This window comes from Antennarius striatus, chromosome 20 (genome assembly GCF_040054535.1).
Source record: "Antennarius striatus isolate MH-2024 chromosome 20, ASM4005453v1, whole genome shotgun sequence".
In the NCBI taxonomy this organism is placed as follows: domain Eukaryota; kingdom Metazoa; phylum Chordata; class Actinopteri; order Lophiiformes; family Antennariidae; genus Antennarius; species Antennarius striatus.
This window is the reverse complement of record NC_090795.1, coordinates 11,103,524-11,167,500: the sequence shown is the minus strand read 5'-3', so window position 1 is coordinate 11,167,500 and position 63,977 is coordinate 11,103,524. Positions and strand designations below refer to the sequence as shown.

Below are 63,977 nucleotides of genomic sequence, written 5' to 3'. Positions count from 1 at the left end.
ACCCTGAAAGAGAACTACTTACATTCATTGGTATTGTTAATTTATGATAATTTATATAGTAAAGTATGACCACAGTCAACCCTACTGTTTTATCAGTATTGCTGTGTTTTTGCACCGATGTGGCTTGTCTCATCAAGTACATCTATGCTGGTCCAGCATGTGTGCACATTTCAGCCCAGAGATCCTGGGCGTATTTCTGTGCTCTGATGAACTGAATCATTCCCTCACTATGCAGAGAGAGGCTTTAAAAAAGATCGACCTCATGCACTTTTTCTACCGCTGGAAACACTGGGAATTGAATGGGGACAGAAATGTCACGGCAGCATTGGTGGTAGAGTGTGCTGAGTGGATCTAGTGTGTGTGTGTGTGTGTAAGCGACTACAACCTGAGATCAACTTCACATTAAGATGTGCCCTGTGGGTTGTTTAACAATGAGAACGCAAGCTGGCTGGGAAAAAATATGCATCGCAATGAGACAGAGAGAGCTGTAAGGTGATAGACGCACATATCACGCTGTGTGTTTTGACCAAACACTGTTTAATCTGTTATGGATTTTCTCGCCCTCTCTTTGTCTCCCGCCTCGCATGCTTGACACTCTTTATGTGACTCTCCTCAGGTCTAACGACTCGCCATGCCTCATGGCCCGTGATTAAACAGCGTGTCATGATTCAAAGTCAAATCTACCTCTGCCGTGCGGTGGGAAGCTGTCATCTCGCATGTTTTAGGAATCAAATTAGTTTCCAGAGTCTCTAGTAGAAGTGCCCCCACACACCCCCCTCCACCCTCCTTGTCAGTGAAGCTTTACAGTTTGTAAAATGTTTTCAAGGGGAACCCAAAAGACTTGGTGGGTGAAACGTGGGACCCCCAATTACAAGATTTCTTTGAGTTCTTATTTGGTGGAGGATAAACGACATTTAAAAGGCACTCATTTTGCATATTTTTGTATTATTACCAACCATGATGTAACCACAAAACAACTTGCATGACAAGGAGGGACCAAGCAGAGGATTAGGCGACGTATCCTCCTGAAAAAACAAACAAACAAACAAACAATGCAGATAATACATTTCACAAATGTTTAATCAAACCACATTAATTAAAGCTTTTCCTCTTCCCCTTTCTCTTTCCTTTCTACCCCTCTCCCTCTTTCTTTTTTTCTGATAGATCTGCAGCGTGACCCCCAGTTAATTGAAACCCAGGAGACTCTTCTTGCATAAAATCAGATTTATCTATCCATAAAAGGATTTTGTTAAAAATAGTCCAAATCCAGTGGCTCACAACTAAAAGCCTGCAGCTACTGAGGCGAGCCTGGCTTCAACCCCTTTCGCCCTCTCTCAGTCGCCACGGTGAAACAAGTGCTGCCTACTGCTAACTAGCTGGGGACCCATTAATTAATTGCAGGAAAACACAGACATTATGTCTGTGGGGCACTTTTTTTTTTCTCCCCAAAAGAAAGAAATGACTCGGTGCATGTGTGTGTGTGTGTGTGTGTGTGTGTGTGTGTGTGTGTGTGTGTGTGTGTGTGTGTGTGTGTGTGTGTGTTGCTCCTCATCCACAGCTCTTGTGAACTGTCTCGAATGTCCCCCAGACTATAATAAGAGGAAAGTAATGATGGGCTATAGTGATAATGAAAAACCATGCATCAAACAAAACGCTGATTCTACGAGACAGGTCAAATGAATAGAGCGTCGGAGGGACAGTCGGAAGTGTTGCTGTTTTCTACCGAGGATGAGGAATCATTTTGGAGTTTGCTTACATTCAAATATTACAAAACTTTTAATGAAGATAAGTTTCCTCTTAAACGCTCTGCTGCCAACGAAGGAGTTTTGACATTTGGGAACTATATTGAAATTAAAGAGAAATATTATAACATAATCAGAAGAATCATGTATTTTTAGGCATGGCCCCTTGCATACGTATTAACACCACAATGGTCGTTTGGGACCAGTAATGGCTCCTGTCCAAATACCTCTGGATTTATAGCTCCCCCTCTTCCTCCCTCATGTTGAAAGAGGTGTTGTTGTTTGGATGAGAGCCAGTGATATTGGTGCCACAGCACCCTTCTTACTTATTTGGAAAGCAGGGAGGGGTTGGAAGCTGGTTACCTAATTAAAGCGGACTGAGATTTCCAGTGAATACATAGTAGAAGCTGGGTGTGCCCTGGGGGAGGGGGGGGGTTGTCATTGATGTAACACCCTGAGGACAAGAGTCACATATGGGCCCCTCTATCTGTAGATTTTCTTTTTAATTCACTCTCATCAGACGTATGTAGCACCACCTTACTCCCATGCCACCTCCGACATTATGGGAAGCAACAGCACAATTACAACTGTACTTGTGTGGATCCACACGCGTGAGAGTGCACGTTAATGTATTTATTTGCAAGAGTGTGTCTTGTTTGGATCTGAAGTGATACATGATGCTTCTGTGTCGTCCCTACAATCAGTGCTCCCAGCCTCCCCCTTCTCTCCTTCCACAGGAAATTAATAGGCAGCTGCCACTGATGCGTTAAATTGCTTTGCGTTGGGCGCTGCAGACAACAGGATTATTTATTCTTTATTTTCTCCATATTGGTACAACTGGCATCTGCTTTGCTATTGTTTTTAAATGAGATCCTGTTTCCCCGGCGTAGTGTTAAGAGATACTGTATGTAATTGTTTCAAAACGTTACGCGGCTGGAGATTTGGTGTTCCGTCCTGTGATGTTTGATCAGAAGGTCCTTTAGAAAGTTTAGGAGGAATAATATTTTACTAGTGTAAAAAAAAATAAAATAAATGAAGGTGTAACAGAAGTGTAAATGTATGACTGGTGGATTGACAAAAGGTGAAGGAGTCCTAAACCTAAACCGCTGTTAGTTATCATTTGAACAGAGGAATGCAGTTTGGAATGCACCACATCTACTTAAGTTATCAGTAGCACAGGGATTGGAAAGTTAAATGTGAAGATAATTATTTTAATTAGTTAAGCTTAACTATTGGAATTAAGATGAGGAGTAAATGTATGTAATGTAATCACCATCATCTCTATAGATGGCTGTGGTCTCATCCTCTCCTCGGACAGTAAAGTGCTTTGCGATGTTGAAATGTGTCCCGGTTCACAATAAGTGAGCTTTAAACAACCTCCAAGTCGGTCCAGGGTTTCCAGGGTTACACCTTCTTCTTTGCACATATGCTGTTTGAATATTTTGTTAATTTCACTATTTTCATCATTAGTTGTTCAATTTTTTTTTTTGCCATTGCAATGTGGTATAAAATTGATGAATCTGAATATTATTGTTATAATTCATCTAATTTAGATTTAATTTTGCAACATTAGCGATAGTTTGTTGCAGTCTTATTGTATGTAAGTGAATCAATACTGTAGTTACAATTCTGATCATTTAATAATGATATTACAGTGTATCAGCCTTTGTAAACAATTGTACTAAAATGTCATTTTGATGCAAGTCTGAAATAATGAATGAATAATAATGAAATAATTTTTTAATGCAGGTTAAAATACAGTTTTACATTCTTGCCATCACTTGATTTACTAGCATGTAAGCTCATACACACCCGCTGACACGCAGCGATACCTCTTCTTCAGTGTTCTCTCTCAGTACCCATTTGGCCTCAACTCCCTCTTTGTGCCATTACCATGTAGAGGCCTTACTGTTTCACTTTGAAGTAGTCTCCTGTAAACCCCCCTACCCCCACCCCCACCCTACCCCACCCTGGAACACTGTCAGTGGGAATCTCCTTCAAACCCCTGCAGCTGCCTGGCCTGGCATCGCCCCACGCTGCCACCGCACATATGTATGTCATGTGGTGTCAGCACCAAGGTGTACTCTGATGTTATGGGGCCTGATGGTAGCATATTCCCTGCTGATAGCAATGATTGCTGTGCTCAGGTAAAGCACTAATGTGGGTGTGTGCCCACTGAGGCCACCCTTCATGTTCTGGGTCTGTGCCCGAGCTGACTGGCTAGCCCCCTGCCCCTCTGTGAGTCTGCATTGAGGATTCAACACGGCAGCTGCAGGTTTATACAGCAGCTGACCCTCCTCCCCTGTTCTCTATGCTCTATTTCACCTGGGTCTCTATCTTCCCGCTCCTGTTTCTTCCCCATCTTCCTGTAACCCCCCCCCTCCCATTTTTCCATTTGACTGAGTTTGGAATAGAAGGGGGTGACTCACACATTGTAGTTGGTATACAGAAAACGAGTGCTCTGCTGCTCCATTTCGTATTCCCAGTTCAATTAATGTGGATTGGCGAGGAAGGATGCAAATTTTTTTTCATCTACCAAGACTGAAACATTAAGTTGTTGAAAATGTTGACCAAAGTAAACAGCAGCCAGACAACACAAACCTCCTCCAAGGCAGCTCTTTATCCCCATAATGTCATTGCACTTAAAAGCGATACTCCCATAGCGGTTGACACTAAAAAAATGACTGCATGACCACGAATAGCTACCACTAGGATTTAGAATCACAGTGGTCTCATTATTAGGTTTAGTCAAGGAAGGTTATCTTCTTCTCATGGTAGTTTTCTGCAGGATGTTGCTCAGAAAAGTTTTAAAATAAGACAAATACAAAACCTAAATCAATCATCAACTTGACATTATTTACAAATGTGTATGTGCATAACAACAGTATTTGTTATTTACATCATGATGAGGATTTTTGTGAGGCCTGCGTCACTCTACTTGCTACTTTTATATTTGGCATTTTTATATGCACACGTAAAATGTTTACAGGTGTCGTAACTGATTGACACTGCCACTAGATGCTGTACAAGAGCGCTAAGCCTGATTTCGTGATGTTAACTAAAGATGAAATTTGATCGAGAATACCCATCCATATCAAACACTGGTTTAAAACCAGATCAAGTCTTCCTTGGTCCGAGATGGACCCTTAAAAAAAATTTCATTAAAATCTATCCATAAGTTTTTGAGTTATGTTGCTAGAAGTCAAACAAATGCTGGCAAATAAAAAACCATCTCTCCAAAGGTAATACAATATAAGACATGAAGAGCATCAGTGAAGATACATGAACCTACAAAACATTTCAGATGAGACCTAGGGATGAGTTTTTCCACTTGTATTAAAAACAGCGTTGAGTAATATTCAAGTTAGCTGTGATTTAAAATGACATTTAGTAGATTTTCTTGTAGCAGTCGGCGCAGCCAGTCAGCACCCACGGGAATCATCTCTCCTGGTACAGAGTTAACATTCTGCATTTGTCCGGCACTCTGTAATTTATTGGATCTCATCTGTCCGGGCTTTGATTTATATATTGATTTGAAAAATAAATAAAAATGATAGGAACCTACATTGGGGTGTAATGATGGACTGTGTCGACATGCAGGAGTAGGGATATGAAACATTGGGAGGAAATTAGATATTATGCCCTCAAGACAACTGCAGTCAGAAGCACATTCATTATTGGCTGGATATTTATTATTAAGAATTTCTCTTCATGAGTGACTGCTGCAGAATATTTCGACCCTGCTCAAGCTGCCAAAATTGTGTGTGTGTCTGCAGAGTATCTATCTATGTTTGTATATGTGTGCACAAATGTTTGCAGTGATGCTGTCAGTGAATGATGACAAGCTGGATACAAGATTGAGTTTTTTATTTGTTAGACTCTTCATGGTAACACATTCTGCACACTGACAAGACACACAAAAAATCACATTTGTTAAGTGTAGGTAAAGCTTTAATTTTTTGGTTGCACAATGCACAATCATATCCTCTAACTCCACCTGGAAGGACCTGCATTCACAGACACGGTGGGATAAAAAAACACTAGACAGCTGTTAAAAAATAAAAGTTATTGCCAGGACTTATACCATTTTGCACCACTTTTAATCACAGCACAGTGAATTTTAAACAGCAGTACAGAGAAGGGCCACTGTCCAAGCCTCCAGAATTTTATTTCATTTTTTTCCCTCCCACCTCTTCGCTCTAATCCACTTCAATTATGTTTCCTCCCATTTCTCCTGATCACTTTACAGCTCAGCAGCACCTGTGCTAATTGTAGTGGTGATGATCACTGATATGTTTTGCATTCTTAAAGGAGTTTGAGAGGGGGACGACAGATAAACATCCAGCCCCAGGGCTTTTGGAAAGCGTGGCTCAGCCTAGCAGATGGCCATCATATTATATGAGGAGCGCTTCTCGCTGAGGCTGGCGTACGGGTGGGTGGGAAGTAATGAGACTGAGGTAGGAGGAGGAGGAAGAGGTGGGAAGGGGGCTGATGTGGAGAGGTAAGGAAGGAAAGAAGAGATAGAAGAGCAGGAAAGAACGGCTAGAAAGAATTCATTGTGCAGACCGCTAGAAATAGAAAGAAGGAAGGAAGGCAGCTCTACTCACATAATCTACCATAAATGTAAAATAATATGATAATATAATCTGAATACATCTATTTCTTGGAGTTTGATTAAAATTTTATTATTATTATTATTATTATAATAATGAAGACCTGTTTTGTATTATTATTATTACTATTATTATTACATACAGTATGTGGCTTTCTAAGAGGACTTGAGAAGCTCTGACCTTACAATTTTATAGCCCCCACTGGACAGATTGTACCCATAATGCATTGGCTGTCAGGCCTCTCCGCCATGGCCATCCGAGGTCACAACTCACATTATACTGAAATCCATCTGAAATGGACCGCATATTATATAGCAGCCAATTGGCAGAGATGATGAACGAAGGACACCTCCAGTTATTTATTAGGAAGGGCTGCATTCAGAGCAGAGGTTGGATGGCCTAGGTTACAAGCACTGTGTGTGTGTGTGTGTGTGTGTGTGTGTGTGTGTGTGTGTGTGTGTGTGTGTGTGTGTGTGTGTGTGTGTGTGTGTGTGTGTGTGTGTGTGCGTGCGTGCGTGTGTGTGTGTGTGTGTGTGTGGTGGAGATAAGGAGGAATGGAAAAACAGAAATGGGTTAAACTAAAGACAAAAGATATGGAGTCCTGTTTGGTATTTCATTACACAAGAATTATGAACTTAATGATTACCTTTAATGTATGCATGATAATGAATCATTTGAGAAAATAAAAATAAAATGAACTTTCCTCACTTTAAAGATCGACTAAACTTGCAACAGCTCAAAGAGTTTTTAAAAAATGACGTCTTTAAAAAAACAGTTCCAGATCCTTGACATGATGCAGCCTGATTTGTTTGGTGTTTTCTCCCGGTACTAAAAGATAAATGATGTACTTTGCCTTAGGTCAACTGGGGTTTTCCCATCCCATAATGACCTTTTAGGGAGCTGGAAGAGAGCAGCCATTCCCATAGCGATGAAGTAGTACTGTACACTGCAGATCGGAGGTGTATATAATGGCGAAGTAATTTTTTTAACACTGTGACATGACCTCTTAACCTCTAATGGACTGCTTCACCGCTCATCAATCATAGAAAAACAGCAAAAACCCAGTATGTAATAAAAACAAAACCTTGTGAAGAAAATAATTTTCCCACATCCTGTTGACAAAAATCACTCTCCAGCCAAACAAGAATGCATCCAAAGTCATTTTCTGATTTCAGCAGAGCTAATATTTATAACACTTTGCCTTTTGGAAGAAAAACTTTGTTCTTCTCAGCGAGTGTGTGTCTGCTGTTGTACTGCCTAAGTTTCCCTGGAGGAGAGAAGATCTCTGTCAGTTTGTCATCACACACAAGCTGCCAAATTTTATGAAATACCAAATTACTAATTGGCCCAGCGTTAGGTTTCCCGCCTAGAAGTGAGGCTGTAATATCTGGGCCGCGATTAGGATCACAGAGAGAGACACACTCAGCCGCTTCCTGCTGAGCTGGCAAGTCATTTCACTCTATGATTTGGCAGTGACACTCATGGACGAGCACGTGCTTACACACACACACACACACACACACACACACACACACACACACACACACACACACACACACACACACATGCACACAGAGTGATCAAGGACAAATTTTTTTTTGCAATTTCCTATTTATCAACTCATTATTTCATTAATTTTGTATGCACTAGGATAAAACTGCATAAAGTGTATCAGATTTTAGTATTGATGTATGAATGTCATTTAATTGGACTTCACTGACCAGTATGGAAATGATTTTCCTGTAAGTGTTGGAGTGTTGCTCCACGTTTAGAGCAGCGTTTCTCGTCACTTGGCAATATTGAAGTTTTAAAATTATTTATCTTTTAAATTTAGATGGTAAAAAAAGTTTTTATAATTGATTTTACTCTATGTAGGTTATATATCTTTTAAATTTATTAAAATAATGACTACTTATCAGACCTACTGTACACATCAGAATAGACTCTGCTGCATACTATGTAATTAGAATAGCAGTCATTAGACAGTTTACCTCTGTTGAGGTTTTAAAATCACTTTATTTTTTGCAACAATAATTGAAGTCAAATGGATTTTTAATAGGTAACAGTTTCAAGCTGCTAAACTGAATATTTGAAGCTGAATATCTGCACCAAACTGCAGAAATTGATTCATAACAGCCCTCAAAATGTTATAATTAAAATCCATGAATTATTTCATGAGAAATGAAAGGAATGTATAAAAGCAACAGTCAAATAATGTCTTTAAATGAATAAAAACTAAACTTTGTGCACGTATGAGCAAAATATCCTAGAATGGCCCAACAAGTCACAGCATCGTCATTTAACGGGGATGAAGACTGGCATCACACTGGATGGATCCAAATGAATAGGACAGCCTAGGTACAGTGAAGGCTGTTGTTTATTTTCTGTCTAGCAGTGCAATCTTTTTTTAGAACTCCTAATCAAACACGCCTAAGGCCACTGGATGGATAAACACACACAGTTTGGCAACATTTCAACTCTTCTCTCAAGCGGTGCAAGAGGAGAGAATGAGTCTTGGCTGGTGAGACACACATAGACACACACATGCGTGTGCAAACACACAGACAAAAAGAAAACCACTGGACTTTAAGAGAAACATCAGTTGGTTTTAATGTAAAAAGAGTGGTACCCTTATAACCAGTCACATGTTTAGCAAGTTATGGCAGTCCTGATGTATCGATGCACACAAGAGTAAATGTCTCTATACCCCACAGATCCCACATTAATCACGATGTAGGGCACAGTCGGATAAAAATTACCAGTAAACTATGAAAAAGCCACTTTAATCAAGACAATGATTATAAAAAAAAACGATTGTTCCATCTTGCTGGCACATGCAAGGGCAAATATGCCTTTTATCAAGATAATTTTCTTTTAAATGGTGGGAGACAAACATTCTTTTTCAGACACTACTGGTTCATATTTCACTCTGTGTTCCTTCGTTCCAATGTTTCAGTTTTTCCATGCGCTCAAGGGTTTAAGTGTACAAGTCGTTTCCAGTGCAAAATGGTGCAATTTGGTTAGCTAAGGTGCTGCCCCACTTCAGAGTCCCCAGTGTTGTCCTTCATGTCGGGACTGATTCTGTGGTGCTCCGATGCTTCATTTTTAAGAAGTCCTCTAACATTGATCCCCTTGTCCAAACCAGTTACAGCTCCTCCAGCTCGCTGCAGACTCATCTCAGCAGTACACCATCGGTGTACTAGAAGATAAAACATATCTTCCTTCATAGTTCAATGCATCAGTCGGTTTTGAGGTTGATTGGTGGTAAAACTCTGTAAATCCATCCTTGACTCGATGTTTATGCAGATGAGGCTCGTAGCTCAGTGCTCAAGCTTTGGCGTATCCCATGGGAATGGAGAGCCAACTCTATATATCCAAACAGAAGATGCAGTGCAGGGCTTCTGAGATGCCAGTGGATGCTTTCTATACATTTTGTGAGAGAAATCGGACCTTCTTCCCAGTCAGCAATAAGTTCCTGAGGTCCTTGACAGAGGGAAGCTTCATTTTCTCTCTGTTTTTACTGTAAACATTCAAGAAGATGCCAAAGAGCACCAGAAGGCCACCCCAGATATACCTAAAGATGGGGACATGGAAATATTAGCAATTTTGGGATGGAAGATGAAGTGGGCTGAAACAATGGAGCACTGGAAAATATTAAAATATAAAAGAATAAATCAACTCTCTTGTATCAAGAGGTGGTAAAAAGTCAATGAGTGACCTGAAATGCAAGGAAATTATGTGAATCCTCTGCTGTGACCTTCAGAATTTGAACGCTTATGAGCATTTTTGGAGACCAAAGACCAAAGAAGGAAATGCACAGTTTTGGTGATTCCATTTCTATTCATTTTATACAGCCAATACCATAAATCTGCACAATATATACCAGGGAAACATTGAAGCTGTGTTCGCAACTTGTGACAGTTAAAAGCCATATGAAGAAACTTTAAGTTATTTTTTTTGTTTTTTTTAATGTTGTTTTCCTTTTAATGTGTCACAGATTTATATTTGACTAACAATGATACACAATTAAGTTAAAAAAGCAAAATTCAGTGCTTAGTCAAACTGGCTGTTTTTGATAATACTTTACAAACACAGATAGTGGAATCTTTTGTTTAAATAAAGTGCAAACTGCAGCCAGGAAAGGGACTGCGAGTCCAGCGATGGTGGAGGGCAAACACCAGCTGGAGGGAGAATGAAATTGGCCATGAAGTTGCAAAAAAGTTTTTCTCTAACTTGTGTGGAGTGTGTGTCTGTGTAGGCATGTCAAAAGTCACAATGTAGAAACAGAGCAGGAGAGGTACAGCAGAAAACAAGACCCTTCTGACAGCACAGAGGAATTGGAGGGTGAGCAAGAGAGGAGGACAAGGAGAAAGAGCAGAGGAGCAAGCAAGGTCTCTAAAAGGACGTGAAACCCAGTAGGCAGGGGAGCCAAATCAAGTTCTATTAGTCAAAGGAGAGGTCGGTGTAAGCTTACTTCAAACTAGAGGAAAGCTGATCAAAGTCAAAAGGTTACAGTACTTACTGAAAAGTGAAAGGTTTTGCAAAGAACATGAAGGAAAGTACGATAGTCATGGCCTTTCTCCCAGTGGTCACTGCAAAAGAGCAAAACGCATTTACAGTTTTTACTTGAACACAAATTAGAAACAAAAGCTCAACAGATGTGACTTTCCCGGCATTCAGTGAGACATTTCTAGCAAGCAAACTTAATTTTAAAGCAGAAGAAAAATCCATGAATTATGACACAATTTTATATCCACACTGAAATCACACATCAATATCTAGTGGTGTCAGCACGGCGAGGAGAGAAGAGAAATGGCTCTGGCTCTGACCTGTCACTGCAACCAGGGCCCCGAAGAGTTTGATCAAGGCCAGCACAAAAGAAATGCCAAAGTAGCCCGTAAGAGAGAAGAGGAATGCATAACCGTATGTCTTCACAGGATGCTGAAGAGAGAGGATAGAAAACAAAAACATTACGTAGAGCTAATTACCCTGCAGATCTTCACCCTGTGGACAAACACATGAAGTACAAAAGTACACTCACCTCTGCACAAAATGTCATTGCTGGGCCCAGCCCGCCCACACAAAGCAGGCCTGTCAGTATGTAGACAAAGCCGATGGAGTATGAATACAGCACCTGTTAACACAAGCCCATGTGACAAGTCAGTGACTATATACGCCAAATTTTAACAATTATCTCTGTTGAAAGTGCTGTTAAGGCAGTCAGAGTTAGAGTTACACTTTCTCAGTTTGGCAAAAAATAAATAAATTACCATTTCAGAGTTGGAACCGTTGTGAAGTTTCATGGCTTTCTCCTGCACATTTCCAATGGCTGCATCTGCGCACAGTGCCAAGGAGATGAGGAGAACGCCTGTACTCCACATACAAACACACAGGAAGAGGAATATTTGAGCTGACATCATCACAAACAGTGTTAGCAAAGTCAAACTTTAGCATAAAAATGGTACATGTCTTGTAACAACAGATTTAAACGGTACCTGTCACATTAAAATTAGGGGCCACTTTACTGTCAGCGAGCGTAAACCAGATGAGTCCCAGACTCATGCAGATTGCTGCAGACACATCAGCCACATTATAGCGTTTACCTACAACACAAACAATTAAGAAATTAATATTTGAGTGACAAAACAAAACTCTTGAAATCTCCTCAGATTTAAACCAGGTTCATATTAGAAAATTAAATCGAAAATGTAGAAATTGTGAGAGCGCAACGTCTAATCTACAATGAATGAAATTTTTCACAATTTCAGGAACTTTTACAAAACTAGAGAAAACAAATCAAACGTTACATAGGCTATAACAATCTTCAAAAGCTGACCCTGAATAAGTCCCGAATGAAAGAAGCTGACATTGGATTCAGCTAAACATGTGATTTCATTTTTAAAGGGTGTCTTTCTGTAACGGTGTGGGGGGGGGCAGCAGGATGGAGAACTTTTCCAAAAAACAGGTTGGTGGATGGATGCCTTCAGGATGACGCGTCAGGTCGACACGGTCGGCTTCGATTCTCTTACTCTCCTTTGAAGGGCCAAACATCGGATGAAACCATTTACCCCTCCCTTCATCCAGCCACCCCTCCCTCTTCAACTTTCACTCTTTCTCCTTTGCATTTTAAGTGAACAAATACCTTTATCTCATCTACCCACCCAGAAAGAGAGAAGGCCGTTATGGCAAAACAAACAAAATAATAAACAAAACAAAACAAAAAAACAACAAAACAAAACAAAAATAACGAAAAATATCACAAAACCTGTGAGACCCCTATGAGGTCTGGAGTGAGAAAGAAATGACAGAACAAAGAGCTGACTGGGCTTTGACAATGAAAACACCAGATACACATAAAAGGGTGGTAGCAAATGTGTTATATTTTAGTACAATTGTATAAAATGGGACAATTTCTATTGAGTATTAACAGTCTAATCTTTGTGGTAAATACATGGAATACATTTACTGTACTTGTTTTACTTTTACATCAAGCAGCAGAAACAGGACTTGATTTGTCATGGCTATCACTGCCTTCCTGCAAAGTGCATATTGCACACGGACACACTTCAGTGTTCATGCTTAAATAATATACTGTGTAGGCCTAAAATAAATTTGTTATAAACTTTAGAAGAATATTCAACTTTAAATTGTCACAAAAATTCAACAGAGACAAACATGATTGTCAGACCTTGTTTGAAAAAGAAAACAGACAACATCAAATGACCAGAATTGAGGTGAAATGTATAATTCCATTATATTAAATGTATGAAATTTTATTACATTATATTATAATATTATTAAGAAACAAGCAGGGAAATAAAGTGACAGCTACAATAGTCACGTCTTACCTTGTATAAACACTCCTCCAATCATGACTGGAATAAGTTTACAGCACTTGAAAATGACCTGTGTGGGGTAGTTCAAGTAGCCCAGAGAGGTATTGGACAAGCCCATAGTGCCCACTGTTAGAAAAGCAATGATCATGTAGGTTTTCCCCGGTATCCTGAAGGAAAAAATAATATTAAAGAGTTCAGAAAGAAAACTTCTTCAGAATACTTAACAAGAACTGCTCGTCTAAATGTATGTGCTTAAGATAAGGTTATAAATGGTATCTCAAAAACACAAGTGAAAAAGCTGACAAAATAAACAAGTGATAAATGTCATGTGGATACAGGAGATTACTCACCTCCTGCGTTTGTCCTGTGTGAGCTGAAGCTCTACCAGTCCAAACATGGAATAGAATCCAAACTGGATCAGAGTGAGATACCACCCGAAAGGCTTGAATCCATCCACAGAAAATATCAGTTCCTGAGTGGAGGAACACATAAACAATTAAATAGTGGGCAATGAAAGCCCTCTGCTTATATGAAAAACAAACTTTTATAACTCATCCAGTTTTTACAATACTAACTAGCATCTTTTTTCCTCACATGGCATAGACATGTCCACAGTTTATACTTTGTCTTACCTGCAGGTAACCATAGATGAGGTAAAAGATAAAGACTCCAGCAACACAAATCAAGAATTGTGTCAGGGCACTATAGCTGCTAAGGTTGATTCCCAGGACCTTCAATTCTTCCACAGATTTTATGTGGGGGGACATCACCTCTGTGGATGATGGGATGGAGATTGAAATGTGCTTCCGCGAACTGTTGTAGCCCACCAGACCATATTTGGCACTCATTGTGTCTGGGGCGTCCGGGACCTGGTGGAACACAAAAAGTGAAGCAACAGGTATGTAAAACATAATTTTCCTTTGTTGAACATGAGAAGCTGAAGTTTTACGAACAGAGACGAAAAGCTCAAATAAACATTAAATCACATATATTAACAGTGGTGATAAATAGTTATAAATGTACGGTAACTATCATAAAGTAATTTACAAAGAGTAAAAACCAAGATGCTTTGAACAAACTTAGTCTAAACCTAATTTGATCACTTTTATGATAAGTCAATAACATAACCAACCAACCATAACCATGTAATTAATAGCAAGAGCTTTATCTCGTTGCGCCAAGGACACCATGACGAAAATAAATGTCAAGCTCTTCATGCCTATTACCATTCACCTTAGTGCTACATTCATACTTCGGTCAGATCCCCTGCTTAATTAAAGTAGATGTATTTGTTGAAGGGGAGTGTTTCACAAATACGACGTGTCACGTTGACGTATGATGGAGACATGGCAGCAAATCACAACACATGCCCTTAAGCCTCAATCTGAACAATGCAAATAAGTTGGGAGACCAAAAACCAAATCTTTTTCAAAACACATCCTCCAGATCGGGCATTTTACAGTGGATTATTAATATGAAAGCCTGTTTTATGTCAGATTTTCTGGGAAGCATGGCAGCCGATAACGTTAGGTAAGCTACACGAAGAAACCGGTTGCTAATATCTGACAGTAAACTGCGTAACAAGTAACTTGATTCTCAGTGGATGTATTACCATCGAACATGTGATGATCGTAACAAACAGCTCAATTCTTGGTACTTACTTCATGCGTAACAATGCTTTATTAGCCAAAAAAGCAATCTATGACAGCAAGCTCGTTACCTTCAACAACACTTCCGGGTTCCTATAACTTAGCGTATCCCCTTCTTCAGGGGAAATTCCAGACAAAATTATGTTTCTGGCCGTGCCGCCTTCATCTTCAGCACATTTCGAATGCCTTCGTGTTTACACTCTTCAATAAAATAGTAAAATAACACACCCAGAGGCGTGCTAGCTTGCTAAAACCTGCCTGCACTCACTACAGTGAAAGAAGCCAACAACTTCCGCTCCGCTGCGACCTCTGAACCCTGTTCCTATTGGTCGACACAGCCGCGAACTGTGACAGGTGATTCGTTCTATTAGTCGTAAAAACAATGCTGCGTGACTACGAGTAGACTGTTTTTATCATGCAAAATGAAACGATCGAGTGTCATTATTACTAGAAATTGGTTTAAAACATTAAAGTGCGTGTAGTGGAAGTGAAACGACAGAGTTCATGTCTTACCTGTGTTAGCTGTTTTGGATCCATCGCGACTGACTTTAACTTCACTTTGCTGCATTCTGTACCAACAGCATTCGATTACACGCAAGTTGGGCTTGTTTGTCTGGTTTAGTGACACACTTTCCTCCTATGACAGATTGCTTTAGTTATGTATTACATAAATGTCCAAATCAATAATTTTGTTACTTAAAAATTAACCAGCAAATAAGCAGTACAATTTATAATGTGGACTCAGATCCATCCCAAAACCTAAAATAGATGATCTGAATATTTCAACTTTGCATTTACTTTTTAGGATACCTTATATTTTATTTCATAACTTTTTTTTAACAAAAAAAAAAAGGAGTATCTTGCAGCAATAGTTAAGTATATAATGGTTACAATGGGAGGAGTCGATTCCTCACGTTAACAACAAATTACTGTATGTTTTGATTTTGATCAACCATCTGTGTACTTTGTCGGTAGCTTTATATTGTGGAGCAGCTCTATCCTTACAACTTCTCCAGCCTCTATTTTGTGTTCTTCATGCTATTACTCTATTTCTTGCAGAATTCCTCTTCCCTCTTTTCGTCTCTATTTCCCATAATCTCTCCTCCTCCTCCTCCTCTTGCAGTCATGTCCATATATGCTTTCCTCTCAAAATCCTTATTGTATTATTCCCTGCTATCCCTTCTGTTCTGACTCTGTCTCTGGGCCATCTCATATCCCTGTCTCTCCTCCTTTGGCTTCCGCCAGCATAAGTCATGAAACTCTCTTTTGCCCCTTGATTCCTTCCCTCCCTCCTCTTGCCTTCCTTTCTCACTGCTGTCCAATCTCCAATTCCTCAGCCTACTTGCGTTCTCTCTTCCCCTCCTCTTTCTCTCTTTCTCCCTTCCTCCCTCCCTGTGTTCTTTCCCCAGCCAGAGGTTAATACACTCCAGGATGGCATTATTTCCTCCCCAACCTTCTGACAATATAAAAATTCAGAATGGACAGCTCAATCCCTCTTCCATCTCAGATTTGATTGTAATGGTATTGCCTCCTGTCCCTGGGAGGCCCCTGCTGCCTCACTAACCCAGCCTTTATGACACTAAATGGCCAGGCTACAATTTTTCCATCTATTCAAAAAATCTGTTAATAACTCATTTGGAATGAGACATCTACACTCTCTGGGCAGTCTGCGGCCAGGTCTCTCACCCCTTTACTTGTAGGGGTCAGATTTTACTGAAAAAAGACGTGGGGCTGAATTGCAAATGTATGAGGTTAATTAATCTCTCTGTATTTACAATCCCCTTCCTCCTTTCCCTTCACACTCCAATTGACAGTCCCAAAGAGACAAAAATGTCATATTTACAGCCTCGCAGGGAGAAAGTGCTCAGTGAGGTACAGCACTTAAACACAAGCACAGGCATGTCCAACCACCCTCCATTCTACCTCTTCCAACTTTACAAGTGTGGCCATTCATCACATGTGATGGATTTATGTAATAAAACCCATTTCCTTTCCCCGTATGATCCTATTAAATAATAAAATAATTATTTATTGATTATTCAAAAAAGGTACATATGTGAGGGTAATGGCTTTGTGCCACACCACTGGACCTGCAATAAATAAAGCAGGCAGAGAGAAGGCTTGAGAGAGACTGGGAGGAATAAAGCAGCAATCCAGCAAGAGAGAGGGAGCAAGAGAAAGAGGGAGAGAGAGAGAAAAGAAGGAAAATGAAATGACTTTTGAACCAGTGAAATCTGGATCCAATATGGCTCCTTGCAGCGTGGATCAGGAAGGACATTATTCAATCTTCAGGAGGCTCATAGGGGAGTGCAACCTATGAATGTTTTTGATATACTATAGACCATAGAAATTAAAATAGACAGCTGGGTGAGGGACTTGACCAGAGTTTATGCCTTAGATTGGATATGCAGGGCTTTCTTCCCAGGAACGTTGTTGTTGATCACTGAGTCTCATTATTTGACTGCTGGTATTTTTCACTCACTGCCATTCGGAATGGTATATTTGCAAACAACAACATTCAAATTACATAGATCATATACCAGTGAACAACAGTATGTCTTCTGTGTCCATAGAAAACAATGTCTAAATAAATGCCTATTTACGATGTTACACTGTCAACTATGTCTTTACATTGTAATTTTCATCCTTACTTTTAATTAAATCGATTCGATTTAATTTCTTGGTAGTGGAGAGGTGGAATGCAATAATTACTAGCAATGATTATTTTAACCATTTAAAGGTGTGTGAAATGTTTATTTAGGATTTTTCAGCTTTTTAAACTCTTCTGAAAGGCACTGATGACAACTTTTAAAAAAAATATCTATTATCCCAAAAGTATCTTCTTCCACATATGTAAACATCCACTCCCTCCAAATAATCCTTCATATTATTTATTCAGCATCAATATCACGGAAAGTCCCACAACCCCAGCAGAGGCTCATTTCAAAAAGAATTACTTTAATGTCAGCCAGATATTACATTGAGGGCTCCTTAATAACCCATTTGTGTTTGGTCTTATCCACGGCTAAAGTGCACCGGCTCTCTGTTGTCTTTTTCCTGGGCTTGTTTCAAGCCCTGCATGCTACGGAAAACAGATGCTATCTCAGCTATATTACTTCTCAAAGCACTCATATCCTCTCCCATGTTATTTTCTTTGATCTGCTAGGCTTGCTGCTCTGACATTTTTCTTCCCCCCCCTCATCTCCCCACCACTCCTTCCCCATTTACCCCTCCATCCTCTATCCTCTATGCCGGTGACCAGAGAGAACAGACAGACTGGCCAGACTGGTTCATGGCAGCTGTGGACATTCAAAATTCAGGTCAACTGTTTTAAGATGCAAAAGATGCGTAATATTGACGAAATTCTTACCATATCCATTTAGTATACTTTACAATTGCAAGGGGGCTTCCTATCAGACCTGACAGTCAGTTTACCTTTCAATTCAGTTAATTCAATTCAGAACAGGAAGTCAGACCCAACCTATAAAATTAAATGCATGAGATAGGCTCCTGTTTTGGAAAGATTTTTTTAAAAACATGTTTTCATTCTGCAGAAAAAAAAGAGATTTTTTAAAAAAACTGGAAGAAATTGAACTAATCTCAGTTTTTTTGATTTTCTGGTTAGAGTTTAAACGAATTGTGATTGATTTTTAGTGACTGGAAAGTGTCTAAAATAATTTAAATAACATACCAAGCTCACACATCCTGAAGCTCTTCAAATGTGAAAACATTTTTATTTTTTTAGAGGAAAAATAGATGAATTGATATTGAAAATGATGTGCAGTTGCAGCCACTTAAAATGTCTTTTTTGCACACTATATTTCCTGTGAGGTCAAACATATACAGTATGTATAAAATTATTCTAATTCAGTAAATCTTTTTTGGAGTAAAAAAACAAAACTCAAAAAACAAACAAATAAACAAAAAAACTTCAAAAAGCTTCAGAAAGACGACAAACTTTGCAACACATGCTGTCGGTCAGAAGCAGCAACAGCTGAGTGAACGGGTTGCTCTTCAGCAGGACATGAGACCGTCAACTGTTGGGCTTTCTTGAGAGCAGCCAGGAGGGGGAACCATCTCTCTTTACATGTCTGCTCCCAAGAAAAGGAGAAAAAGTAATTAAACAAACTGTTTCCCAGGAATTGTGTGTCTGCTTATCCAATCTACCACACTGGCTTTTGCTCTAATTCATACAGACAGAAAATGGGGAAAAAAGAGATTGTTTGTTGTCTCCTCAGAGTGATGGTAAATGACACACATGTTTCATTGCCCATTCATTTAACCTGTGCCATGCTTGTAAAGAGAAAGGGATTGAGAAACAAATTACGTAGTGTCATTTAATTGGAAGTTTTGCTGTGAGCAATAATCCTGTTTTTTCTCATAACCTTTAACTACTTAATGGATTTGAGAAGCTATTACTTTTCAAGATTTTTTGTTTTTAATTATTTGAATACTATCACAGATATGAAATGTCAATCATATAACGGGATTAATGCTGCAGTTTGAGTCTGAATATCATTTATATATGGAGTGAAGCTGGAGGAGTTCCTTCTGTTCACTTTTGCAAAAAAACAACACAAATTGTGCAATATTCTGCTGTGTGTCCTATTTAGCTCCCTGCATTCATTTATCCTTGAACACCCATTTACTATTTAACATAGCCTCATCTTAAATCCACCAGAGACAGATATTTACATAGATATTAACAATATATTTATGATAATGGCACGCAATGGTAAATTTCTGTGTAATATTAGAAATATGCTTCTGTGAGTCTTGGATTGGATTATAATAATGACTCAGTTTTAATATGTATAAACTCAATTTATAGTTTTTCTCCTTTGGCATTTACACTGTAGGTATGCGTGTGTCAAAGGAAAACCCAGTTGTACTATGTGTGTGTGCGTGTGTGTGCATGTGTGTGTTCGTGTGTGTGTGTGTGTACATTCAGGACCTATCCACCTCTCACCCTGATCACGTTTAGGCATCACTGTGAAAGTGGTAGGCACAGTTTGTTAAGTTTTCCCTCGAGGACATTGCAGTTCTCTGCCAACAGATCAACCCACGTGCTGTGACATCAACCCTAACTGACCGTATATGAATATCACCTTAAGTACTGGAGTCACGTGAGGCGTGCTTGATTTATTTTGTTAGACACTCACAGGACCATAAGGATATCTGCCCTGGTCTTACATATACACCGCTCACAACAACAGACCGCATTCACATCAGAAATATATTTATTTTAATACTTAAGTGGCTCAAAATATATGTTAGAAGCAGCTGATATAGTTTCACCTGAGGTACCAGGAGGATAAATGAAGCGCACCTCAAGCAGTTCAAATATTCAAAACCTTATTCAAAGAGATGTTTTCGCTCAGGTTTGACACGGCTCTTAGGCTGGCGTGTTGGCTCCCCAGACCCCCCATGGCACAGGGCATGTAATCATCCTGAGAGTCTCTTTGGGTGTCTGCACTCTCATAAAGCAGCAAAATTGATCGCATGGCCCAGGAACTGAAAATGAAAGAAAAGGAGAATGAAATTACAGACCTGGCTGACTGCACAAATCATGCATATCGAGTTTTATGGCTTGCCAGAAGAATTCAACACCTGTGGATCACCGTAGCTATAATTGTACACGAACACACTGGGATAGGGATGGGAGGAGAGCTGTGGTTTTTGTGTCATTGAATATGTGAGTGGGTGAGCCTGGTAGGTGTCTGTGTGCGGGTATGGTTTTCTTGGCATGTCCATGATTTAGAGACAGAGAGATGATGAAAGAAAGTTACGGGTACGCCTGTTGTTCATTTCTTCAGTGTATCTTGGGTTATCCGCCCACAAGACTCACTCACAGAGGCTTCATTTACCATCGTAATTACCCTGTTTATTTACCCTACCTGCTTTTGGTGGTGAAGTGGGTGCCAATTCATCAGATCAGGATAATTTGGCCTTGCTTTGGCTTTGCCATTTACTTAAATTAAATGAGGTAATCAGTGAATGATCAATCAAAGTCTGTGTGACCACTGTCTGTTCAAAGGTGGCCTTTTTGCTTTAAAGCTGACACACCTGGTTCAAACCTCACACACACACACACACACACACACACACACACACACACACACACACACACACACACACACACACACACACACACACACACACACACACACACACACACACACACACATACACACACGAGCCACCCTGAGCAACATTTCCACCAGATCCATGGGATCCATCTCAACATTTATGTAACACGTTAATAAATAAATTGTACTTAACTGATTTCATCCTAACTTTTTCAAATTATTTAAAGGTATAAATGGATATAGAAGATACATGAATGAAGGTGAAAACCTATATAAGACGACAATAGAGTAGATTGAAGCGTCTCCCCTATTGTCTCCCTCCCTATCCCTCTCCTTGCTGCCGTGGATCCTGACGCTTGAGTCAAATTGATTACACCACTCCATCTGCATCATGACTGGCCTCCTCCTGTGTTTGCCGCCTCTGCCTACAGCACAGAGTTAGTGTACAATTACATATAGTTTAATATATCTGCCTGAACACCTTTAAATAAGCATCACAAGTCCACAAGGTGATTTGTCTTCCAGCCCCATTACTCCATTGTACATCTTGATAGCCAGGGATCCCTCCTAGCTATGTTTAAGCATTAAATAGTGTATTATTATTTCACATAAATCAAGCTGAGATGTGAGGGGGGTATTCATAAATTTTGCATTTCTCACAGACAGTATTTTAAAGCCTCTCTCTCTCTCTCTCCCCCCCCCCCTTCACAGATTTGAATTTTGAGACTAAAGCAATTCTGCTGCTTGCACTTGATAGTACATTAAAGATGGGCATATCAGAGGGGCATATTCAAAACAACATGTAATGCACTTTAGATTAAGTTTGAGTTGTTCTAACACATTCATCATAGAGCTGTTTCCATAATAAGTACCCATGCCTTTCTCTGTGATGCTTCTTCTCACGTGCTCCAGCACCATAGGAGAATATTAAATTGTTATTGTCATGAAAAATGGGGAAAAATACAATAAAACTCGATTGATAATAATATTTCTCCAGTTAACTGTGACTACTGAATCCCTTATCTATGTTCAATGATAAAAGAGTGAAATCAAATTATAGGTGAATGTCTGTCATCAGCCTTTTCCTTCAAAGAGACATGCCCCCTTGACCCCCCACCCTCAGATATTAGTTTCGTGTTTGTGCAAAATGTCTATGGAGGAAATGACTTCACTCAGGAAACTGGATGTCAGCATTGAACACAGGTAGGACAGATTTTTAGTCAGGCTGATGACATATTCTTTTCTATGATCTCTCTCCAGTTCAGCATTTAAGCTACCAAATGTGACAAAAGAGGAAATTGGACTCTAGGTTGTTTAGTTACTCTGAGGATTGCTCACACATTCATTTGTACTTCCTGTCGTTGGCCTGGGGTTCTGATTGGTGCTGATGTACAAGTCATGCCCTGTAGGGTTTGAAGTAAACCTGGAGTTTCTAAAGGCATTTTATTAAGAAGAGCATGAAGAACAATCTGGCCAGCTCTAAGCATGTAGTTTAGAAGTTTAAACCCTTTACAAGTTTATATTTGGAGTACATCTGATGGCAGACAATAAAAAGATTTCTCATTTTTCATGAACCTGATACATGATGTTAATGGATATGAAAGACTTTTATGAGTGCTTCCAACAAAAAATGGCCAGGAATTTAGCATCATATTTTTTAATATTCCAAAATATTAATAGTTCTTGATCATCACACAAAACATAAACTAGTCAGCTTTGATTGCTGAAATATTGAGAAAGTTTGACTTTTGTGATTTCACAGTCACATTGTAATCGTTCACCACAATGAAACCTGATTTTCATTTTTATAGCATGGTTATCGTTTCCTGCATATCATAATTTTATGATCCTTTCGCCCAGGGGCTCGAACGTTGCAGCAAATTCAGTAAAAAAAAAAAAAAAATCTTGTAAAAGTCAGACCAAATTGGAAATTGACGAGATGCCAGGACAGTGAGTTGAGAATTAGGTGGAAATGAGTGAAAAGTCTTTGAACTAGTTTTGGCTTGTTGGAAATATTGCTTGTGGGTTGATATTCCTCCTGAAGTGTGTCAAGGCAATGAGAATTAAGAAATAAAGCACAGAGCCAAATGATTCAGTGGAAAGAAGGCACACACCCACAGGTATTTCTGTTCACATGACATCACCCTGTGTAAAACTGACAACTTCATTTTTTAAAACCAGGTGTTTTTCTTTTAGTTTCTAAAAATCTCTTTGAAAGGCAGATCAATGGCAAAAACACTGCATCTCAGGAAATTACAGGTATGTCAGCATCAACAAATGCACTATTCATATAACATCAGCACAAAGATTAATCTCTATTTATGTGATGATAAAATGCTTTAATTGGTTTTTATGGTGCTTCATGACTCAGGTCTTTGACATGCTTTGTTGTAAAGCTCAGCAGAGCCACATCAAGGCGCATGTGAACCAGATCGCTATCTTCCTCTATACCTCTTCCTTCATGCCTGGGAAGAATGTGTCTTCTGACCTTGACATGTGGAGGCTGGCTGAATGTTTCCCTCTCATTGCACTTTCATGAACAACACCTGAAGAAACTGTCACCCACCCACCCCCCAACGCCATGACCAGTCATCTTTAAACACAGCACACACTGGCAACATATACCTAGGAGGATGAATGCTCACTTAAATTAAGTAAACATATTCCAGACATGCTGCATTCCAGCCTGTCTGTCAGGCAGTATTTGATCAAGGATCCCCGGTTCCATCAGTGAAGACAGCCCATAAACAAATGCAGTGATTATAAATCAGCTGACAGGCCAATGTTGGATGAAGGATTATACACGGTTCTTAAAATAAACGTGTTTTAATTCAACATCAGATTTGACCAAACCATTTTCAGTCCCTTTATCTTCTGATGACAGACTGCAGTATGTATCAAAAATATTTACACAAGGGTTTCCTCTTTTCTTCACACCTTCCTCTTGTTTGTGTACGCATCTTTTTTCACTTAATCACAGGGTAAACTTTTTTTTTTGTTTATCCCTAAATACTTCTCATATATCAAGTAACTTTTGTGGCAAGTTTGCAAAAGTGTTACATAAATCTGTGAAAATAGCAAGAACCCAAGTAACCCCCCCCCCCACTCACCCTCAACCCATCTCACTCTGTTCTCTGTACTCCAGTGTCATCTGACGTTAAAACTAAGCATCTGCCTGTCAATGTTCTAACCATAGGCACCCTGGGTGGGGCAGGATTCCAGCCTTTTGAAGTGAACTTGTCATGGGAAATCTGCATCAGTGGAGTTAAATGCAATCACAGGCTCAAGATTAATTGGTTGTGGTGAACCACTTCAGACGGTTTGCAGACACTGCATTATGGGTTGGACTTTTGCAACACCTGTCGTCACCTATGCCACACCTGCTCATGCTCATCTTTATTAAAATGGTAAGTACTACCCTGTATGCTCACAATCCTTTGTAGACAAACAAACTCACTCATTCATGTGTATATTATATTCTTGGAATAAATGTGTTGTTATTTACAGATGCATTTACACATTTTTTTTAAATTTAAGATCTATAAAATGACATTTTAATATATACTGACAACAACACCCCCTCTCGCCTCCAAATGTACACAAGCTTTAAAAACTCCAAACAGACTGCAGTAACACAACATTAAGCAGTTTTCTCCTCTCTGTTATCTCCAGCTTCCTTTTTGCCCTTTGGTTAAACATTCTCTTGGCATGCATGATCTCATTTAACTTTGATTTCCTCTTTTTCCAGGACGCCATCCTCGGTGGTTCCAATTTCCAGCCCATTCCCCAATTTTCAACCCCAATGACAGACAACACACGCTTGAATGGCTGTACGGCTAAAGAACGGAATTGGTAAGTGATGATTTTAAATGCTGTTTAAGTTAAAAAGAAGAGTTTCAACAGATAAGAATTTGCTGAAGTACAGAACAGGACGCTCAAAGCTGGTTTGACTGAGCTGTAGCAGCAGTTGCATATGATAAATGTAAATTATGTTACAGAGTTTCAGGAAACATTACTGGTTCTACTTTGACAGATGTGAAATGTTTTCAACTCAGTTAAATTGTAAAAGCGATTGCTGTTTTTTTGCCTTGTATGTGTTCTACAGTGTTGTATGTGAATATGTGCATGTTTTACTGAGAGAAAATTTCATTTTACATTGCATTATGTAGTACAATATATAACAGCAATTACAGTTGATAGAACATGATTTTAAAAAACCTGATATGATCAGATTTCCCTGGCTTCTGAACAACTTAATGATAATTACCAACATATGTAATCACATTGCAATGAAGTTATTCAAATACAGCTGTAAAAAATGTAGAAATTATTCAGATTTATTTGTCAAAGTTGAAACACAAAGGGTATTTTTTAAATTTTTTTTTACAATTTTGGTTTTGGAATGCCCAACTTCCGTGTTCTCTATTTCCATTATTTGACTTTTAAATCACATTTCTCGCCATTCCACTGTGACACTGAAAATACTGAAATAGAAAAACAATTTGAGTATGCAAATTTAAAAGTTTAAATTGTTTATATTATATGTGATCTTTTATATTAATGGTGCAAGATACAATCTCAGGATTGCCATAATTTGCCCCTGATGGACCTCTGCGGTTGGTTGAATGTGTCCAGCATTAAGAACTTTTTTGTTGATTGAAAAGAGCGGCTTTTTGTCAAGCTTTAAGTAGTTTGTGTAATCCCCTAACCACTACCGTGAAGCCAAAGGATTCTTAAAATCTGTTTTCAGCACATTTTGAGTAGGAGCGAACCTGGGAATTCTCTCTCTCTCTTTCTCTCTCTCTCCCTTTCTCGCTCTCGCTCTCTCTCTCAATCTGTCTCTCTCTCAGTCTGTCATGAAACACAGCACCGCATTTCCATATCAATCGGATTAGTTCCAAGACCAGGCAAGTAGGAGTAATGTAAGTAACCGTACAAATTTAAATATAGGACATCAAAAACATTGCAAAGCATTCATTTATTTTAGAACCAGCCCTGGCTCCCAGTGAAGATGAGATGAAAATGTATCTCTTCAGCTTTATTTTCATTTTATTTTGAAAGGTGCTGAACACGGCAGTATTTTAAACATCTCATGTACACTGCAGCATCCTGCTGTTCTTGTGTGCTTAACCTCATGCGCAAAATGAATATGTCACATCAAGCAGCACAGTTGTTTGAAATGCGACATCAAAGTGATTACAGGTGGGCAGCGTTCACACGAGGACATATTTTTTAAACGTTTCTACAGAAAGTGTAAAATAGTGGACAACTGTTGGTTCCATCTGGCACTGCAAAGCTAAGCTTTAATTTAAGATTTAGTATGCATTAAATTATGTAAGTTCAAACTGACATGTGTTTGCCATGCACAAAGGTTCGGTGAAATGTTAGAAAATTCATTAACCTACGAAATGTAGAGCCTCTTTCATTGTTTACAGGAGATACAAATAATACCACAATCAAATTACTGCAGATAGAAAGGGAATAGGGATTTAAATGTTAACTGTGATGGAATAACACTGTAAAGTTGAGCGTTTTCTATCATTATTTTATTAATTTTTTTTCCAGTCTTTGGAGGTTTTTTTTTTTTACAACAAATCATCAAAGCCTTGGGAGAAAAAGGGCTGAATTCTGGACGTTACTACCGTGTCGTATCAACTATCTTTTTGATAAAATAATATAAATGAATTTATCTTATATTGCAGGATCTACTGGATGATTGGAAACAGTGAGGTTACTTGTTGTCCTACAATGAACAGCAATATTAAAATAAATTAAAAAAAGCACATTTCAAAAGCATTTACTGTGTGTGTGTGTGTGTGTGTATGTGTGTGTGTGTGTGTGTGTGTGTGTATGTGTGTGTGTGTGCGTGTGTGTGTTGTGAGATTATTCAGCAGTCTGTCTTTGCAGACTGATTTGTCCAGCCAGTAGCGTCCTGTCTGGATGAGGAGATGGATAGATGAATGTCTGCCTGTGCTTCCTCAGTGCTTTTGATCTGCTGTCTCTGTAATTGAAAAACTAGCTTGGCAGTGTTGTCTTGGGATTTTTGTTTCTTTTCGTAATGCAGCTTCAAAACAGGAAAACCAATAGTCGGAATAGATCCCTGAATGTAATTAATTTTGTGGGGGTGGGGGGTGAAAGGGTGGTGGTGGTGGTGGTGGTGGTGGTGGGGTACTATTATTGCAGGAGGAAGAATTCTAATCAGTTGCAGATTCCTTCCTGTTTGGTTAGCGTGACCGTGGACAATTACAAGTGAACTCTGTGTTACAGTTTGACTTCCTGTGCTACCCAAAGAATGGACCAAGGCCGGCGCTGCAGAGCACCGACAGGACAGAAGGAGACAGGGGAGAAGAGAAAGAGGGGGAGCGAGGCAAGAAAGAAGGACAAAACAAGACTCCTGAAGATGAGACAGTAGGAACATGAGCAGGGTGAAGGAAAAGGAGGAATAAGGGGGGGGGAGGCCGAAATCTCTTGGCCTGATCTAAGGTACACAAAGGCACATACATCTTATATCCACCTAATATGGAACATGACATGTGGTTTACAAAGGAAATGAAAGGATTTTGGACTTGACTCATCTCAGTGCTTGAGAAGTTCTCAGGTAAAGCCTGGAAGTGCAGAGCAACAGACTGAACTCCAGTCACAAATGCAATAACGCAAAACTCAATCATTGCAGCAATGTTAGCAAAAAAACCCAAAAACATTTGGCTTTGCTGTTTTCTTCTAAATCAAATTAAACCACTGGACTAAACAACCAAATGACAATTGCTATGACTGAATTTGCATTGCATGGCCTTTTTTCAGCAAGGCAAAGTAACTCAATTGTACTTCCTGGGAAATGCTTTATGCTTATTAAACCAGATACTGCTTTAGCTGAAAGCTCTCCATGCCAATATTTTACACATATTACAACAAGTACAAAATGTCAGTCAAGGTCATATTCTCTGGTCCTTTACATAATGTTCTCTTATTAATATATTTTAAAAAAAATCTACAAAAAAGAAACCGTGAGATATGATCAGATCAAACTGCACCGCCACAAAGATTTCCACTGACAGTAGAGTTACAACTTGACCTGCCAAAATGGTTCCCTTTGGCTTGATCCCACTCCTCAATTCTCTTTAATAGTTTATTGGCATATTACATTCCTCGATCCACCCCAGAGGTCTTCCATAATTCACTTTATGATATCACTGTTTAGTTTCAGAATTAGAAGATAGGTGCACTTGGAAATCAAGCTGGCGGTGGAACCTTAACTCCTTCTTTCTACTTTGATTTGACAACCATGATTTGGACTAACGGATGCTGCAGTTAAATTACTGGGAAAGTTTTTATATTAATATAATCTGTAATGATTAAATTGGGTATTTGACTGCCAGTGCACGAAGACAAGCTTTTACAGAGCAATGACACTTTTTACAGATGATAAATACATACCTCATGTGATAAAAGCAGATAAATACCAGATGTGATAAGAACAAATTACTTTTTGTCTTGTAAAATATAAGAAATCTGTTTTATATTACCAAACAGATGACATGACATTTATTACCATTTTTCTGCACAGTTGAAAACATCTCAAGGGGACCGATACGGTAGCAGTTGCAAATGGTATAAACTGCTTATAAGATGTTTGGGGATGATGCACGTAGCTGGTAATATGAATGTGATCCCCGCCAAGCCACACACACACACACACACACACACACACACACACACACACACACACACACACACACACACACACACACACACACACACACACACACACACACACACATACACGCAGTGAACATGAGAAATGGGCAAAGCGCCACAGTATTCAGTGTAAACTGGAGGGTCCTAGTCGCTAAACTAATCCTAGTATCACAGGATTCCACTTCCAGCTCCGTCTTATGCTGCAGCTGCCTGGAATCATTTCACACACGCAAGGTACTCCTGGAAGAATTGATTCTGTTAGGTAGTGCATTGATCACACACATCGCCTGCAGACAGAAGACGGCTTTACAAGCAATAAGATGGGAGACAATTATATTATTTTAGTCAAATAAGACAGAGTACAAGCAGCGAGTGCCAATAGCCAATGTGGGGAGGGGGTACAGGCGGCCTCTCAGTGTGTTGTGCTCCATCCTCAAGTGGCACTGTAATCCACTAAACTTTCCTCCACCCGCCTCTCAATGCAATCAGGATGCGAAGGCTCAGCAGTGATTGCGTTCATTTGTAAAAGCATCCAAGCCAAAATTGAACCCCAAGGCTGATAAACTATAAAGATGCTGATCAGATCGCGGCTAAGGAGTCCGCACTTGAGGGCACAAGGTGTCAGGGCTGGAGCCAAAAGAGCAATGACTCTGTATGCCTCACTCGGAGCCAGGCGGCGGCCCCAGAATACAAACAAGGGGAGCAAAAACATATAAAAAAGACAACAAACTACGGTTGGATTTTTCATCTTGCAGCATCGTTCAGAGGAGGAAGGTATTATCTGCTCAGCAGATTAGCAGTATTTCAGATGCTGGTTGTTTTTACCTCTTTAATGTGGATTGTGTTGGTAAATTGCATGCATTTATTGTCTGAGCTTTCGCAGATGCGTCATATTTTATTGATGGTCATGGAGAGAATTTCACAATGCATCTCCAGAAAAGCAGAAGTCCTGAAGAGAAATTGTTCAAGGATGTCATATGTTTCCAACACAAGATTATTATGCCAGATTTATCAGAATGTAAACAATACATAACTCTGGATTGCTCTTCAGGCCCAATGAATTCTGGTTTTATGGCTCACTCCACATTGCTGCCAGTTGTCATTGCACTAAGAGTCACCATAACTTTTTGTCTGCTTTACAGTTATTTCTCTCCGCTATCGCATTGCCTCATGCTAAATGAACAGTGTCATTATTTTAAACACGCATACATGCCACGATTAAAGCACAGACATTGAGGACAGACAGAGACGGACGGACAGAAGGGAAGGGAGGATCTGAGGATGTTTTTCCCCTCTCCATCCTCGTGGCCCCAGTGCGTTAAATGTCAAAGAGCAGTCAGCAGGAGAGACTGATTCCAGGAGGCAATGTGAATGGGACGATTGAAGACCCACTTTGATTGACAGCTCTTCCTCCCTTGCTCTGCCCTGAGGGTGATTGACAATGTGGTTCATCTCACATTTTGTGACTGAGCTAATCCAGTAAATTCCTACCAGACGCAGCTCAACTCAGCAGAGACCTGCCGCTCCTTTCCCAGGTGGAGTTTTTATTTTATCTCATCTTCCCCAAAATAAATATGTTTTTCCATCTGTTACACTGAAAACAAAGTGAGGAAGGAGGTGGGGGGAGCACAATTATGTGTAAGTACATAATTAAACAAGTTTAGAAAAGTGCTAGTTTTAGATGAATTAAAATGTAGACTAATTACATGTGGGAATTAGCCTGCTGTTGTGCTCATGATTAATATTTTCATAGGTTACTGTCTCAATATGTTGCCAGTTGGAAACGGGATCACCTCCCTGGAACGATTGATCCTTTGCCAAGTTCAGCTATTAATTGATTCAGCAATCACTGACACACAAATATGTCACACACCTCCCCGTATGCCCACAAGGTGAGCCGCCATCCTCTCGACCTTGCACCTGTATTTTGATGTGTGTACCTTCTCAGAAATTGCATCCGCCTGACTGCAGCTGGCTTTTCAAAGAGGAGAAAAGACGTCTAGAAAAACAAAAAGGAATTAACTCACAGGCGCTTCGACCCTAATTTAAGGGTGTGTAATCATGCTCACAGTTGCAACTGAAGAGTTACTGCAACCCACTTCCTGACAACCCAACCCACTGCCCAATAAGAAGTGTAATGTGAGAAATAGTCAAAGCTTTCATTAATCATCATTCCTACATGGATCACTCTGTGAGGGTGTGCATTTAATCATGATTAATTGCACAGAGGGCCTAATCAAGCAATGAATTACCTGTCTAACCTTTTGTAGGAGGTTGGCACTAACCTCAAGTCAAACTGGTGGAAGCCTGTGTAGTTATATGTGTCAGGAAAAATTAAGAGGAAACAATAATGAGAATCAAGGACCAAATGCACATTGATGAAGGCTTTAAAAATAATTAGAATTGAATAATAAGTGGAGTTATTGCCCTATAAGGACAATAAAATGTATTGAACACATGTTTTGTGAATGCACGTGTTGTTTTTCCATCTTGTGCAAAAAAGCAGCAGGATAAACTCTAAAATGAAGTGCGGATAAAGACAAGTGAACGTTTGTTTTGTTGCTGCAGCTCCAAATACAGATGTTTCTCTCTTAAAAAATTAAGAGCAGCAACATCGTTAATAATTATTCGTCTTGGTGCAGCCGGCTCATGTGTCCCAGAAGCCCAGAAGACAATACCCCAGTGCGTGCCGATGTTATGGTTGTCTTACGAGTGTGATGAAAGATGTGTGTTCTTCGACTCGCGGTGATAATACCAAAGAGATAATAGCCCAACAAGATGATTTCAGAATGACTTGCACCAGCATCAAGCTTGTGTGGGGGGCATTGCACACTCTAAATGTTATGCTTTTGAAGTTGGATTAACTGAAAGGTGTGGAAAACTTATATTCCACCTTACTTTGTTTTACTAGAAGGATGGCTTTTCCACATATTTTGTGGGATGCTATAAAGTTTGACATTCAAACATAAAAGTACAAGTACAACATTAAAATACACCCCATTTTTTGACTTTTGCCGCAAAGTCAATAATTATTACAGGCGCTATTTTGTATACACACACACACACACACACACACACACACACACACACACACACACACACACACACACACACACACACACACACACACACACACACACACACACACACACACACACACAAATGAGCCCTTGAAATTGTGCAATTTTATGTAGAATTCAAATTCAAATCATTCCCTCTTGACAGATCCAATACATCTGTCGTGAGGCGCCTCGTTTTTTGTTGAATAATTAAAAAAAGAAATAGAGAAACATACTAATGAGAGAACCTTACTTGAGGGCTTTGTCGCTCCACTGACTATCATATTAATGTATTCCTGTGTGAATTAAACGCATCATCAAACACCTAAGTTCCCTCCATATTTTTCTCTAAAGATGAGGGCTGGACACCGGTGTCTACCTTGCCCTTTGCAAAAATGAAGGGCATTCTTCATTATTACACCTCTTGTGATTACTTGTTAATAGCCATGTACTAAAGGTCCCCCCTTCCAAATTGTCAAAAACATTTGGAATTCAGCTTTTTATGAGAATGACATTGTTTCGGTCATTGATTAAGTCATTAAGACATGTTAAGGTGAATTTAAAGTGTTATGTAGATTTATTGCACCACAGTTTTTTTCTCTGTTATCTAGTTCTGCATATTTTTCATAATTGCATCTCTTTTAAGATCTGAATGGCTGTAATGTCTGTGTATCTTCTCATGTTATTAAAGAGTCTAGATATTTGCAGAGTTTTTGCATTGATTTTCTTTCATGAACTCCAGCCGTCAACAGTAGGGTTCCTCCTTGTTCTCATCGTTTCTCCTCTTTTCTGCCCGAAGCCGTGATGACTGCCAGTGTAATCTGTGCCTGACCTCTCTCCACCTCCTTAAACCTCTCTCTTTTCCTCCTTTTCTTCTCTCAATCCATTCATCCCAGTCTTCCCCTCTTCTCGCCACAGACTGACAGTCATCAGAGCGCCTTTCTCTCTGCGGCTGACAGCTTGAACTGGCTCATTAAAGCAAATTGGGAACGTGAGACTAAACTGTGCATGCAGAGTTATTTCAGAGGCCGCTTTGTGACAAAGCAAACATGCCAGCTCATGCTCCATATAATAGCTTGTCCGGGGGTTGAAGAAATATGTTCAATTTAATTATCATAATAGACCATTAGGGCTGTGGTACTAAATGGCCGAGGTCTTGTAGAGTGTACCAGAAGAGTTTAGAGCCAAGTAGATTGATTTTACAATTCGAAATATGTGACAAGAGACACAGTTTTTAAAATACTGTCAAACAAAGGTGCGGAAAGTACAAAGCATGCAGTTAAAGTGGGACTAGTTCGAAAATTTTGAATTGATTTGCCCATAGCTGTTATACAATAAAGCAGGCAATATGTGATTGATCATGTCCCACAGGGGCATCAGCCAGCATGCCATTTGTATACAACAAACAGCGTTGGCTACACTAAACTAAGCGTGTGCAACCTATGCAGATAGGAGTCTTTCATTTTAACATGTGCATGCTAAACCTGGCTGATAAATGATTTGCCTAGCAGCACTTCCATCCACATTTTATCACAGAAGACAATGTTCAGTGGTTTTGCCAGCCTTGGTGTATATCCAGTATTTAGGAAAAAAAACTCTTCTTCTCCTCAACCCCTCAACAGCTTGGCTCCCATAATTAACTTCCACAGGACCGATGGGAACTTAAGTCAGAGGAAAATGGAATAGATTTCAATAGATCAGAAAAGAATAGGTGCAAACATGGTGGAAGAAAAACAAATATCACAGATGAGGAGCATAAAGGCAAAGATTGCATTTGACAGACAGAGGTCCTGGGTCAGTGGCGCTCCAAGCTTTTTCCTTGCTGCACAGATAACCTCTGTCATATAGCTGGCTCCTGTGGAGGGCAGAAATGGCTGAAAGGATTAATGAATGTTCCCACTTAAACATAGATAAATGCGATGAAACCTCTAAGCCATGACACGCCAATAACATTTTAAGTCAGTGTTTTGAATCTGGCAATTCCCACAAATGAATACGCACAGGGTAGAATGTTAACTGCTACACCCAGAGGCGACAGCATCGGGTAAATCTGGATCTCCAGTGATTTTCAGTCTATTTTTAAAACTAAAACTCTGTTTCTCTCAGAGAACTGTGTCCAAAAAAATGTCATAGAAAATTAATAAATGTTCATGACAACTTGTTTCCATCTGATGAGGGGATGGAGTCATCATTTGTTTGTCTGATTGTCTGTAATCATGTTTTTTCGAAGACATTTCTTGAAAATTCTTTATACTAGCCTCACCAAACTTCACACACATCTTGTTTCATTGTGTCGTAGTTTTCTTTGATAGCTTCACAATATATATACATCTTATCAAAACAACAACCCTGAGTGCTGCATTTAAATCTACTCAGATAACATAAAAGGCATGAACCAGCATGTTACCACAATTTCTAGGAGAGAATTCATAAGTAATTTAAATGCCAACAACTTATTTTTGATAATTTAAAAAAATCCATGATGTGTAATAAAAGTATATTACATGTACAGCTGTGTATACAGACACACACATGCATGTACAAGAGATCAATCAGAGCAGATTGCTCAGCCTCTGCTCTTCCTCTAACCTTAACCAGACAGATCTTCTTCTCAAGGCCCCCGGTGACTCCCAGACTCGCTCTGATTGGAGGAATCCTGCACATGCTTTTTGTTAAAAAGGATCATTAATAGCCTGCATATGACCTCTGACCATCCCTTTAAATCATTAGGCAGCCAACTGATGGTTTCTATTTATCATCCCCATGGGAGATTTTTAAAAGGAAAAGAAGTCTTGTTATTATGAGAATGTTGTGACACTGAATTTGTTGCATCATATATTGTTAGTTCCTGGAATCTTAAGTTAAAGTTAAACAAGGTATGTATCAGCTGTAGTCCCCTATAGAAGAATCACATGTTGAATTTGATTTTAAATCTTTAAGTTTTCGGAGTCAAATAAATGATATAAACAATACCAAAAAAGGACACAATGCTTCTTGAGGAATTTTAAGAAAATTATTCTGTGTGTGTAATCAATTTAAATACATTCGTAAATAAATATAGACATAAATTGAAGCGTAAATAATTTTTGTTTTGAACTGCAAATAGGCCTGCTTGCATACAAGTGCCACTGCATTCATCCACATGTGGACCTATTTGTGTCTATGTATTTATACATATATAAATGAGATAGCCAGGAAGATCTCATTCAGTAACCAATTGCTTAAGTCTGGCTGCGGGGCGCAAAGTCCTTTTGCTGCGTCATGCTTTTATTATCATGTTGCTCTTCAGACAACAACAAACAACAAAACACACAAAAGAGCTCTGCAGAAAAACCGCCGCCTCATCCAATGAGAGGTTTGCATTTGATACGAAGGAGAGAGGAGGAGAGGTGAGGCACTGGTGATGCAGGAGGGGGGAGATGTGTGATTAAATGCGTGTGTTTGAGTGTCATTGTGTGGTGTGTTTGCGAGTCTTCATAATATGTGTATGTATGAGCATAACGGCTGTGTGTGAGAGAAAGGCATGCTAGGACACCCGGAGCCTCACCGTGCCGTCCTGTGCCTAAATCATGTGTACAAGCTGTTTCCAATAAACTGTTAAAATTTGATAAAGAGGTCTAGTATTATATTACGAAGCCCACGGGGCACTCGGACCTCTGCTATCATGAATACATTCTGCCTGATAATAATGCTGTGACTTCAATCGCTGCCACAGGAAAAACTGCTGCCCTTCTGGAAATCAAGTTGTGAGGCAGGGTGACACCTGTATAAATGGACAGGTGATGAGATTATAATATATTTATGTTTTCTGGGTTAGTGTTAAGGGACTTCTACAAGTGAGTAACACAAGGGACTGGAGGGTGCGACAGGGAGTGCCATGGGGGGGGGGGGGGGGGGGCAACTCCTCTCACCTTACAGAGAGTGGGCCTTTGATTCATGAACAGAAGAGAAAGCTGCATGTGTGTGTGTGTATGTGTGTATGTATACATATATATACAAATATGTACACACACACACACACACATACACACACACACACACACACACACACACACACACACACACACACACACACACACACACACACACACACACACACACACACACACTCTGGCCACAGTGGGATGGCCACATGGTAACACTAATCCTGAGTTACTTCACGAGGTAAATGTTTCAGCGGAGCCCTATTCTTTCCAACAAAATGAAATTAATCCACGAATGACGTCAAATTCTTCTGACAGTACACACAGAACCGGCAGAGAAATGATATAAGTCAGGCCAACAGTGCAAAACGATACTATTGCAATAACTTCAAACAATTCACATGGGTGTGTTGTGTGTGTCCAATGATAGTGTTGTACATCCATCAAATTCACTGTTGATCCATCTACCAAGAATAAAATACAGTTTGATTGTGAACTCTTATCTGATTTTCATTTAAAACTAAAATATCATGAGATCCTATTGAATGGTTTGTATACTCGCTACAAATTTAAGAGTCACGTACGTTTTGTATAAAGATTTGTGTGGGTTTTCAGGTAAAACACGATCTTCTTAGGTCAAAATAAAAGTAAAGTTGAACCAAAACAACCCATTCAGGGTAAGTTCACCCACAAATGCATTGATACAAACTACTGATATGTCTCTATAATATCAACATTTCAAATGAAATGATTGAATCTATCAATAAACCACTTAAATTCAACATGAAACTCCCAAAGCTGAAGCACAGTAAAATACCACACATGAAAACAACTAGGGGGGAAAAAATCAACCTGCCATCTTTGAAAATAAAACATTCTGAAGTGCTTTTGCAGCAGCGTTACTTGATGATTCTGTCTGCATCAGTCTGCCCCATATTTCTGGTCTTCATACAGCATCTATGTAGCTAGGTAGGTAGGCAGGCGGGTGATAAATGTTCAGTAATTGTAAGAGTTCATTGCTAAAAAGATTCAAATCCATGACAGTGAGGAATGGTAGGAAGCCCCAGGGGAAATTTCAGGCTGTGAGGAAGTGCATCCAACCTGTCTAAATAACAGATCACACCTCAACTTGGTCACTTGCTCAGAACGTACGCAAAGATATTAGAAAAGTGCCTTTTAAACAAATGAGTGTGGCACTGTGATGCAGGTGTGGTGTTATTGTTATTCATGTATTAAATAAATAATATTTAAAATAAATAGTTAAAAAATATGCAGTGGAAATGACAAATTCATTATAGAAGGGCTGATAGGAGCAGAATTCAAGTCTCTGCATGCATGCACTGCAATAATTTAGGTCTAATAAGTGTACATTTTGCATCTCTGTGCTTGTGTAACATCTGTGATAATAAATAGGTATATACTCCTACGGTGAGGAATGCAATAAGTATATGTGTGTCTGGCTTTTGTTCAGTATTGTACAGAATCTTTTTTCTCAACATAACTGCTTAGTGGCCAAACAAATGTCAAATCACATTAATTTAATTCTTAACCAGTATTTCTCACCTTCTTTAGGCATGCAGTTATAAATCACATCCTACAAAGCTCAAAACAATCACCTCCGCTCATTCCTAGTGAATGTCGGATTTGGCTGTATCTCTCTCATTTTGACTCACTGTAAAAGTCAAAATAAAGCATATTTGTGGAGGTATATTTGTTCACTACATCAGTCTTTGCATGCATGTGTGCATTGATAGCATGCATCACTTTTCCACTGATGCATGTGCACATTTTTTCCAGAATCTTCTGCAGGTCTTCTAATCTGTGCCTGTCATTATTTCATTCACCCTCCACTTGACATCGCACCACTTAAGCAGTCAAACCTCAGTCATGAGGCTGAACATGCTGCATCTCATCCAACATGGAATGTCAAGTAGCATTTTTGAAGCTAAATAATCAAGCACGGGATTACTGACAGCATCTCACAAACATTAATTAAACGGGTCTCCTCCACCCAATCAGGAGTAAGCAAGCAGAAACGTCTTGGAGCCTTGCAATTATTGAGCAGTCAACCTCTTTGAGATTTTTGGCACTGCTTTCTTTTTCCTGCTGGGATAATATCTTAATTCATCCATCAAGAATGAACAAGAACAAAATACCCATTTTTTTCAATCAACAAGTGGCTGTCAATAACCTTTACTGCATTCCAGTGTCTTATCTAATGAGTTCTCACAGACGCTGCATGATAATGTAGATGTCCTGACAGGGAAAAATGAAGACTGATGATAAATAGATTCTGTGAGTATGGAACTTCCAACAAAGTTTTATAACTTCATCATCAAGAAAGCCGCCTTGGTAGCAGTTACATTACATAAATCATCAAGGATGCTGTCGCAGAGCGGCGCCTGCAGGGTTTTTCCCAAAGCGTGTGGATAAAACTTTTTCTTAATAATACAGGAAGACTTCATCACTTAGTCACAGCAAAAGCTGCATGAGACATGAAATCACACAAGGAAGAAGTCACACGATCGCCATCAATACGGAATTGCACACGTGGACAAATTTCCTTAGAATTGACACATTTCTGCAACCAGAACAGAAAGGGACAAAAATCTACAACAAGTTTACAGTAAATTCTCATTCCAAGACAGGAATTCACATTACTAATGATATAATTACTTCTGAGGGACAGAATAAGGTAGAAACACAAACAAGAAAAGAAGACAGACATCAGTTAGTAGCCCAAAGACAAACTAATGTAAATGATAGATGATTGACATCCCATTTAGAATTTGGTAAAGAGGACATTTGGTGATTTAACTATCCCTGGATATTAACAGGAGTCCTCAGCTGTATCCCTCTATCCTATACTCTGGTGGTACCCCACCCCCACCCCACCCCCATCCCCCAGGTGCAGGGAATTACTGTGTCTGCCTCCCCTCTTCTTTATTTAGGCCATTTAAGGTTGCACGGTTTTAAAAGGGAAAGTCAAAAGATGCCATTCTTCATGAATGTCTGAGGATATGAATAGGGTGGCTGCTGCTGTAGCTCCATCCCCTTAGGAGTTCACCTTTTCAAATATAACAAATGCCTCAATTAAAATCCCTTTCAAACACCATACTTATTTTTCGATAACAATTGTCCGTTGCTCCCCTTTGGTTCCCTCTACTACTGCTCTCCTCGCTCTCTCTCTCTCTTGCTCTCTCTTTCCCTCCCTCTCACCAACTCTCTCTCTCCTCTCTCCGAGGGGTGAGGTGTGTGAGGGGAACATGGAGGGCACATCATGCTCCTGAGTAAAGATGAGAGTGGAATGAAAAGACAAACAAAAAATTAGTAATGCAAATGAAGAGAAGCAGGGACAACATCAAAAAGAAAAAGGAATGGAGTGATATCATAGAGGGTGGGGGGTTCATATGACAGAGGGGTGGGGGTAGGGTCTGACACAGGGGTCACAAACTGCAAGCCAAACCTGGACATCAAAACGCTTAAATCTGGACTGAAATCTTTTGACATCACGGGATAAAAGACCATCATTATGCTTATCATCAATTTCTGCCATGAAAGGTCAGTGGACCCTTGACTCCTGAATATTGGTGGTTGCCCCCTTTTTAAAGGTGTTGTAAATATGATTATATATATATTTATTTAGATGCAGTATGTAACTGTAACCCCTATGATGGGGGTCACAATTGGTTGATAGTTGACGTGTAGGGGAGGAGAACTGTCTCACTGGACCTCTTGCAATTTTAGCTGAATACCCCTGGCCTAGAATGATGTGAACCAGCAGATGGCAGGGTAAGAACAGTAATATGGCCAGTTCCACACCGGCTGCCTGTAGGCAACCAGCAGGTCAGCAGGGAGTCCTCATAACACAAAAACACACACGCACACACACGCACACACACGCACACACACGTACACACACACACACACACACACACACACGCACAAAACTACTGTGTGAATAATTTTCCTACAGATGCAATCGAATCCACTCAGGGCCAAAAGCCCATACAAGTACGATGAAAAAAAATCAGGCATAGAGCCACACTATTGCTCACATGCATACATGCATTTACTTGTCAGACTAAAGTATGGTAAGATGTTAAGACACACATTCTAGAAGGCACCTAGTGTCAGCCAGAGGAAGATTGCTGGTACATTTGCTTCAACGTTTATTTTCTGACAGTCTTCTCTGTCCAATAATTTTCACTTAAGTGACTTTAAGAGAATGAATTTTTTTTTTTTTTCCACTGAATGTTATGACGTCTTCTTTTAACACTTTACTCCTTATAGGTGAAAATACTTCCGCTGTTTGTTTGAATCTCTTTGTTGGAAGGGTTGCGGGTGGCGTGCCTGATGCAAGTTAAAACTAATGGCTACAAGACAGTTTGTCGCCATTTGAGGCTCAAAGGGAAATGAAACTAATACAAAATAATGTGTTCTTAGGCCATCATTAGCATCGGAGTAGTGAAATGCATTAGGGGTCTATGGAAGATGGCTGGCTTTAATAAAAGACCACTTATAGATGGCAAACAACAGCAAACAAGTAAATCTAAAAAACATGGGCCTGCTTGCTCACTTAAGACCCGTGGACATTATCAGCATCTGAACTGTATGGTAGTGGAGATTAACTGCCTGGTGTTGTTTAGCTTAGCTTCATCTTGGCTGCTTTTGCTCTAGGAAGGAAACGAAACACAGATTTTTTCCATTCAGTAATATTGGCTAATTAATAATTATGTCAATTCTTCCTTTCCAGCTTTTGGTTACATGCTGGTTTGCAAAAACGATGGCAACTGCTTTTCTTTTCTTTTCTTTTTTTTTTAGATGAGAGCATGTGCAGCAATTCTGTGAATCTGTTTGCACTTTCATAAACACGTGCCGCTCCGCATGCAAATGCACCCAAATAAATTAGACTTGAGTAAATGATGGTTTACTGTACATATTGCACAGGGTGCGAGTGGAGCGCAGAGGGTATAAAACTGGATCAGTCGCTGTTAGAAGCCAACAAGCAGGCTTGTTGTGGAGTTTGGTGTGGTTTTTCATGGGGAGCTCCAGCTGTTTCACATAGAAGAGGCTCAAAGCTTTCTGTGCCTCTGCTAAGATGCAATATATTTGAACATTCTTCTTCTGTCTATATGTCTTTGCCTCACCCCCATTATATGTACATGCCAGTCTCTCTCTCTCTCTCTCTCTCTCTCTCTCTCTCTCTCTCTCTCTCTCTCTCTCTCTCTCTCTCTCTCTCTCTCTCTCTCTCTCTCTCTCTCTCTCTTCTCTCTGTTTCATTGCAAGTCTAAACCAATAACGTAAGATATCTTTATCTTAAGAGTCATGGTAATATCACAGCCAACAGACATCCCTACTTGCCTTTTGGGCTTTTATAACTTTGACTCTGAGTGGACAGTCATTGTCAAGTATGTCTCCTGACAATTTCCTAAATGCAATGTAATGGTTTCTTCATTATTTTCTGCAGAATTTGTCCCATTTGTCCTGACTGATGTTTATAGAAGACTACAGTGGCAAATTGGAATTGCGAGATCCCCAGTGATTGTGCTCCTTACATATCCACCGAAACACCAGTAAATAAATCTCTCAGACTCCAATAAAATATGTGATTTCTTCCCTATGAATCATACAACATGACTGGGATTCATTTCTGACCATGCTCTGTTGGCTGCAGGCCAGTTTTTCAGAGGGCGCTATGAGATAAATAACTATACTGTACAGTATATAGAAAGGCAGCAGTTTCTAAAGTCTGAGAGAACAACTCAAGTAGTAACTTGAAAAAGAAAATGGTTTTAAACTATTAATTAGTGTATTATGATGACTTTATTATATCTAAATGTGATCCTAAACTTCTGCAATCAAAAAATTGTAGAAGTTTAGAATGACTTCTTTTTTTAATCTTAAGATTGCAATATTCTATGTTGAGTTTTAATTTTGTTATATTGTTTATTGTAAAATCTTAAGATTTTAGGATGTTTTGAATACAATTTTGAAACTGTTGCTGTAGAAATAAGCTTCCAAACAAGGAGATGTTTTTTTGTTTTGCAATCATAAACAGTCACACCTGTGCTGACTACTGTATTGTTAAAATTCCCCTTGTCTCTTCTATTTACCGACTCCAGCATCACTCACCCACCTCCCCTATGAGCCGCTACCAGTGTCGGCCTAATATTACCCCCCTAAACCATAACAGCAGTTTACTCCACTTCTCTTCACCTTGTCGGATCACAATGCAGCAGGCATGTTGAGGCAGACCTCTATTTAAAGATGGTGAAAATGTTTGGGTGGCTCAACCCTTTCAAATTAAATGGATGGCATCCCAGGGAGGGCTATCAAAAATGATTAAAAAGGATGGAAGACAGCATGTGTGTGAAGTGTCAAGACGAGTCGGTACAGGCTAGCCGACCTGCACCGAGAGCCAGGAAGCTTATTAGCATTTGAGCGCATAGCAACCTGTCTAGCCCCGAGCACTGATCTTAACACGGTCTGTCCAATACAGCACCGGTCTCTCTCCCTCCCTCTCCCTCTCTCTGTCTCCCATTCTGCTTTCTCCTCCTGCATGCGCAAAAAAAAACATTTGTGTCAAGTTGGTGGTTCCCTCAAGTCAGGAATGCTTCTGTGTTAATGTCAAATTGGATCTACAGCCTGACAGAGAGTGTTTCTACATGATACTCTCAGAAGTTTAATGCTGTCCAAATACTGTGTGGGGACAGAGTTGAAAAGCTATTTCACATATAATGTGGTTTTGAACTTTCTCTGGTGGACATTGAATTTTATTGGGGCTCATTAAAACAAGAAAATGCCTTCTATCTTTTTTACTTAGCATAAATGTAAGGTTTAATAGGGGGAACATTTCTCCACCCATGATATGATATAATATTGCAAGGCCAATTTAATGTGACATCGCTGACTTTTACTGGAGTTCACATATTCATTTGGAAGACCTTTTAATTTATGGCGATTCGTCAGAGACATAAAAAGTGCTTAAAATGTGTTCATTTGATCAAATTCTGAGAGTACCTCAGAAAACACAAGTGAAAAGCTGCAGGGGGAAAAAAACACAATCTGGACAAAAAAGTGGCACCGTCTTTCATTTTTAATCTCTATCATTTCTTTTGCACTTTGCGTCGTCTTTGTCTGAGTCAGTATTGACTTCACAGCCAGGAAAAAAAGGATACCACAATCTTTTGAGACACTTTCGTACGAAGGAAATGCAGTTAAAGGGTGTGTTTTAACTGTGGCAAGAATCTATACAGTAATTGCTCTGATGTATTTAAGCCTTTTCTACTGGATGTCACTATAAAGCTAACAACTGTAACTGACTGCTGATTACTGTGATTAAAGGTAAATAATAATTTTCTAGTAATATATCAAACGTCATAATAATGGTGTAAGATTTTAAGAAATCTTTTTGCCACTACTGAAGAAAACTTTCAAAATATAACAACCATTGTGCCTCAGAGACGTAAGAAACAGAGGAAAATCCTGCACAAAAACTTGAAAGGTTTCTGTATTACGCTCAGCTCCCTCCCTCCCTCTTTTTCCTCCTTCATGTGAGATGCGAGAGCATCGCAACTGGACCTAGACACTTAATCAGTCACCGAGGCGCACTGTGTTTCGATATCAGGCATTTCATATGACTTTATTGACTGTGAGTTTTTATGCTCTTCTTCATCCTGACAGTATAAAGAATGGGCTGACGGAGGTCTTCCAAGATTGGAGGCCATTTTGCTGCTGAGCTCAGTGCTCAACATTGTGACTAATGGGAAGCCCTGGAGGACTTTTGGAGGTATCACTCAAAAACAAAGTTTGAAACAGTGAGACGTAGCGTTGTGTTTACAGACACCTTTCAGCAACAGTTTTTAAAAGATTTTACACTCCTTACTTCCAACACTCAATTTTTGGTTATGCTAGAAAAAATAGGTGCTATCTAAAATGTCTAATTAAACTCATCATGTGCGCTTACACACAGAAGGTATCCTTTGTATCCAGACATGATTGTCTCACCGATGCGACCTTGGGAAGGGGGAGCCTGGTTGCCTACCTTATAGCTCCCAGCTCTCTGCAAGCCCCCACAGAGCATCTCATTGTCTCAAATTAAAGATAAGGTCTGCCTACTCTGTATACGACAGCTACCCTACCTTTGGCATGTGGTCGTTGCTAATTACTTTGAGTTGTTAAGGGAGACATATCAGGGGACCCACAAAGGAGGGAGAGACCTACAAACCCAGTTTAAAAGAAGAATCTGATTTTCCCATTGCTCCCGATGGCTTTGTTTGACCTGTTGGATATGGATTATCATGTTGCCACTTCTTGTCAGTTTGGTTATGCCTCTTGTTCTGTTCTGCTGCAAATGTGTGGAGGGATTTCCTGCAGCTCTGTTGAGGAAATTTGTAGTTGTTGCTCATGTGTTGCAATATATGAAACTAAGTCAAAAATTAAAAAAAAAAAGAAAGGATACAGGACTATGAAGTGAAGAGGTGCTGCTGTTTGTGTTTGCTCATGTAATCGGTTGCATTTCTAAATCTCTACTTCTGTAAATCTCTCTATGCCTTTAGGAAACATTTAAATTCTACGTCTCTCCTGTGACCTGGCCCCAGCATTAGCCAGCGTCCTGGGAGCAGTCACCTGTCATAAATAGTTGTAATTTGCTGTAAAACAGTATCCATGCCTAAAGTTGCTCTGGGATCTGTTTTCCATAAAAACGAAAGAAAAGAACAGTTGCTGAAAGCAATCGTTATCGGAAACAAAACAAAAGTGGCGGTAAGCAATTTTAAACAGTAAATTACCCAGCATAAATCATCATTGGGGTTGTGGCACGCTGTGGTGGCGTTGGGGATCTGGTGTAGCTTGCTCTCTGCCTGGTAAACTGTTCCATTTAACTCCCCTCCGACTCCCACTGGCTCATTGCTAAATAAGGATATCAATTAGGCTAAAGCACTCAGCAAAGGCTCCCAAGTTAACCATCAGCCGAGGCATGAATGGATCTTTGGGGATATTGACTGCTGCGGCAATAGGTTTGTAAGTGGGCTGACCAAGGGGTAATTAAAGCAGCATTATCATGTTAACTCCGTTTATGGTACTGCTGTGGCTCTATACCATCTATGAGAGCAGGGATGCAAGTGAGGGATCATTTGAAGGCTTTCTTGTAATCAAGTGATTTAGATCAGAACAGAGGTCAGTCCTGAGACGTCTCCTCCGATGCAGCCGGTGTACGCCACAGTCTTTACAAAATACAGCTGGTTAGTCTCCATAAACAGCCTGAGAAATAAAAATGTTTCGTCCTATTTGTGCCATTTGAAAGAAAACTATTTCATTATACTAATTTAATTGGAAAAAATCTCCTCCTTCCATCCAGTTTCTGTGAGTAATGTCTTAACATGATGTGGAGAAAATCATACCAAGTAGACTGCTCGCTATATGAGGTGGCCTTGATGTATGTGCAATTACAGCATAATTACAAAGATAATTACTGTATGGGCAAGATTAATAACTTTATTAACTAAAATGGTTCACTTTTAAAAGAGAAGGGAAATGTATATGTTGGTCTTGCAGATCTAAATTTGCTGAAAGTCAATTAACAAGCTGATTTTGTGTCCCATTACTCATTTTTCACCATGGAAAGGCACCTTGAGAAACTAAATTTAAAATGTAAAAAAGGTCAGGAAGTCCCTCACACAATTAAGTCAGGAGTTTCTAAAGAATTCCATCATTACTGAGAGAATGATGGTGTCTATTTTGGCCAATCTAACGAGAAATTCCTACTTCAAATTAAATCTTGTTAACTGTCGGTCCGCCCCTTCAACATATCTCAATTACCAGAGGAATGGAGTTAACTACAGACTGCACATTTTCCCCATCTCTTTTTCATGTCAGGTTTTACCATTGTTTCGACATGGATGGATCGGGTTCCTCGTGCCCGCCTTTCGCTTGTGCAACAATCACCCCTTAAGCTCCTTTGAAACAATAATAACTCCTCTTTAATTTTACCAACCTAACCACGTTGCGCTGTTAATAGGGCTAGATTTGTCTTATCAAGACCTATTAACCATTTCCACTTTCTTATTAAATGCATGCGGTATAATTTGTGATTTTTCCAACTCGATGTAATTATGATGTATCATTTCCCTCAAATAAAGGCCTTGTCCTCTGCTGGTGTTAATTTGAGCGTGTGAACTTTATACTTTGAACTAATTGGTTGCTGTCGAAATCCCCTGAATGTGAGTAATTCGATCAGGTATTCCATAACCATTGTACAATTTCATTTGAGTAATTTAATTGGATTTGACTACTCATTTCTGGGCCACTCTTCACTCAGTATTCAAGAACTGCAGAGCTGCGTAGTTTTCCTGAGGCAAACACACATGCCGGCTTCACCGGCCCCTCACTCCAACAGAGCTGGAACCTCTCAGTAGATAGCGCAGCTGGATCAGATGGTGGACAACTGGATCATTGCTTTGGGATATTATGCATTCAGTGTGAGTGACAATAAAAGAGAAACAGAATATAAGGTTGGGATCTTTAGTACTTGATGATGGTCAGCCCACGCTATTATCCATCAGAGGTGTGAGGTTATAAGAACATAATGTGTTTACACAAGCTTATTTTTCTCTATTCTACACCAAAATGGAAGGATTGCTCTTCATAAATTGCATTAACACAGGCGATGCCATCTCCTTTCATTGCTCTGTCAACCAATTGAGCTTGTATCCTGCACGTAATGTCATTCACGCTGCTCCACAGAGGACTTTATCTGTCCTCAGAGGGTCAGCCATCTTGTCGTAGTGATAGCTAAGGCCTGGAGACTCAGAGGCGGCGGAAAGCGTAAGCAGCAGAGACGGGCTTCCCTGCCACCCTGATGTGCTGGGAAAAACAGTGCAAGGACCATGCTGAGAGACAGAAAGGGAGCAAGTGAAAAAGGGAGAGAGAGAGAGGAAGACAGGGAGGGAGACGACTCAAAGGATGGGAGAGAATCACAGAATAGAGATAGCATGAGAGCGATGCCCATGGGCAAGACTGGCGCTGTCTTGCCTGGGCCCTTCTCTTCGTACCAGAGACAGGGATGACGCTGCCACTCTGCATCAGCCTTATGTAGTATTCATAGCAGCAGGTCCTTCTAACACAATTTGTGACCTCCACCCCAGCAGAAGAATATTGGAGTTTAACAATGGGCGGCTCTGTAGGGAGGGAGCATGAGCAAGACCCTGGCGAGTAACTTCCTCGTCTATTATTTCTCTTTTTATATATTGTGTAGAATGTGTCTTTTCTGGGAATTCCACAATAAAATGACTGTTATTTATCATTACCAACCTCTTTATCATTTAGTCAATAAAAGGCCTCTCACTTTCTCTCTCTCCTTCCCTCCATCGCAGTCTGGGAGTCAGATATCTGTATTAGTCCCCCCCTGCCTCGGGGCAAGCTGTGTCAAAAGCTAAATCATGATCAGCTATGGCTTTCTGGCTAAATTGTGTATGAAGGCCCCGGGCAGAAAAGGTGCACATGCTCATTATTGGAGACACAGAGAGAGAAAGAGAGTGAAGTCTGCCCATGCGCACTTCAAGCCACACGCACGCATACATACACACAAGCACAACAAGGATTAATCGCAACGCCACACGTATGCTACCAGTACCTGGGTCACTAGGGTCTGTGGGAATAGTTCAAGTGACAAAATGAATCAATGTTGGACTTTCTTTCATACAGATCTCCAGAGAACTTGTTAGATGTTAGGTTACACTGAAATGATAATTATAGTTCATCTGTTTGAGCAGAAACACAAAGATAATGCAACCCAATGTCATAACATCTGTGAGATGAGTCCTTCAACACCCCTAAATTATACTTTCATCCTAACCACAATCCACACGGATTTACTGTAACTGGCTTTGTTATTTCTCCATTACAACACCTTTTCTTTTCCAACTTCTGTTCTGTCAGTGAAATTTTCCTAAATACATTATGTCCCACTCCTACAAAGCAGTTGCACCTTTATTAAAGAAATACTCACAGGAATTATCGAGTTTTTCCAGTGTCATTGCCAATGTTCTGTAGTCAGGCAGGAAGGAAATGGTGGTTGGGGTATATCTTGCAAAAGGCTGGATCTTGTGTCTTGTAATAGTTCAACATTTATGTTTTTTTTATTTTATTTTTATTTTTGTTCTTGCTGTATCCAAAAGTATGTTTCACACCTGTCTACCGCGAACCATTCCTGAATCCAAGCCTACTTCCTGTAGCATAGCATTATATTCTAATGTGCAGTAACATAGAGATGAAATCAACACAATTATATTTTCTATTATGACAAAACATTATATTAATATTGTAAATATTATGTTATTGAATCAATCGGGGTTTTTTTTTGCTAATATTTGTTTTAATAGGAACTGAAGCAACTGACTTAACTTTCTTTTGTAATGGGTTAAAGGCACAGCATTTTCCCAACATTTTATCTATTGAAAATAAAATATTTTAAATAAAATATATTGTCAAGAATGAGATAAAGTTTAATTCTCAGGCATGGTAGTATTTAGCTAAGATTGACATAATGACGGGGGCTTGAGAAACTTACACCCTCAATGTTCTTGTCTAATAATCACACACATACACACACACACACACACACACACACACACACACACACACACACACACACACACACACACACACACACACACACACACACACACACACACACACACACACATGCACCCACATAATTTAAAGTTTCCAGAGTGTTTGAGGCCTACCGAGCAGCTGCAAGACATCAAATCACCCATGATTCCCTCTATATATTTAGAGCCTGAACTCATCGGCTACCTAACCGAGCATACAGGACTAAGTCTCTCCTTGAGGACATTATCACTTTGTCCAGTCCTCTGGAGGACCCTCCTCTCCCCTGTGGGCCAGTGCTTCCTGCTAGCGCTAATTAATTAAGAGGGCAGGTTGGCCACAGTGGAGAGCCGGCCCTGAGCCTTTTCATCTAGCACCAGACAGGATGCCTAGAGACTTATCACCACTCCCAAAAATGCTGCTGCACAGCCTAAAGAAGTCAGTGGAGATTTAGAAGCAGGTATATTACACATGGAGCTGTACTGTAAGGGGCATTAACAGTGGCTTTAGTAACAAGGCTTCTATGTTAATCTCCTGTGAGTTAACTGTAACTGCTTGCCTGACCCATGCATCGTCAATTGATTTAAGGATGACCAGCGCTCCTGTCGGCCTGCCTTTTGTAATCTTAAAGTAATACTCAATTTACATATATCTTACATCACATACACGTCTGACTACAGTAAACTAGATCTCTGTATAATGATGGATCACTTAATACCAGTGTACAAACCCTCATCATAACATCTGCACATGATTCTTGTACACAATAAAAAATATCAGATGGAAATAGAGCTGAGAAGCAAGTGGGGGAAATAATACGACCACATTTAATGAAAGGTTAAATTTTCATTTACTTCAATATTGACTGAGCTGAAAGGGCCATTATTTATTGTATTGGCATGATGTGGCCCATTAGTGCTGTATTGGAATTGGTTTGGCTTCTTTTTCTCTCTTTCTTACTTACGCTCTGTTGTTCAGTGTTGCGCCATCGCTTCGAGCTAAAGTATGAGAAAAAGCCTGTTTGTCTGTACATGTGCACATGCGTGTGAAAGAGACGCAGACGCAGGGCGTGCACGACGCCTCAAAGTTTCCCTGCTGCATTCCTTTTTTGTCATTTATCCATCGTCTGCATCTTCACATATGGCACAGTGATTCGGTCATCGATCTGTTGTTCTCACGATCCCACTGACACATCAATGACAATCTAATTTTGTTCAATGGATTTTATCGGCCGCTGTCTCAGTGAAGTGACAAGACACATTGCGGCCATGTGTAACCTAATAAAAGGTTGCTCTGCTCAATCCAGATTAAGTCACGAGACACTGTGGCTCCAGCAACGCATAGCACATTCATTTAGTGAAGCTTCCTAATTGGGGCCAGTGGATGGGAGGCCAGAGGTACGATGCTGCTTTGTTGGAAGTCATAGTAACCCTACTTGAGATAATTTGTTTATTAGAATCCTGGTGTATACAACATTGTTGCAATAATGAGGAAACATCTGCATAATTCCACACTTAACTAAAGAACCCTAAGGCCAGACCTCGAACAAATATTCAAACACAAGATCTGGTCAATAGCGCTGGGGTTAATAAGGCTGTATATATACAGTGTATTGTGTCCTTAGCAATGTTGGGGACTAGATGAGAAACCTGTGGTCTGCAAAACTAACAAATAATGGATACATAGGTTTTTTTTCTTAGTATAAATCGATAAAGCCCATGCAGAATGAGCTTTACTATACTGGAAGTGTGAACATCTCAGAGTTTACTTTTCTCAAACTCTGAGGCCCCATCCACACGTAACCGGATCTTTTGAAAACACAAGTTTTTTTGTTGCAGTTGTGCCCTCCGTCCACACGACAACGCAAATATCCGGGGCGAAAACGCAACTTTTCGAAAACACCGACCCAAGTGAAGTCTTTTGCAAATGCTTGGTATACGTTGTCGTGTGGATGCTGTAACTGAACCTCTTTCTATCCGGGGGGAGTGTCCCTGCGACGAAAATCGCTGTGACGTCAGTGTGTGTGAGCCGTCTCTACATGTACACAGAGAATGGACAAAGTTGAAACCGGCTATTTTCTGATGTATAACAGCTCCACGTCGAAGAAGCGTTGATAAACATGCTTGACAGGTGGATTCCTGTTTGTCAGTTTCTTTCTTTATGAGTCATAAAGTTGATATATTTATTTATTCATTAATTCTTTCAATCATATTCCTCGCCTAAGACGCCAACGCCAGCTCTGGTCAGACCGGGACGCGCTGCCTGCTGGGGGGAGGACTCTGTGATGGAGGTCGTCCTCCAGGAGGAACGGCGTGAATTTCTGCACGTTCCAGTCCTCTCTCCTGTCGTTTTTGGAGTTGTTCTGCTTACAAACATGTTGATCAATGCAGTTATGTGTGGACGGAGATTTTATTTGAAAATGCTGTCGTGTGGAAGCAAATTTTTTTCTACAGAGGGTGAAAAAAGTTTTAAAAAGATCCGCCTACGTGTGGACATGGCCTGAGAGATAAATGGAATATAATATGAAATTATTTTTTAAATTTAGCTTGGGCGCTGTTATTCCTTAAAATGCCTACTGAATTCAAATGATCCTGGTGTGATTTGTTGATGAAAAATTACTTTGGGATGGACTCTCAGTGCCTGTGAGAATAATTTGGCTCTGTGAATCCAACAATATTTCTTTCATCAAAGCAATCTGAATAACTGTTCTCTAAAAGAGGGAACCAGATGGTCTGGGTCACCAGTGTCACTGAGGTCGTAGTGATAAGAATGGATGTACCACTGGGGGTACCATCTGGCAAACTGGGGTCGAAGTCGCAGCTCCTGAACCATTTTATCTCATCTGCTACACAGTGTGCTTCACATATACAGCAGAGTAGTCACAGTTTCATACATGTTGCCGTTCTATTTTGTTTTGTTATGTTGTTGTGTAGCAAAGTTTACTTTACGTCATAGTTTCTAATACATTCAAGTTAAAACCATACTGTACATGCACCCACAACAGAACATACATTCCTGCATACTCTTTAAAAGTTACGACTCCACCATTTCCCCTTGACACGCTTTCTTTTCTCCTGCTTCCTAAACTCTACATAAACAGCATGGGGCTTTACAGCCTTGTTTTCTGTCTGTCGTTTCGCTGTACCAGCATCCGACACCAGTTCCCTGCCACTTTCACAGGCTGTAAACATCTGAGCAAGGCCTTTCATCTGGTCAATGTGGCAAGGGGACCCAGGGGCTCTGGATTAGCGCCACGATAAAAACAGGCTCCCGCACTTGGTTTAGCAAGCTACAAGTCCGGTGCTGTGGCAAGTCACGTTCAAAAAAGCCAAAGGAAAAAAAGCATCACAGACCAACATCACAAATTAATAGTTTCCTCCAGAAGGCAAACTTGTTCCAGAGTGGGCTCATTAATTTAGTATTAAAGATAGTAAGAACTGTGTGACATAATGTTGCTATTTACATGTGTTTTTCAACCTTTTTCCAACATCGCCTGATGGCATTTTGGCACACGGTACAAAACCGGATTCTCTGTTAATTAATTGTAATTCACTAAACAGGTGCCTAGATATAAAAACTAAATATGAAATACCTTTCTTATTGCTCATTGTTTTCATGCTGTCTCTATTCGGCAAAGTAAAAATGATAAAGATTAGAGACCAAAGGAAAGACAAACTACAAAAGTCATGAGTTAAACACTGGACGCCTGTGGCACGTACCCTATCCTGCAGAAACATGATCCACCCTTGGCATTTCCTTTTCTTTTTTCCCCAACATCACAGTAAATGTTGTGAAGCAAGGTGTCAATCAGCTGGTGTCATCACAACGGATGAAGTCTTTCATCTGCCTATATATAGAGCCATATAGATGACGATATGTCTCCATTGTATTTTATCTCATTGAAAGGGCAAGTGATTTTCTTTCACGGCTGTGTCAGGGGTGAGATGGACTGCGGTCCAACAACATTAATATTTAAGGAACCTCAGCAACCGCTCTCACTCTCATCCATTATTTGAGTGCTTTCTGACACTCACGGATTGTTGTCCCTGGGTGACACATAGGCAACATCCAAATCTTACACTATATAGTGAAATAGCAAAGATGCTCCTGGGTGACTATTCCTGATGGAGGTAGTTCTTATTCCTTGTTTGATAAGCCTCTGGCCTGCAGGGCCTACAAATATAAGCAAATCATTTGGTATGAGGCTACATATGGACCATGTGGACAATAAAATGCATGTTGAGTTAATTGTCCCTCTACCTCATTTCTATGACGATCAGATAATATGTTTTCCTGCTTGAGGATCGCCACAAGGGAACATTTAGCCCTTTTCTTGAATCTACTCATCACTAGTTTAAAATGATGGGCCCATATGTAAAATTCGTGCTAGCATCTCGACAGCAGCGCATTATATGTTCAGACTTGCATACCTGGAAATGATTTCACACACTCAAGGGAGGGTGGCCCCGCTGACACCAGTTCTGACACTAAGAAGCAGCCGCCGCCCTCCCCCCCAACCAGTCACATTTCCACGTCCCTCTTCAACCCACCACCTCTGTGTCCTGTTTCTGGGGCCCCTAATGCATCCCCAGACCCCTACCTGAGCCGAGGCGCTACAACATGCTGGAGAAAATCAAGTATTGACCTGAAGCAGTTATGTGCTGTAGAACATTATATTCTCATCCGGGTGGTGTGGCGACTGTAAAGAACACTCTGTTTGCCGTGAAACATGGTTTTGCTTATGCGCTCTGCTGTGTGCCCAGACGCCCACGATGCTCGTACATCAAGTGCCGGCCTTGTCGCTTGCTTTATTGAGAGGGAAAACAAAGGGTTGAGCTGGTCGGAATCATTTTTTCTCAGGACGATTTTTCAAAACAGCACCAAAAGCTTTCCTATTGGGGTTTTGGGGCGACTGAGGAGGAGAGAACAGGCGATAAAATTGATGGATGGCAAATTGATGAATTTCATTCTTTTGCTGAGAAGAAAAACAAGAGATGCACATAAGGTTTTTTTTTTATGTTTTGAGAGTTTAAGAAAGTTACTTATGACAGATGGAATCACTACATTTCCATGCACAACTGATAATAGAACTGTGGGTGTGGTGGTGCTTTTTATTTACTGATACGATGATCAAATGTCAGGCAGAGGAGGACACGGAGAACGAGTGACTGGTAAATCATGTTCACAGCCTGAATGTTGACATCCTTTAATGCAGATATCTCACAAATGTTGGATGTAATGCTTCAGATGTTGATATTGAATTTTAAATTCAAAACCTTATAAAAATACCTTCATCATGCAGTGTCTACATTCTGATAATACCTTAAATAAAGGTAGCATTTGTCATTTCTGACTCACAAATAGCAGCCGAGGAAGAGGACCAGCAAATGCCTGACATCCTGCGTTGAATCTGAGGTGGAAAGCTTTTGTGCCTAGATCTTATTTAATATGGGTTTCTGCAGCTTGGGGATATTTCATTCTACAGAAAGACTGACAGTGATTGGTAATAGGACAAATATGATGCTTTTGTCACACTATCAGTAAAAGGATTTAACTATCAATAGAAAATGCATTGCATCAGTTTTTCCCTCTAGTCCCCCACAGACACTGAATCACTTTTTAACGTCAAGGCTGTTAGAGGAAGTGATGCACCTTTTGTAAAAACACATCTTTGCTTTGACTTCCTAAACAGTCCCATTAGTTTCTAAATACTACTCATTGCTTTTGTGAGTTATGTTTAGTGGTAAATGTAATTGCTCCTTTGATTCAATTTGAGGAGAAAATTTCCCTCTTTGCATCAGAGCGTTGGGATTATGCTCCACACTGACGCTGGAGCTTGTCAGGGTGAATCGGGAGCGGACTACGAGAAAGATTCCAGAGAATCCACAGTTTTTTATAGATGAGAAGAAGCTTTTTAATTGTTTTACATGTTGCGGTGAATTTATTGTATCTTTTATTAAAGGTGGTTTTGAATTTTTCAATATTCAACCAAGACGAGCATCTTTCTTTAACATGAATATAGACAAGCATAGTCATTTTAAATTGTTATGAATGACACTGGAAGAAGGATTTTTCATATTTCTTAAATATATTGTGTTTCTGAATGTATTTTCTGTTGCATTTTAACTGTAAATACTTATTTCATTTGGGACTGTAAGAGTAGATACAATAAAGATTAGTGTACAATAAAGAAGTGATATTGTTGTCATTCTATTTCAGTACACAGCTCAGTTTGGATTGCAAACTCTGTGTAGCATTCTGGCAAATAAACTCAGAACAACAGGTTGGTAATAAACAAAAACACATTTTCTTATAAATCAATTGCATTTTAATAAGAAAAATCATATTTAATCAGAAAAACCTTTTTTTTTTTGCTCTTGCAGTCTGTCTTGCAGTCAATTCGAGGCCTCAGACTTTAATAATGAGCCATTAAACAATGTGTTTAGTAAATTGATCTGTGAAGAAACGCACAATCACCAACAGCCACTAATGAGCTCCCATTTGTCTCAGGGAGCAGGGAAGAGACAGAGAGGGCAGGCCTTCATCCCTCTCTTTTCACTCTGTTTCATTTATTTATTCCTTCTCTCCTCTCTTGTTCTCTTCTGTTTGCTTTCCCTCCTTAAAATTCTTTTCCACATCTCATCTGATTTGTACCTCGGTACCTATCCATATCTCATGATCTCCCACTATACTGTCCTCTCTCTCCCCTTCTCTCCAAAGGACACAGGTGACTGAACTCATGACTGTCCTGGCATCAGAGGGTGATACATAACAGCTCAGCTTCAAATGACAAATCCAACCGACAGTGGGTCGAGAAGAGACATATTGATTTTTCAATGATTAATAAGTGGAAAATAATTGTGTTTCATTAAGATGGATGGAGTTTCATTAAGTCCTGTCTCCTCTTCTTCTCTTCAGCGCCAGGCAGGCAATCAAATCTGCCACTATCGCAACCCGTTAGCCTGCTATGGCAACAAGGGGCGCCACATGTGTTTCTGTGTGTGTCTGTGTGTGTGTTGCTTTCGTTAGACCATTGAGAGAGGGAAAGCAATGTGAAAAGGAGATCAGAGTCTATCTCTCAAAGGGGTTTACTTGCAGCAATAGCAGGTCAAAATATACAGACCCCACAGTACGATCAAATGTCGACCACAAGAACTCTGTTTTTCATCCTGTGAATATTTCGACAACACTGATTATGTTTACATGCATACAGATTTCCCCTCTGAACAAGACTTTTCATCCTGATTTTAGGTCAGCACATCGAACACTTGGTCAGAATAAGCCTGCTTAACTCATGCCTTTATTATGGAAAACTTGAAACCAGAAACCAGCAGTGGTAATGACCAGCCAAATGTTGGCACTAAATGCTGGTCCCTCAGAGTCAGACAGCATCTTTCTGGACTCACCCAGAATTTTGTGGTTTATGTAGATCACAGAAGAAGAGCAGAAACCAATTTGCTCACTGATAGTAACTTTAACACACACCAGAATGTATTGCAACTACAGGCAATGCTGCATTTTGAATGAGGGGCTCAGCTTAAATGGAAAAACCTCTCCAGTCTGTCTTTCTCCCTGGTCTTACTGATTGTTGGAAGACAAGGCATTTTGCTTGATTATAGGAAACTGGAGAAGGACTAACTGAAGCAAAAATAGACAAGAGTTAATTTAAACAATCTTATTCTGTAGATATACCACACTTGCAATGTCCCAGTGCATTGTGGGTACATTCTGACACATTACTGCAGCATGTGACAGGTGGCAAGTTAAGATGTGCGTAAAATGTAACGGTAAGACTGTCACCCCTCATTAAACCGTCAACACCACACAACACAAATATTATTTACAAGAGTTTTAGAAATAATTCAAGCATCAGGTTAATATGAAGATAAGCATCAAACAGACCTGTGGTATTCAATGATTCGCCTTAAATTTCATAGCATTCAATGAGTCGTCATCGTTATTTGTAACCTGTCCCACTATGGCCCAGCCGTTACCTTTTTGAGACATGTAGCGTGTCCATTGATAAAGAAGTAATTATATTATCCTAAGGGATGAAACCATACAACATAGGGCACGTTTTAAATGACGACTTCACAGTATTGGGGGGAGGGTTGCAGCACTATGGTCCTCCATCCCAGCATCCCTGTGTATCACTTTAATGTTCATATAATGACATCCCCTCCAAGTTTGTGTCATGGACCATCAACAATCATAATTGTAAAGTGATTCATTGACTGATGTTGTCAACAGTGCTACTGTCAAGAGAAACTGATACCATACAAAGAGAATAGGAGCCTCTAATGAATATATCAATAACCAGTGACAGGTGAAGGAGTACTCAAGAAATTTCAAATAAGCTCTTTCACCTCACTAGAGCACCTTCATTTATTTTGCAACAGCATATTCTGCCGTGTTGAGAGAAAAATAACATTTATTACAAAGAGCCAGGTTAGAACTGTGTTTTAATATATTATTTAATATATTATTTAATATATAGTTATCATTATTTATTATTAAATAATATTATTAATTTTATTGTTATTATTATTATTATTATATTTTCCAATTATTATACACACACAAACACACACACACACACACACACACACACACACACACACACACACACACACACACACTCTCTCTCTCTCTCTCTCTCTCTCTCTCTCTCTCTCTCTCTCACACACACACACACACACACACACACACACACACACACACACACACACACACACACACACACACACACACACACACACACACACACACACACACACACACACACACACACACACACACACACACTTCATTCTGCTTGGCATTTTTTGGCACATTGGCAGTTTCAATCTCCCAGTGAGTGATTGTAAAAGTATACTACCACCTTCTTCTAAAATGACTCCTCCAAAACACATGAATGTGCATTTACTGACTACACTGTGTGTGTAGGTGTTGAGTAGGGAATCAACACCTGAAACTGCCTTTTTTAAAATCTAATAAAGACATGATTAAACTGATCTGTTAAATACCACAGTCATAGAAGCACATGCATGTACCCTATCCTGCATGGATGTACCTCAGTGAAGAGGCTGCATTGGTGCAGCAGTTGTTAACTTCAACTCCTTTCTGATGCTGGGATAGCAGCCGAACGAGTCTGCTCACCTTATCTTATTCAGGTTAGGGCAGTTCAAAGGCAATTCAACTTAGATTCTATACAAATATTATTTCCAAATTAATATCATACCTGAAATGACATCACAATGGTTCTAATGTCTCATTCATTCAAATATGGAGTACATAATACTCCCTGGCACGTGTCCTAGAAAGACATTCACAGCAGTTCCTCATATCAAGGACACATAAATTGCAGTGGACCGATTTGCCGTCTTTCACCCTGTGTGAGTGTTTGTATTTGTCTTTGTGTCGTTGTATAATCACCTACACACTTTACAGGGGAACACGAGTGATACATCACACAAATGAGGTCCAGTTGGGGCCACGATCTATCACCCAGTGTCTAGTCTAACAGTAAAGGTAATGAGAAAGGAACCTATGCAACATTGATGGGGCCTGGCTGACGACAACTCGTGGACAATGGTATTGATGGCTGACTGAAAGAGTGACCATCAACATTACTGGCCATTCAGGATTATCAAATGGTAAAAGGAACAATAGGGATACATCTTTTAATGTGTTAGGTAAAGACTGTAACTCACTATGATAATCAGTGTATCGATGTATGTTTGTGTTCACATGTCTAAATATATATTCATGCATTGATCCCCACCCAGTCTGAGGAAAAACCTGGCTGAAATGCAAATAATGGCAGACCGTGGTGCTCCATTGTCACGTCATAGAGGGGCTACCTCTCTCTGTCTGCCGTACTAATCGGGTTTAAATTGCCAGAGCCTGCTTTATAATGGCTGATTTATTTCATTTTAATGCCCTTGTCATGAAGTAAGGGCATTAAAATGCCTGGTTGGTTGGCCTAATACGGAGGGGACATTTGCTTCTCTTTCTCCAGCAGGAATACTTGGTCTAAAGATCTCCATTTGTTATGTGGGCCAGACCCCTTTTGACTGAGGCAGTGGGGGTGGATGAAGTCGGGGGGTATTTAAATATAAGTAATACAATACATACTCCTATATGAGCTTTAATTTAGTTAATGTTACTCATGTGCAGTTGAATGGGTTGGTATTCATAAACTTGGTCGAAGTTTCACTGTAATGTAATTATAAAGAGCAAAGGGACAGTATCACAAACCAGACTACTATATCATTAGTTCCCACAAGGAAACATTATCTAGAACATCTGGATTATGTGGCACATCTGGATTATGTGGAAAATACCATAACTCATGTGTGCAGTGTTTTCGTCTCCATCTCTGCGTTTTGACGTGGAGGACAATGGGAACCCTGTTCCCAAGAGAAACTCAATTGACTGGAACCTCTGTCATTTAACACGCTATTAATTGACTAATGTGCATCACATCACTCTGCAGCATAGGTAGATGAGGACTACAGGGCCTTATCAGAGTGTATTATGAAAAACAAGCTGATGAGGTGACCAAACAAGTGAATTCCCATGTTTTCTCATCATCAGAAGAGCACATACTCGACTGCTGCTGTTTGAGATTATTCACATGAAGGCGATTATTCTAAGCACTTAATTTGGGTATTACGAGACATCTGCTCTGTTAAGCTTTATATTTCCATTTCCCCAGACAACTGTGTGCAGGCGCGACTTCATCAATATCATTCCTCACTGCATTGTTTTACTCCAACAACGCTCGTATGATTAATGAATAGGCAAAAGACAGTGTATAGCCATAATTCTCACAAATCAATTACTCATGCTAAGGAGGCCTCCTTGCAGATCAGTCATAATATAGTTAATCATATACTTTCAATGGGATGCATGAAGACATCATTCAGCATGTGGGTGTGATAATCAACACTAATGTATTAAGTGTTTACAATGCACACGTGAGGGGAGGTGCATATTTACGTGTACAGTACAATGCATACATAGCAACATGTTCTGCAGAACATGCAGTCCTGTGTTGAATGTGCTCATGTAATTCCATTATATATGTTACATGTCGCTTGGATTTGTCACACAATGAATAGAGAAGACAAGTGCACATCTTCCTCCCAGCACATGCCGTTTACAATACATAACACCCAACTGTGAACTGCGGTAGCAAAAGGGTCCATTAGCATAAGAAGCTTTGAGTCTCTGCTGGCATGATCATCAAAGGACACTGGCAGTAATATAATCCCAAAACTTCTGCTAATTAACAACAAAAAAAGCTGAGTGGGTGAATGTATGTTGCCCAGATATGTCACACATCTCACAAATAAATCAACATTCAACATGTCAATAAAATCTTTATTTCAATTACGCACCTCCAGATGTCAAATGAAGTATATCCTGCTTATGGAGCTGGGATCCATTCATCTGGGCTCTATCTTCATCCTGGCCTAACAGCTCTAATTAGCTTTCTGTCCATAGACCAATCTTTCATTCATCAATCAATTGATTTCCCTGTCTTCATTACGACCCGGCTTGACACTGTGCTGCTGAGTTGGGAGCAAAGATGGCCAATTTTGCGCTTAAATGTTAAACATGTTAGCTTGGCGACTAGCAGAACACCAACCATTTGTGTTGGGTTTATAAATGAACTAATTGTGTACAGCATTTATTTTGGTTGACTTATTACTTACAAATGTGTTAGTGATAAAGACACAGACACACATGCGCACACGCATGCACAAACACACACATACACAGTAGTACCTTGAGAAATGAGTGACTAAACATATGAGTTTCTTGAGATACAAGCCATTGCTCTGTCCATATTCTCTCATCCATACGAGTGAAAATCCAAGTTACAGTTACGAGTCGTGTTTCAGGACATCACTGCTAGTTGGAGGACTGGTACAAAATCAGCTGAGACCGCATCTTGTTCTTTCCCATGTGTTGTCCGCAGAGTAAAGATGTAGCATGTGTGTGTGACTTCTGTGTTTCTTTACACCTGATCAACCATCCATCCATTTTCTTCCATTTCTTCTACTGTGTGCATCACAGGGGTTGCTGGAGCCTATCCCAGCAGTCTACATGTGAAAGGCAATGGGACACTCTGGACATATCGCCAGTGCATTGCAGAGTTTATCATTAATTATTCAACTTATATATAATTAATTGTGCACAGGTAAAGTATGAATGGATATTGGTTTAAAAAAAAAAAGAATTCACTGAGATATGAGCACATTGACTTACCAGCTCAGTAATGGAACAAATACTGACTCTCTGCAAAATGACGAAAAGAAGAGGAAAATTGGAGGAGGATGTGAACAAAAATATGAAGGATACTCTAGACCAAATGGTCTCTTCTATGAAAGAGTTAAAGAGTCAGTTAAACAGCGACTTTGATAAGTTAAGGAGTGACTTTGATAACAAGTTGAAAGAAAAGCTAAAACCAGTGTTAGACGCCATGGAAGAAATGAAGGACAAAATGAAGAAAAAGGGGAAAGACATAGATGAAAATGACTGAAGAATTGTTGTCTTAGAACCGGGACAACAAAGAGTGGATGATTTGGAACAAAGCATTTGTATAAATGATGCGATCAGATAGATAGATAGATACACAGTCAAGCCGAGGAATTACGCACATGCTGTGGCCAGGGGAGAGGAAACTGAGCACAGAGCTGACATCAAGACTCTGGAGCAACAAGTAATTTCTCAACTGAGGGATCTGGAGATAACTATAGAAATGGAGCAGATTGAGACATGTTATTCACTGCCACCTGGAGGTAAGGGATCACCTGCAGTGCTGATAAATTTCAAGAATCGTAAACACAAAATTGCTCTTCTGAAATAAGGCTTCAAGCTGAAAAAATGTCTACGTTAATGAGAATCTCACTAAGAAGACTGTTGATATTGCTAAAAAAAAGCGTGACAACTAAAAAATGGGCTGATAAACAACAACGGGATGAACAACTGCAGAATCTTCATCAAAACAAAGGGGCTTTCTCTGGAGCAGATGAAAACAATGATCATCAGGAGGGCAGAGGAGTTGGGGAAATACGAGAAATAAAGATGGACAAAAATTGTTATTATAGCAAAGATCAGTACAACCAAATTACTTCAATAAGCGGGAGCTCTACATCAATTTGGGACACATCAAGGATTCCATTGAACAGTTGAAAAACCATTCAACATCATCAGTGTCAGAAATACGGATTAATAAACAAAAAAACATACATTTTTGTACTACTGCATATATAATTTCATATATATATATATAATATATATATATATATAAAATATATAATTTCATATATAATTTCTTTCATGAACAACACCAGCCACCCCCTACACACCACCTTCTCCCAGCAGAGAAGCACCTTCAGCGGCAGACTGCTGTCACACAGCGCCTCCACAGAGAGGCTGAGGTCCTCCTTTGTGCCCCGTGCCATCAGGGGGTACAATGACTCTCTCAGGAGGAGTGGGGGGGAGGTGGCGAGGTCAGCACGCAGTTGAATGGATTTAATTTACTTTAATTTTATACTGTTTATATTTTAATTTTATACTGTTTATATTTTAATTTAATACTGTTATATTTTTTAAATTTTATACTGTTTATATTTTAATTTTATACTGTTTATATTTTAGTTATAGTTTAGTATATAAATCCTGTTAGTGCTGCTTGTGTCTGTCTGTTAGTGTAGTGTATGTCTTGTGGTATGTCCTGTGATGTCAGTGTTTCTTTTTCTCCTGGTGTTTATCCAGTATTATTCGTTATGTAATGCTTGAGCAGTGGATATATACAATTTCCTCTGGGATTAATAAAGTATCTATCTATCTGTCTGTCTGTCTGTCTGTCTATCTATCTATCTATCTATCTATCTATCTATCTATCTATCTATCTATCTATCTATCTATCTATCTATCTATCTATCTATCTATCTATCTATCTATCTATCTATCTATCTATCTATCTATCTATCTATCTATCTATCTATCTATCTATCTATCTAATAAAAGAAATGGAATATGAGTAGCTGCTTCATATGTGTCACATTAATAATCACATGTCATCCACCCAATAATGTAGCCGCAAGAGGACACAAGCCAGTGTCTTATTGTGCTGGTCCCAAGCCCGGATAAATACAGAGGGTTGCGTCAGGAAGGGCATCCGGCGTAAAACTTTTGCCAAATCAAAGATGCGAATCAAACCTATAACTTCCATACCGGATCGGTCGAGGCCCGGGTTAACAACGACCGCCATCGGCGCTGTTGACCTACAGGGCGCCAGTGGAAATTGGATTACTGTTGGTCGAAGAAGGAGAGGAGGAAAGTGCGTTCGCACGAAGAAAGAGAAGAGGAACACCAAGAGTATAGGACTGAGAGTAGGGACGTTGAATGTTGGAACTATGACAGGAAAAGGTAGAGAGTTGGTTGACATGATGCAGAGGAGGAAGGTAGACATACTGTGTGTCCAGGAGACCAGGTGGAAAGGTAGCAAGGCTAGAAGTTTAGGAGCAGGGTTCAAGTTGTTCTATCATGGTGTAGATGGGAAGAGAAATGGAGTAGGAGTTATCTTGAAGGAGGAGTTTGTTAGGAATGTCCTGGAGGTAAAAAGAGTGTCAGATAGAGTGATGAGTCTGAAGCTAGAAATAGAAGGTGTGATGTTCAATGTTGTTAGCGGGTATGCTCCACAGGTAGGATGTGAGCTGGAGGAGAAGGAGAAATTCTGGTCGGACCTTGATGAAGTGATGCAGAGCATGCCTAGAAGGGAGAGAGTTGTCATTGGAGCAGACTTCAATGGACATGTTGGTGCAGGAAACAGAGGTGATGAGGAGGTGATGGGCAGGTTTGGTATCCAGGAGAGGAACGCAGAAGGACAGATGGTAGTTGACTTTGCAAAAGGATGGAAATGGCTGTAGTGAATACTTTCTTCCAGAAGAGGCAGGAACATAGAGTGACCTATAAGAGTGGCGGTAGGAGCACACAGGTAGACTACATCTTGTGTAGACGGTATAACCTGAAAGAGATCAGTGACTGCAAAGTAGTGGTAGGTGAGAGTGTAGCCAAACAGCATAGGATGGTGGTGTGTAGGATGACTCTGGTGGTGAGGAAGATGAAGAGGGCAAAGGCAGAGCAGAAGACAAAATGGTGGAAGCTGAAAAAGGAAGAGTGTTGCATGACTTTTAGGAAGGAGTTAAGACAGGCTCTGGGTGGTCAGGAGGTGCTTCCAGATGACTGGACAACTACAGCTAATGTGATCAGGGAGACAGGTAGGAGAGTACTTGGTGTGTCATCTGGAAGGAAAGTAGATAAGGAGACTTGGTGGTGGAATGAGGAGGTACAGGAGTGTATACAGAGAAAGAGGTTAGCCAAGAGGAAGTGGGACACTGAGAGAACTGAGGAGAGTAGACAGGAGTACAGGGAGATGCAGCGTAAGGTGAAGGTAGAGGTAGCAAAGGCCAAACAAGAAGCTTATGATGACTTGTATGCTAGGTTGGACAGTAAGGAGGGAGAGACTGATCTATACCGGTTGGCAAGACAGAGAGATAGAGATGGGAAGAACGTGCAGCAGGTTAGGGTGATTAAGGATAGGGATGGAAGTCTATTGACAGGTGCCAGTAGTGTGATGGGAAGATGGAAAGAGTACTTTGAAGAGTTGATGAACGTGGAAAATGAGAGGGAACAAAGACTAGAAGAGGTGACTACTGTGGACCAGGATGTAGCAAAGAT

The 63,977-nt window shown here is 39.9% G+C and overlaps 1 protein-coding gene and 1 long non-coding RNA gene across 2 annotated transcripts; one reads left to right on the top strand and one right to left on the bottom strand.

Moving 5' to 3' along the window:
* Nucleotides 1–8,455: 8,455 nt before the first annotated feature.
* On the bottom strand, nucleotides 8,456–15,105 carry slc35b3 (solute carrier family 35 member B3). Its single transcript, XM_068304080.1, has 10 exons — nucleotides 14,912–15,105; nucleotides 13,824–14,060; nucleotides 13,542–13,663; nucleotides 13,204–13,358; nucleotides 11,851–11,958; nucleotides 11,626–11,723; nucleotides 11,397–11,489; nucleotides 11,185–11,296; nucleotides 10,878–10,947; nucleotides 8,456–9,929 (listed from the first exon to the last, which is right to left on the bottom strand). The coding sequence occupies exons 2-10, from the start codon at nucleotides 14,037–14,039 to the stop codon at nucleotides 9,779–9,781; spliced, it is 1,125 nt and encodes a 374-aa protein (XP_068160181.1). The 5' UTR covers nucleotides 14,040–14,060; nucleotides 14,912–15,105; the 3' UTR covers nucleotides 8,456–9,778.
* LOC137587577 (uncharacterized) lies at nucleotides 14,558–28,606 on the top strand. Its single transcript, XR_011033942.1, has 4 exons — nucleotides 14,558–14,721; nucleotides 24,126–24,336; nucleotides 24,678–24,781; nucleotides 27,197–28,606. It is a non-coding gene; the product is annotated as an uncharacterized lncRNA (long non-coding RNA).
* The last annotated feature ends 35,371 nt before the right edge of the window (nucleotides 28,607–63,977 follow it).

What these genes read in the sequence shown, in the direction of transcription:
- slc35b3 (XM_068304080.1), bottom strand. Translation starts at nt 14,039, where the DNA reads ATGAGTGCCAAATATGGTCTGGTGGGCTACAACAGTTCGCGGAAGCAC. An exon ending in CAATGACATTTTGTGCAGAG is followed by an intron (nt 11,297 to 11,396) that starts GTGAGTGTACTT and finishes CTCTCTCTTCAG; the next exon opens with CATCCTGTGAAGACATACGG. An exon ending in GCAAAACCTTTCACTTTTCA is followed by an intron (nt 9,930 to 10,877) that starts GTAAGTACTGTA and finishes CCCCATCTTTAG; the next exon opens with GTATATCTGGGGTGGCCTTC.